This window comes from Phascolarctos cinereus, unplaced genomic scaffold, assembly GCF_003287225.1.
Source record: "Phascolarctos cinereus isolate Bilbo 61053 unplaced genomic scaffold, phaCin_HiC Scaffold_1;HRSCAF=81, whole genome shotgun sequence".
In the NCBI taxonomy this organism is placed as follows: Eukaryota; Metazoa; Chordata; class Mammalia; order Diprotodontia; family Phascolarctidae; genus Phascolarctos; species Phascolarctos cinereus.
Window position 1 is genome coordinate 247,246,857 of NW_027555514.1, and position 60,948 is coordinate 247,307,804.

Sequence of the window (60,948 nt, forward strand, 5' to 3'; positions counted from 1 at the left end):
TGGTAGCTCCTGTCATAAGAATGAATATCAACCACCTAGACATCTAGGGGAATGGGACAGGTTAACACCCCATGGAGACCACTGAGGTGTTGAATATTGGTTTTTAATAAGATCCCAGTGCACAAGTCAATAATCTATGGGGAAGAGATTTGTTCAAATTAATAAGGGAATCCCTTGATCAATCCCCTATTGAGCACATATATGTCAATTACATAATCAGAATGGTTCAATAAGGATGAAGTATTGCAGATGTCAAGGTTAATATCAGGGCTTGCCCATTCTCAGAAAAGTAATTCGGTAATTTAACACCTTTATTGTATGAACCCCATGCAGATACAAGGTGGGGCCAGACACTTAATTTAAAGTTGGGAAACAGTTCAAATATATCTCTATAAGTTGAGCTAATGAGGTCTCCTGTATCATAACACAGGGTAAAGATATTAAAGGAGCAAAAATAATCACAAAAAGGAGAGCTCTAATGAAAAAGTAATCTGTTATTAAGCTCTAAATTTTGAAAGCAGGTTCCGTTTATGAGCCAGCCTTTTATGAACTGTTAGTTTGAAGTAGTTTTTACCTCTCAGCAGGCTGGACCTCTCTTAGACAAGCACAGAACCAACTTGCTCATAGGCCCTGTAAAATGAGCGTAACACTTGCAAATTACTGTCACATTTGCCAATGATTATGGCCCTAGATTTGGGATTGGGGGCAAAGAAGAAATATCTTCAAAGGTTTCTTCCACTCTCTTTAGTCCATTATTTTTTTTTTCATCTAAAGACCATTTTCAAAATTAATTTATTTTGAATTACCAACAATCACTTCCATAAGCTTTTGAGTTTTAAATTTTTCTCCCCCTCCCTCCCCAAGGTGGCACGCAATCTGATATAGGCTATACATATACATTCCTATTAAACATATTTTCTTTTTTAAAATTTTTTTCTTTTTTTTTTTAGGCAGTTGGGGTTAAGTGACTTGCCCAGGCTCACACGGCTAATGTCAAGTATTTGGTCTGAGATCACATTTGAACTCAGGTCCTCCTGACTTCAGGGCTGGTGACCTATCCACTGCGCCACCTAGTTGCCCCTGTTCATCATTTCTTACAGCACAATAGTATTCCATTATATTCATATACCACAACTTGTTCAGCCATTCCCCAATTGATGGGCATCCTCTCAATTTCTAATTCTTTGCCACTACAAAAAGAGCTGCTATAAATATTTTTGTACATGTGGGTCCTTTTCCCATTTCTTTAATCCATTATTCATACTACTATAAGGCCAGTTATCCTTGTACACAGATCTACTCATGTTGTTGCATTGCTAGAAAAAGAAATCTTATGTAGCTCCCTATCACCAACTGAGTTAAGTTCACATTCCCTACAGATTCTGCTGTCCCATGACCTTTCTAGTCATCTCTCCTTCCCCTATGATGCTATACTGTTACAGAGCTCAGATCACGGTGTTCTCTGTTCAGTGGGGAAGATGGGTTCTGCCAGAATCAGTTAGGGAGGCTTCATGGCAAAGATGACCATAGAATTGTAGCTCTAAAGCTAGGAGGTCGTTGAGTCCAAGCACTCATGTTGCAGATGAGCAAACCGAGGTCTAGTGAGATTAAGTGACTTCGTAAAGGTCACATGAATAGTAAGTATCAAAGATGGGAATCAAACCTAATTTTTTTTGTGTGACTCCATCCAGTACCATACCCATTACACCACACTGCCTCTCTCAAGCACTCCAAGTAAATCTACCTCCAAATTTGGTTTGCAGGATGTGGGGCTCTTGGTGATATTATACTACATGTATTAAACCAATACCAAACTCTGAACATTTTCCAAAGTAAAAATAGCAGCTTAAAAAAACTCCTTGAAATTATTAAACGATAACGCAAATATGTGCTTCCTGAATATGTGATTATTGTGTAGTCCTGAGCTGTGAAGAGAGAGCATTATACTGGCAGAGTAGGGAATTACGGCATACAGACTGTAATAGTTATTTAGTGAATCTCTCAGATTTATGGAATAAATGACCCCTCTTTGTGGAACAGTTTTTAATGCTAGCTTACTTATCATACCTTTCTTCAGGATGTAGAAAATATGAGTAATAAAATGAGAAGCTTCTTCAGAGCAGGGGTTGTGTATATGTGGGTGTGTGTATCCCCAGTGACTTACATTCAGTTAATAATAATAGCTGAAGTTAATTTAGGATGGTAATGCTAGCAAACCGATATATGCATATTATACATATATATGTATATAAGCATGTTTATGGATATAATATATATCATATAGTCCTTAATTATAAAGATATATCTCTTATATCCTATATATTATGTTATATATATATATCAATATTGTGTGATATCATGTCCCCCAAATGTCTCTCCTAATTTCTGACAGTCTCTGTCTCCCTCATTAAGAATCCCTTCCTCATCCTCGGTGAGGTTCATTCCCCTCTTTATACTGGTGCTTTAGTACCATTAAGGCATGCCTGTACAACTTTGCCCTAGCCAGGTGAAGGCTTTGCTTGTTCTCAAAGGTTCTCCCCACTGAGGTTGCTTCCACTTAACACAGTATAGATCTGATATGTAATTTTTGGGTAAAAATTGTATATGTAAAATTACATATTATATATATAGAAAAAATATATATGCATAATACACACACACACACACACACACACACACACACACACACACATATATATATATATATATATATATAATATATATATATATATATATATATACATACACACATTCTGCTTTGATCCTCAGAACAGCCTTGTGAAGTAGGTACTATTATACCAATCTGTAGATGGAGAAAGGGAGGTTAAGACCCATTCAGTATCTTGCTTTAGCCACCCATTTAGGATCAAAGGCAAGATAGGAACTTAGGTCTTCCAAACTCAATGGCTAGAACTTTATTCTACCAACTACCTTAATCAAGAAATAAGTGGTTAATAAATGTCCTTTGAATGATTGGATTAATCACTAATTGTTTGCTACTCAGGAACCATACCTGGGGGACACCCTTCCTCCTCATCTCTGCCTTCTAGCTTTCCTGGCTTCCTTCAAGTCTCAGCCAAAGTCCAACCATTTGCAAGAAGCCCTTCCCAGTCCTCCTTAATCTTTTGTGCTTTCCCTCGGAGACTATCCTCAGTTTATTCTGTATGTTTTGTTTGTAGGTCTGTAGGCTTTTTTTTTTCTTGCATGTCTCTTCTCTTTAGACTTTGAGCTCTCTGAGAACAGGGACCACGCTTTTGCCTTTTTTTGTGTTGAATTCCTGTATTCCCAGGTCTTAGCATGGTGCCTGCACACAGTTAGATTTTTTTTTTCTTTTTGGTGAGGCAATTGGGGTTAAGTGACTCACATAGCTAGTGAGTGTTATTGTGTCTGTGGCCAGATTTGACCTCAGGTTCTCCTAACTGCAGGGCCGGTGCTCTATTCACTGTGCCACCTACATGCCCCTACATTGCTAGATCTTAAAAAATACTGGTTGAGTGACTGACTAATGGCATATTTTGCAACTGTTGCTGGTTTGTGATCTTTGTTGCTCCATTTTTTCCCAAAGGAAGGGGAATATAATTATACTTTGTCACACAGAGTAGGTAGGGATGAATTCAGTAGAGGAAAGGCAAAAATCATCAATGACTGTAGAAGCTAGGAAGAGTCCCCTTCCAGCTCTGTGTCTATGATCCTAAGACTTAAAATGATCGCCCCTTTCCCCTTTAGCTTAATTTCTGAATTGGTTAACTCCCATAGAATCATTTCCTCATTTTCCCACTCTGACAGAAGTGAGGATATCGATAGCATTTACTCTCTAGACTTCTGGTTTGTAATTCGTTTGTATTCAATTAAACATCGTATTATATATTGTCTTACTTTTTTTTTCATCGAAATCATTGATATGTTTTATTTCCCCAACAAAATTGTAAGGCCATGACCACGTCTTATACATTTTGTGGGTGTCTCCTATGGAACCTAGAACAGCGCTGAGCAGATTGGTAGAGACTTAATTAAACTAAGAAGTATAACTAAGTTTTAAAAATCAAAATGTACAATAATCCATTGTTGCCCATGGAATGCAGAGAAATTGAAATACAGACCTACATGCCCCTGAATTCAATGATTTTCCTTCCTATTTTTCAGGGATGGAAGGAAGATATGTTGTTTTTTCTTGACTAGTGTGAATTGACTGTTAAGGTACAGCTCATGCCTTGCAACAGAAAGCATCATTGGGAAATTAGGAGGAATCGTGCTTGATTGGTACAAATTACTAGTGAAGGAGAATACTTTGTTTTCTGTAATTCAGGGTTGAATTTCTGGTAATTTAGGGGTACTTAGCAGGTCTCAGCCTTTTTGATTTCAGGAACCTTTTATACTCTTAAAAACCTTTGAAGACCCTCCCCCTCTACCCCCCCAAGAGTTTTTGTTCCTGTGGGCTGTATCTACCGATATTTATAGTATTAAAAAGAGGATAAATGACTCGACCATGATTACAAAGCTTATTAAGTGTCAGAAGCAAGATTAAACCCAGGTTTCTTTGACTCCAAGTCAAGTATACTATGCATTTTGCCAAAGGCATGGAAGAGGAGTTCTGCCAGAGAAATCTCAAGTCAAGGCAGGGAAAGAATGAGAAAGAACAGAGCTGAGGCAACTGAACAGTCAGAGGCCTCCAGTCCTACTGGACCATGGGAGCATAGAGCACTTGGGATCAGCTGATCAGTCCACAAGCATTTATTAAGTGCCTACTACATAGTAGGCACTTTGCTAAGTGCTAGAGAGACAAAGAAAGGTAAAGACACAGTTACTGCCCTCAAAGAGTTCACATTCTAATGGGGGAGACAACATATAAAAAATGTTACGTATAAGATCTATACAGTATTAAGTAGCAGGTTTCTCAGAGGGTAAAGGGCCAGGAAAGGCTTCACCTGACTAGGGCAAAGCTGTACAGGCATGCCCTAAATACAGCTAAAGCACCAGTATAAAGATGGGAATGAACCTCACTGAGGATGAGGAAAGCATTCTTGATGAGTGAGACAGACTGTCAGAAATTAGGAGAGGAATTTGGGGAACATAATAGTGGTCCAAGGAAAAGAGTGCTAACTATGGAGTCCAAGAGCCTGTGCTCAAATTCTGCCTATGACACTACATGTATAATCTTGGGCAAGTAATTTAACCTCTCTGGGCCTCAGTTTCCTCATTTGAAAATAAGGGAGTTGGACTGCATGACCTCTGAGGTCCCTTCCTGATTTAGATCTTTGATCTTATGAATTTCCCAGGCATGTTTGCCATCTCAGTAAAAATAATGTGGACCCCAGTGTTCTTACAGACTCTAGGACCTCACAGGGTTATATGACTTAAGTTTGGTGCAAATAATACAGAACAGGTCTCCGGAAAGGCACCTGAGCGTGTGCTGGCTACAGAAGGCAGACTTTTGGAAGGAGAGCTTGTGTAGTGGAAAACCATTCCCCTCCACTGGCAATCTAGAAAGGACAAACAGTTCTGGGAGGCAATGATTTGGAGGGTGTTGGTGGTGCTGTTTGGGTTGCCATGGTTACAACAGCACAGTTCCCATTTTGAATGGGGTGGGAGAGGTGTCTATATAGTTTTCTTAAACAGGGACCCTCTTGCCTGGAATGAGAGACATTCCAGTAATGTGGTTTTCTCCTCCCCCATACATGTTTGGCGGCTCTATAGACCTCCTTCCTGAGACACTAACACCTAAAAAGCAGATTTGTATTTTAACTGAACAAGAGAAGAAAACCCTGGGGTAATATATTTAATAAAAAATTAGCTATAACAATAGGTGGCATTTATAAAAGTGCTTTGTTTACAAAATGCTTTCTACATTTTACCTAGTTTGACTTAGAAAAAGTATGATGAAAGGGTTTGTCTGACTGTATCTATTGCCAGCAGGGATGCCTCCTTTCTTGGTCTCTAAGGTAGGAAAACTATAGTCTTGTGTTGACTAGAGAAGGCTCGACAACAGCAATAGCAAACATTTGTATAACACTCTGAAAAGTTCTTGAAATGTTATCTCATGTTGTCTCATCACAATTCTGGGAGGTCAGTGCTATTATTATCCCCATTTTACAAATGGGGAAACTGAGGCATAGGGTACTCTAAACTAGAGGTCAGGAAGAGTATTAGAGATTATCCAACTAGATGAGATGAACATTGGAGACTCAGCGGGAGCTATGAAGCACTGCAGAGACACTTGTTTCTTTCTCTGAGAAAACCAGAGGGAAAGGGTCTTCTGGCACGATTTCTACCTCGTAGCACTTGCACTGGTCTGATGCCCCTTGATACTACTTCCACCTGAGAGTGCTAACATGAGTGTCATCTATTTGCCACTGAGGAGAGGGGCTGTTTCCATCTTTATTCTTCCCTGATCTCCCTTGGACTCCGCTATCCAAATTCATAACCCATGTTGCCCCCTAGTTTGAGATTCCAGTTCTTCCAAACTGGGTGTGCTGAAAGCTGTTAACCTAATGTAAAGGCTTCTGGGAGATGGCATTTCCAAAGAGAACACAGGGTAGACATTCCTCTTCTCTCCACCTTTCCTGTCCCTCACTCTGACGATCTGGAGGCATCTCAGATGTAGGGCTAGAAGGTATTTCAAAGATCCTTTAGTCTAACTCCTTCGTTCTGTAGATGAAATAAGCACCAGAGGTGAGATTTCAACTCAGGTCTTATTATTGCTGAGCTAGTGTTCTTTTGTCCCATGATGCCATATATTATGATGAGTGACTGTTTTCTTGGGATTAAAATACTTCTGATTCTGATAAGCTCCATGAGGATAGAGATGATTTTATTTTTGTATTTGTATCCTTGGTGTTCACACAGCTGGGTGGCTCAGTGGATAGAGCGCTAGGCCTGGAGTCAAGACAACTCATCTTCCTGAGTTCAAATCTGGCCTCAGATACTTACTAGCTCTAGTGTAACCCTAAGCAAGTCACTTAACCCTATTTGCCTCAGTTCCTCATCTGTAAAATGAGCTTGAGAAGGAAATGGCACACCACTCCAGTATCTTTGCCGAGAAAACCTCAAATGGGGTCACAAAGGATCGGACGTGACTGAAAAGCAACTACACAACAATACTCCCTAGTGCTTAGCACGATGCCTAAGATAGACTGGGCATTTAATAAATGCTTATGGATTGATTGGCTAATTGAACAGTCATTCTTATAAAGGAAGAGTTAATCCTATTTAATACTCTATATTGTACTTGGGTACTTCTCAGAATTTGTGATTTCGTCTCTCTACCACTCAAGGCTGCAGTCCTCCTATATCTTAATAGATGTTCTTCAAGAGTACTGGGACCAAATACTTTAATACCAGGTGTGATCCAGCTGTGATGAGCCTCACTAAATAGAGTTGGTCTTGTCCTTGGGCCACAGGAACAGTCCCTCACTGGCCTCTGCTTGAAGAATTTCTGGCTTGGTTGTACTGATTGGAGACTTTAATGCGCCAGGGTCATCTTCATGGCACTTTGGTGCAGGGACTCTACTGCAGTTCACAGAGATAAACCTTTAATCAGCTTTAGGTAGTTTTCTTGGGATTAATTTTAGGAGCAGACAAATTACAAATAGATCTGGAATGTGTGTAAGCTCATTGAAATGGTACAATACCCACCATGAAGACTTTATAATACTTCCTTGGAATTACAAATTTGTACTGGCTGTTTATATTGGGCTTTTCATGGTGGATGAAGTTCTTGGCTTTTACAAAAGGGGGATGATTTCACTGAACATGAACAAGAAAGAACTTTTTTAGACCTTAAAGAGAACATTTATGAAGGTTCTGTTGTTAATGGAACCTTTGATCTACCCATAGAGATACATTTATTACAAATGCTGCTCTAAGAGTTATTCCAAGCTAACCCTTTGGGGGTGGGAGAAGCACTTACATAAATACTTAAAAGAGGAGGACCTTAAACCATATGACTGGCTATTTGCACCAGTTAAACTTCATTGAGACCAACTAGACAATAATATCATTGAAAGAATTCTTAGGAATAAGGAAGCATCTTGTAATACAGATTTGATGTTTAATGACAGTTTTCCTTGATCTTAAAATTTTGCTGTATTTGATGTAAGCCACTATCCTGTCTGGGTATCTTGTACAATGTGCACATCTGTCTCCTCAGTTTTGCTCCCTGGGAATTCAGTCAGTCAATAAATGTTTATTAAATCCTATGAAAGACAACAATTAGTTGAGTGCCTTCTATGTGCCAGGAATGAGGCTAAGTGCTAGGGATACAAAGAGACAACTTGTTGTCAAGGGCTTCCCAGTCTGGAGAAAGTCATGTGGGTTAGTGGAAAGAAAACTGAAACTGGAGTCAGAGGACCTAGGTTCAAATTCTGACTCTGTTACTCACTACTTGTGTGACCATAGCAGTGTACTTAATTAACCTCTTTGAACCTCAGTTTTATCATCTATAAAGTGAAAGATTCCATCAAGCTCAAGGTCCTATGGTCTTGTTTTTAAACTAAAAATGTTTAAAACAAGGTTTTATTGACATCTTTTGTTTTTTAATCACCAAAATTTCTCCAGTATTCTCTTTCTTCCCCTCACCCTGAAAGCTATCCCATACAACAAATAATATTTGGAAAAAAAGAGAAAAAAAATCAGCAAAATTGATCAATACATGAAAAAAGTCTGTACCACAACCATAACCCACCTTTCTAGAGAGTTGGGTTGGGGATGTCTTCTCATATTTCTTCTTTGGGGTCACGCTCATTCTTTGAAATTTTGCAACATTCACTTTTGATTATTTTCTAGTTGTTCTTTCTAATTACATTGTTGTAGTTATTGTGGATATTGTTTTCTTGGGTCTGTTTACTTCATGCTGCTTCCGATTGTGTATATTTTTTCCATACTTTTTTGTATTCATCACATTCATCATTCCTTACAGCACCATAATATTCTGTTACATTCATGTACCACAATTTGATTAGCCATCCCCCAATGAATGGGCATTTAATAAGTATTTTTATTTTAGTCATCAAATTAGGATTTTTGGTACATGTGTACAAGAAACCAAAACTTATCTCCCTCTTTTGCCAAGTAAGGTTCCCTCTGGTTACATAGATCCTTGTTTAGCTCCAGACACACAGTCTTCAAGATCGCCACCTGCAGGAGTTAAACATTACCTGGTGGTTGCAAAAAGTCATTATACCGAAGAAAGACACACCTGCTTAACAAATCCAAGGAGCCCATTCTTTACTTAGCAGGACCAAAGGCACAAAGTTATAAATAGAACAGTGGCAGATTCACAACCTGAAGATGCCTGCCTCCCATTCCTTTTTGGTTGACAAATAGATGATCAGTCAAAACTTGGGGCCTCTAAGCAAAGCTCGTTGATAATGATAGAAACTTTTTTGGGGGGGAATGGAGCCTCTATTCCAGATGTTCTTAACCAGAGGTCCATAGATCAATTTCTGGGATTCCATGAATTTGAGAACACCTGCTTTAGTCAGTTCTATGTCCTGTTTCTTGCTACCAATAGGATCTCAGTGGGTTGTCCTACACTTCCCTATAGTTAAGAATCCATTCAGAGAAACTCATTTATTCTCTGGATTTCTTCTTCTCCTCAACAACTTCCTTCCTACAATGGAGAAAGCTCAGCCCTGAGACAGCCCCTCCCCTCTCCTGATCTGATCCTTTGGGAAGGACCCCAGCCAAGCTTTACCTCATCACGCTCACAACTCATGTCACCCTCTGAGCTTCTCTTGGATAGCCACTTTCCTGTGCTTTCTCCCTTCCCCAAACTGATTCCCAGCTTCTCTTTGTGTGTGATCTTCTCCTGTTAGACATAAACTCCTTGAGGGTAGTGAAAGAAGGAAGGAAGGAAGGAAGGAAAGGAGGAAGGAACAGAAGAAGGAAACAAGCATGTATTAAGTACTTACTATGTGCCAGGCACCATGCTAAGTGCTTTACAAATATTGTCTCATTTGATCCTCATAATAACCTTGGGAGGTAGGTGCTATTATCATCCCCATTTGATGGTTGAGGAAACTGTTATAAACTTTAAGGTTAACTTACCCAGGGCTACATATCTAGTAAGGGTCTGATGTCTGATTTGAACTTGGGTCTTCCTGACTCCAGGCCCAGTGTTAGCTGCCTAGGGTAGGGACTGTTTGTTTTTTGTATTTGTATTCTTAGGGTACTTAGCCCAGCACCTGCCACATAATAAGGGTTTAATAAATGCTTTCTCCTGCTGTCTGTCTGTCTCTCTCATCTTTTTCCTCCTGTCTCACTTCCTCCATTTATCTCTCTGTCTATCTTAGGGATTCTTAACCTGGAGTCTGTGGCCCCCTAAGGATTCCTTGGATGGATTTCAGGGTATCCATGACCTTGGATTGAAAAAAAGAATCACATCTTTGTTTTCATCAACCTTTGGTTTTCTTTGTAAAGTCATGAATTTTATTTAATGATTAAAATGCCATGTGCTTCACCAGATACCCGAAAGGTCCATGACACAAAAATAATTGAGATCCCCTTATCTCTCTAGAGGAGACGTATATCATGATGGGGAGAGACTTGCACAAAGAAAGGACATTCTGTTAGGAAAAGGAGGGAAAGCAGGTGTCTGAGGCTGGTGCAGATAAGTGCTCTGCTTGTTATTGGGGTTAATCTTATGTATAGGCGAATAAGCAATGAAATATCTGATAATTATGTGTGCATGCACGTGCATATGTGTGTGCATGTGTGTAAGAGGACTAAAGGGGGAGTGTCGGAGAAACTCCTGCACCAAAGTTCCTTGACCCCATTCTACTTGAAAATGTTCCCTTACTTTTGTTTTCTTGACTTGGAACAGATTCCATCCTTCCAGATCACAAAGCAAGAATCATCCAAAAGAGGATTTGAATCCAGGTCCTCTGACTCTGCAGGATCATAGATGGAGAAATGGCACGAGCTTTAGAAGACCCTAAATTCAACTCCTCATTTTTCAGATGAAAAAAAGGAGGCCCAGTGAAGTTAAATGAATTACCCCAGGTCACATGGCTATTAACATCTGAGGAAAAAAATCTGAACCCATTTCTTTCTTACAGGAGTTTCAGTGTTCTTTCCATAGCCATGCCATGAGTCTCTTTTCCTTCAAATATGGTATCTTTTGCCTGCTCTATGCATTGAGCCAGTGACCAAAGGTAAACTGTACCCTATAAATCTTTCCTGCATATCTTTTGTGTTTATCCTTGTATGCCAAACTTCTTTCAAGAATCATATCTCTCTCCTATGTGATATTTATTTTTAATATGCTATTTTCCCTATGTAGCTGGGGCAGAATAATGTGTTCCCTGTTGTACAGAATGTGGAGTAATTCCTTGTCCAATAAAAGTTAAAAAATTCATCTGTTCTAAAGTAATTCCCGAAACATTCTGCCAAAGGAAGCCACAGAGAAGCATTTTAGCAATAACCTGGGAGATCAAGGGCCATGTTCTGAATTAACTGACCATGCATTTTTCTCCCATTTCAGCAGAAAGAGTTTTTACCTTTTCACCTACATTTTGGGAATGGATAAAAAGGAGACAAAAACATGTATCCAAGGTTCTTAATATGTATAAAACAGGCAGAAAAGGGAACTCATTATGATTTATGGTATAAATGGGTAAATATGGTATATATGTGTGCAGTATAGATAATGAAGAAAAAAAGAGTATTGGCTGAATTCTTCATTCACAGGTTTTTTAAAAATTGTATTCTGTTGAGACTTCAAGGGACTTCTTCACTGGTGACTTCTATCTGATAATAACAATAATTTATATTAATATTATATTAACTAAATATCACATATATAATATTAGCTATGTTATATTAATAATATAATGTTAATATTATATACCTATATGAATATATAGTATTCCAGAAATATTACTATAATCTCTTATTAATAACAATGAATATAATTATTATTATTAAAATAAAATTATATTCTGATTTCCATATGAGAACTATTAAAATTTATGCTTCTTCTTTTCTTTCTTTCTTTCTTTCATTGTCTTTCTTTTTTTCCCTTTTTTTAAACAATCTCAAAACAAAGAAGTAATTAAGCAAAAACCCTCAACACATTGGCCAGGTCTGATGACGTATGCCTCATTCTACATCTGTGGTGCACCACCACTCTGCTAAGAGGAGAGAGCTATGTTTTACTCCTGTTTTCTGTAGAATGATCCCAATATAAATATGTTTTGCATTCTGGTGACAGAGAAAAGCAAACAAAAGCAAACAAAACAAAAATCATGAGGTTACTTCATTTTTGAAAAGTGAATGACAGCAAAATGTATGCATTAGTTGGAAGAAAAAAAACCAGTCCATTTCCTTACTATTTTTATCTCTGTTTTGGAAGTAGCCAAGATAAGCGTTATTACCACCATTTTTCAAATGAAAAAACTGAGTTTCAGATAGATTAAGTGACTTGTTGATGGTCATGTAGTTTGAGGCAGAACTCAGCTCTCCTCATTCCATATTCAATGCTCTTTCTCATATACCAAATTATTTCATATATTCCAATTCTTCAGGGATCTTTGATTTTGTTGTTGTGGCTATTCCCTTCAGTAATGTAGATTGCACACCCTCTGTGACTTGGTAGATGGTCTTTAAAATGAAAGTGGTTGGACTTACTGACCTTGAAGTTCTCTTCCATCTCTAAATCTATGATTCCGTCATGTTCAGTTACAGTGGCCACTGGGGAAAAGTTATACAATCCATCACCCATAGTTGAAGCCATTCCCATTTGTTAGGGTCTGCCAGAATTTGTACTCTGCTGGGTCACCTACATGTCACAATAAAGCAATGGAACATGACATGAGTAGAACGTCTTCTCTTTTGCTGTCAAAATATTCTCATGCATGAGGCATGGGAGATCAGCATCTTTTTTTTTTTAAAGCTACATAGAGCTTACAAACCTTGCCCTGAGTATCGACACTTTAAATATAAATTCATCTAAGAGACTGATTTCCACCATAGCAGGAGAGGCACTAGGCAATTTGGGGTCTGTCCCAGAAAAGGCATGGTGGAGAGTAGAGGAGTTTTTTACTTCCCAGTTTTGCCTAAGGCTGGTTCTTTGTGAGACCATCATTAGCTACGAAAAAAAACCCCAACAAAAAACCATAACAAAACCTTTTAGAGATGATGAGATAGCTCAGAGGCTAAATCAATTCCTTCCTTCAGCCTTTATTAAGAAAGCAGTTAGAGAGATTCCCTCTCCCAAAATGGTTTTGGAAATTTTAAGGTCAAATGGATTAGAACAAATAGGGATGAAGGCACAGCGTGTTCTAGACCTAATTGACAGGCTTGATGTAAATAAACCACTGATCCTAGGTGGCATTTTTCCAAGAGTTCTGAAGGACCATAAGGTGAAATTATGGAACTCTTAGCCAAATGTAAAATAGTCAGGAGGATACTAGAATGTGCCAAGTAATTGAGGGCAGGTAACAGGGTCCATCCCCTGCCGTACAGATCATGTCTTTGTCATCATTTTGCTTGTCACTTCTATTTCTGGCTTTTTATCTCCTTTATTACTTTACACCAGAAGAACTCAAATGGTTCCAGAGAATTAGCAGAAGCTGACTCATGTAGAATTGTAGGTACATTCAAGGCTTAAAAAAATACATATGCTTGAAAGGCAACTAGCATAGTGCTAGACTTGGAATCAAGTCCAGATCTTGCTCTGACACTAATTGTAGGCAGTGGCATAGTGAGTACAGTGCTGGAGCTGGATGTCAAGAAGTCCTGAGTTCAAATCCATCCTCAGACACTTCCTAGCTATGTGACCCTGGGCAAGTCATTTAACTTTTGTTTCATTCTCCTCATCTGTAAAATGGGGATAATAATAGCACCTGCCTCCCAGAGCTATTGTGAGGATGAAATATTTGTAAAGTGTTTTGCAAACCTTAAAGTTATGTAGAATGTTATTGTTATTGTTATTATTAAGATTCTTAATTGTATGAATATCCCCATATCACTTATCCTCTTCCAGACTCATGTAAACTCTCTGAGACATACTTACCATGACAGAGATCACAGAAGTCACAACATTTCAGTATTATTCAGAAAAAGATCTTGGTGGATACATGGCACAACCCATATTTCCGTGAGAATCATTGCTACGACACACTAGTCAAGTACTGATCCATCCTTTGCGTTACAAAGCGTTTCTTGACCTTTTTTTGTGTCATGGTCCCCTTTGGAAGTCTGGTGAAGCCTATGGACTCCTTTTTAGAAATATGTTTTAAGTCCATAAGAGAAAATACTTAGAATTTCAAAGGAAGTCAATCACATTGAAATAGTTATCAAAATACTTTTTAAATGTTTAAAGACTTCAGTTTGGTTCTGTTCTTTCCAGTCCAAAGATCACTGGAGAAAGGAAACCAAATGAAAACAACAGTTAAGTAGTTCTGCCTTCTCTCTGTTGTCAGTTATCATCATCCCGTCTACTCCAACGAGCAGTCCTGCATATCCCTTCTTTGACTCTCTTGCTCTCCGTTTCCTCAAATTCTCATCTGTTGTCTTTATTTTTTTCCTTTACAGGTGACCTGCAGCATATGCTGATTAAAAAAAATCATTTCTGTTTCTTCCTCCCTTAACTGTCACTTAAGTAACCTCTGCCATGCTTGTCCCTTCTGGTTGCAGGGTTTTCCCAGCTGAATTTACCTTATTAATATGCAATTCTATGCTAGCCCCATGTTATAATTCTCCTTTTTCTTTTGAATAATTTATGAATAACTTATCCATATTCCAGTCTAGACTTTATATAGACACTTTAAGGTTTGCAAAAGGCTTTCGATGTGTTGTTTTATGTGATCCTCACAATAGCTAAGTGAAGTAGGTGCTATTATTTTCTCTGTTTTACAGATGAGGAAATTAAGGCTGAGGGAGGCTTAGTGACTTTCATAAGTCACATATCTAAGTGAGTGTCTGAGGCAGGATTTGAACTCAGCTCTTTCTGTCTTTGAGTCCAGCACTTAATGGATGACACCACCTTGCTGCCCAGTCACTCTTTTCCTGCCAAGTTTTTATATCCCTCACTCCCAATCCAGCATCCTTTCCACTCTTTTATGATGCCTCTACTAGAATTCTGGTGCTGTTGTATGTTTAACCTTGTCTCACAATATTTACTTCTATGTCCTTTACACCGAAGTCAAGATGGACAGGTTGTGGTTGACCAATATCGTGCCCTTCACTTAAACTGCTTCCATGCTTTTACTTTTTCTGTTCTCTCTGCCTAAAATGTCTTCTTGGTCCTGACCTCTGCCTGCTGAATTCCTATCCATAATAATAAAACATAATATGGATCTCAAATGGCAAAATATAGCCCTGACCTGTGTTGTGAAGTTGGAAGATGGAAGAGTGTGACATAGATTTAAGGAAAGAAAGAGCATAGGACACTTCGAGCTAAGTCGGAACCACGAGGATCTTTCCATAGTGGAAGAAGCTTTGAAGAGGAAGCAACAGCTTGTGCCCCAAAGGATGATGAAGTGAGTCTAGAATTGCTGCCACATGAAGGATTACCCAAGATGGGTCAGAGGAAGAAGAGATGACTGTTGGTGATTAGTGTCCCTCATGTGACAATTGAAAAGGTTTGAGAGAGAGTTTCTGAGTAAATGAATCATTAATAAGGTCAGCATATTATTAATAAAAGGATCATTAATAAAATATTCATAAAAATCATTTGGCCATCTCTCTTAGAGTAAAGACAGTCATGGGGCAAGCTCAGGGCTTATATGTTCTTTTGGAAGAGACTGGCAATCACCTCTGATTGGTTAACACAGTGGAAAGTGGGCTATATGAAAATGTGGGGCTCAGAATGATCATGTTACCTTTGGAGAGAGAAACTATTTTATACCCAGACCACCCCCAGCCTCGGGCAATCCATTCAAAGAATTTGCGCCCCAGCTAAACCTTAGCAGAACCCAATGGCTTCTCCACCAGAGTAGGGTCTTGAACAAGAAAGTCCAGTCTCATTACCAGCAGTGTCCTTCAAGAGACTGAACTTATTAAAATGAAGACTTTAGAAGAAGGGGAGAACTCTAGATCTCCTCAAATTATTGGTTATTAATAATTATTTCTCTTACTCTTGAAGAGCTAATGATCAGTCTGACTAAAAATAGCCAGGTATGCTGTCTTCCTTATACATACACCTAGGATGTAAGTCTCAAAGCTTGTCACATCTGATGAAAACTACCCATTTCTGGTGACCTGCATGAGGACGAAGGGTGCTGCCAAAAGAAAACTGGAAAGCACTGCTAAAGATTATGAAGGCCTGAGCAAGACATGAAGACCTTAGGGGCACCAGGTGATGTTTTAATGTGATTTTGTGGCGCCATGAAGACAAATATCACCTCTTTCATGAAGTCTTCTTTGCTCCTTCCAGTTGGTAATGATCTTTCCTCCTAGGACTTCACAAAGCACTGTGTTTGAACTTCTCTTATGCTTTTATCATATATTAATTCACATTCTATTTATTTATCTGAGTATATGTTATATTATTTCACTACATTGTAAACTCCAGGAAAGTAGAAATTGTTTTTTAAAACTTCTGTGTTGCCTCCAGTGGCTAGACTCCAATATGGTCTGTCCAAGGCAGAGTATAGTTGGGCTATAACCTCTCTATTCCCAGCCACTGTCTTTCTTTCATGCTGCCTAAGATTGTGTTGACATTTTTTTTGTAGCCATAACACACTGTTGACTATTTGATGGGCTTGCAGTCCACTGAGACCTCCAGATCCTTTTTAGAAAAATGCTGCCTGATCATATAATAGCATAGCTGATTTTTTAAAAAATCCAAATGTAAGACTACATTTATCTCTCTTGAACTTCATCCCATTAAAGGAAATTTAGATCTTTTTGGATCCTCTGGATGACAGGAGGAATCAGGGGGAAAAAATTGAGGGAAAATCTCTAAAAAACCAGATATGTGGGAAAAGATTTAAAAAAAAAACTTTTCAGATATTTTCAATATCAACTGAATCACACAGTGAAAGTGTTCCTTATAAAACTGGTTTGGGAATGGGACTGATATCTTCCCTAACAGTAAACCAAGTCATTTAAAAATTTCATTATCTTTGCTTTCTCATTTTCAGTGCACATGCTATAACTATAAAATCACTGTGGGATCCCTGAAATAATGTGTGGAACAGTGAGGGTCTTCTGTTCTGCAAGTATGACCTAGTCTTGGCTGGCTCTCAGGGATCCGGCTTCCTCATTGTCCTTTGATTCTGATTTTGTTGGCAAGAGCAGGAGAAGGAAACTTAAGTGCTTAAAGGGAAATTGCATGACCTTCCCAGGTGCTGCTCTCAGAAACCAGTAGATTGTTTCTTTTTATAGGCAGGAAGTTAAATGGAGATTTTTCTCACACATGCATATAAATCAATGTAGGCCTGTCAGCCAGGAAGCAAGATGCTCCTTAGCAGCTGCTGCTGCCTCTTTGGCAACTCTCCTTATGCAGAATCACACTTTGAATGCTAAGCTTAATTGTGATATTCAGACTAAAGCAATGGCTATGTGGGGTATCCCAAACGTCTTAGGGTAGTATTGATCTACTAAAACTAGGGCAGCTAGGTGGCGCTGTAGTGCATAGAGTTCCAGGCCTGGAGGCAGGAAGACTCATCTTCAGGGGTTCAAATCTGGCCTCAGACACTTATTAACTGACGCTGGGCAAGTCACTTATATCTGTTTGCCTCACTTTCCTTGTCTGTAAAATGGACTGCAGAAGGAAATGGAAAACTGCGTTCCTGTATCTCTGCCAAGAAAATCCCAGATGGAGTCACAAAGACTGGGACATGACTGAACTGTAATGACAACCACAACAAAACTTAAAAGTGCCCGAAGACTTTTAGGGACACCCTAATTCTAAGTTAAGATGACTACTAAACAGAAGAAGGTCAATAGTGATTATCGTTACTATTATTATTATTGGAATGGTGACTGTAACATTGGTTTCACCTAGTTCATCTCTGGTTGAGGTTTGGGTCTTTTTTTTGTTTTGGTCTAGACCTTTGTTGTTGTTGTTGAGTTGTTCCAGTCATGTCCTACTCTTCGTGACTCCATTTGGAGTTTTCTTGGCAGAGATATTGGAAGAGTTTGCCATTTCCTTCTACAGCTCATTTTACAGATGCAGAAACTGAGGCAAACAGGATTAAGTGACTTGTCCAGGATCAGGCCACTTTTGAACTCAGGTCTTTCTGATTTCAGGTCCATTGCTCTATCCACAGCACCACCTTTTGCTAATGTAGGTATTTCCTTGTGTGCAAATTCCTAGATCATGACATCCTTGTCCTAATCTCTGCTGAATGCTAGTCCCAATTTACCAGTTTCCATTTGGTATTCCAATTCCAATTTGGATGTCCTATGTGCATTTCAAATTCAACAAGTCCAAAACAAAACTCATTCTCATTCACCCCAAAGCTTTTTCCTTTCTGGACTTCCCTATTATTATTGAGGGCATTGCTGTCCTTCCGGTCACCCAGGCTTGCAACCTCTCATCATTGCCTCAATTCACCAATTGTGTCAACTGCTAATCTTCTGCCAGATTTTGTCATTTTTGCCTTCACAACATCTCTAGCATCCATCCTGTCCTCTCTATTCACATAACCACTGCCCTAATTGAGACCCACAGCACTTTCTGCCTGGACTATTTCAATAGCCTTCTACCCAGTCTTCCTGGAAAATAAGAGAGTTTGACTTGAAGGCTTCCAAGGTCCCTTCCTCTACAGTTCCTGAGCTCTAAATGTATTTCTCAAGTTTCTCCTCTCTCCAATTCATTCTCTATGCAACTACTAAAGAGATTCTCCTGAAGAGAAGGTCTGACCATGTTATAACCCGCCTCAATAACATCACGGCTCCCTGGGATCAAATATAAATCCCACTGTCATTTTAAGTTCTTCTCACCACTTGGCCTCAGCCCAACTTTCCAGTCTTATCACATATTACCCTCCTTCACATAATTCATAGTCTAGCCAAACTGTCATTCTTGCAATTCCTTATAAACACCATGCCATCTCCCTTCAATAACTTCTGTACTGGCTATCCTCCATGCCTGGATTGGACTCCCTCCCCCCTAGTATTCCTAGCTCCAAGCACCACCTTCTACAGGAAGTCTTTCCTGATTCACCCTAAGTACAAGTGCCTCTCCTCTCAAAATTACCTTGTATCTCTTGGTATTAATGTCTAGATAAGCATCTATATGTTCTCTATCCCAACAGAATGCATGATCCTTTAAAGGAGGGATTATTTCACTTTTGTCTTTGAATTCTCAGTGTTTGGCCCCAGAAGCTTAATATGTGTTTGTTGACTGACTGACTCAGATCTAATTGTGTGATTTGCCCTAGTGACATCTTTTCCCAGTGTGTGTTTCTTGGCTTGTCATAGCATGGAAATCTGTATTCCTATATGTGAGGGTAGTCTTTCTTTTCTTTTTTAAAATCTTGTTTAGGTGCTGACTTAATTTTTTAAGAGTTAATGTATCCTTCATCTTGTTATCACTCACATATATTCCATGTCCACACTTCACAACTCTGAAGTTCCTTTAGCTGACTATAACCTCCTGTCTTCCAGCTCTACCTGTGCCTTGTCCCACCTCATTTTATTTTTTCTCCTCATCGCAATCTAGAGTCAGTTTGCACCCCTCCCCCCCTTCTGGCCATCTCTGCTGCTCTGACCTCATTTTTCTCCTTTTCACATCTCTACCTTTTAGTTAAGCAGTTCCACCTGGTACTCTCATCAACCTTTAAATCTCTTGCCCCTATGGCCTATTGCCACTTACCCTCTTCCAGACCCACAGCTCTTGATTATTCCCATCATCCCACTCATATGCTGCTTGAACACTGCTGGAGGAAATCACACAACCCTAGTGACTGTGTTTACAACAGATTTTGTGTTACTCTATGTCCTTTACTGAAGTAGAGCAATATTTTTACTCCTCCCTGATCCCTCTTCTACTTGTCATAGCAGCTATCCAGGGCTTCCTTTCCCTTCTCAAGTTTCCTACATTAACATCTCTTGCCTCCCTCTCAGCAGAAAACCTTGCCCAATACTTCACTAAAAAAATGAAGTCATTTGTTATGAGCTTTCTATCTTCTCTGATTCCACTTTACTTACATTAACATTGTCTTCCATTTTTTTTTTCTGTTTTGCTCCTCTGTTGGAGCATGAAGTGGTCCTTTTTGTTGCCAACACCAGTACTACCTAATTTTCAGTTTCTCTCTGTCCCCTGGCTCCTTTCCTATGGTTTTGAAACAGGCCCAGGTCTCCTGCATTAAAAAAAAAGAAAAGACAAAACAAATTAAAAAAAAAACCTTTTGCTTTACCCTCCTATACTTTTAAGCACTTGGCACTAGGCCTGGCACATAGTAGGCACTTAATAAATGCTCGATGATTTGTTGACTTTAGTCTTATCTTTCAGTCTTCACCCTTTCACAGCCAAACTCCTAGAAAAATCCATCCATACATACTTTTTTGCCTCTATTTCCTCACTTCTCATTCATTTCTCACATCCTTGTGATCTGGCTTCTCTCTGTACCACTTGATGGAAACTTTTCTCTCTGAGGTCACCAGGGATCTCTTTATAATGAAGTCCAATGACCTTTTTTCAGTCTTCCCCCAATTTGATCTCTATGCAGTGTTTGACACTATTGCCAACAGGTTTCTTCTGGATATTTCCCCTCCTTGAGTCTTTGTGATATTATTTTTCTCTTTCTACCCATCATTCTCCTTTGTCAGATCAACAACCATATCCCGTTCCGTAGGTATGATTGTTATCACAGGGCTCCGTCTTATGCCGCTTTTTCTCTCTATGCACTCTCTAATCTTATCAGGTCTCATGGGTACAACTATCATATTTATGCTGATGACTCCAAATCCATAGATCCAACTCTCATCTCTTTTCTAAGCCTGAGTTCTACATCTCCAAATGCCTGCTTGACCACCTGGATATATCCCTTGGGCATATCAAACTCAAGAAATCCAATATAGAATTCATTATTTTTTCTATCTATACCCATCCCTATTCACAATTCTCTTTTTTTCTTTCTGTTGAGGGCACCACTAAATTTCCTGTTACTCAGCTTCACAACCCAGAAGTCATCCTTGGCTCTTCATTCTCATTTAACCCCCCCTCCTTTACATGTAGTATGTTGTAAAATCATATTGGTTTCACGTCCTCAACATCTGTCTATCCCTTTCTCTAGACTATACAAATCACAAGTACCTTAGTCTAGGCTTGCATCTCTTATCAGAAATGTTGCAATAGCCTTTTAGCTAATATCCTTGCATCCAGCCTGTCTCTCTTCCAGCTCATCTTCCACACAAATTCAAATTTGTATTCCTAAAGTGTAACTCAGACCTTATCACCATTCTGCTCAACAAACTTCAGTCTTCTGTTGCCTTTAGGATGGAACAGAATGTCTATTATTTTTCATTCAAAACACTTCACAATCTTGTTGCAGCCTATCTTTTTTAAAAAAATTAAATTGTATTTTTTTCAATTAAGATCTATTTTGTCTCTCTCTTAACCCTCATCCCATTAAAAAAAGAAAGAAAAATAGAACCTTAGTAACAAATATTCATAGTCAAGCTCAACAGATATCAGCATTGGCCATGTCCGAAAAACGGATCTTATCTACCACCCAAATCCTTCACCTCTCTGTCAAGAGGAAAATTTTGTCTTCTGGAGTGGAAGCTGGTCATTATGTCAATCAGAGTTCCTAAATTTTTCAAAGTTATTTTTACAGTGCTGTTATTGTATTTTTTCCCCCATAGTTTTCCTCTCTTCAGTTTTCATCAGTTCATGTGAGTTTTCTCAGGTTTTACCATTTTCCAATTTCGTTTATGATGGCACAATGCTATTATATTACATTCATATACTATAAGTTGTCTAACCATCTCCCAATTGATGAGCACTTTCTTTGTTTTCAGTTCTTTGCTGCTACAAAAAGAGCTTCTAGAAATATTTTTGTATAAATGAGTCCTTTTTCTCTCTTTGTAAAAACTTTCTTTGGGGTATAGGCCTAGTAGTGTTATTACTAGGTAAAATAATAAGTACAGTCTGGACAGAGTTCCAAATTGTTTTCCAGAATAGACTAATCTACCCTTTAAGACAATTTACATCTCACTTCCCCTCAGGCACATTATACTCCATCAAAATAGACTTACTCAATATTATTTATACGTAACCTTTCATTTCCCAGCTCTATTTTGCACTTTGTTCCAGGTGCTTGGAATGCCTTCTCCTTGCCTTTCTTTATGTCTCGGAATCCATAGCTTTCTTCAATATTCCACTCAGATGCTCTCTTCGTTAAGAGACCTTTCCTGATCCCTATGTAGTTTAGTGCCTTCCACTGCAATCACTATGTGCTTATTATTATTATTTTTATTATTATTTTTGGTTAGGCAGTGGGGTTAAGTGACTTGACCAGGGTCTCACAGCTACTAAGTGTCAAGTGTTTGGTCTGAGGCCAGATTTGAACTTATGTCCCCCTGAATGCAGGGCCAATGCTCTATCTACTGCACCACCTAGCTGCCCCTTCTGTGTGCTTATTTTGTATTTATCCTATATTTACTCTTCTGTGAACATGTTACATCCTCCAGTGGAATGTAAACTTCTCAAAGGTCAGGATTGTCTCAATTTTGTATCTGCCTGATGCCTAACACAGTGCCTGGCACGAAGTATGTGCTTCATACATGTTGTCAATTGATCAATCTCCCCTGGTTTAGTTTGGCAAGAGAATCATCAGCAGGGTTGCTTGAACTCTAGTTTTTAAAAGATACTGCACTAAATGTGCTTTCAACTTGGAACTGCTTTTAGGGGCCCACCTTTGAGGGAAACTCAGGCTATAGCTATAAAAACATTATTATTGCCTCCTATCCTCACAGCCATATCAGAACAACAGGTCCCCAATTTGACCTGACCTCAGAACTTATACAGCAAGGAATAGGACTTGGTTGTCAGGATGCTCTGGGTTTTTTTTCCCCACTCCTCTTTGGCAGTTTTTTATTTGAAATTGATGGTAAGCAGGTAAAGAGAATGATATATGTGTGAGATGACTTAATTTTAGAGAATAGTCCTAAATCAACCAGACACACCTATATTCACAATTAAGCAAAAGAATGCTGCTCAAATGAAAATAAATCCCTGTCAATGGTGGGAAAGTCAGTGTGGTATTGAATTATATAGCTCTGCTGCCTTCTTAGGCCTCAGTTTCTTCACCCATAAAATTAGGATTTTGGACTAGATAATTCCTAAGGCTCCTTCCAGCTCAATATCCTGTGATTAGTGCTAGTAGGACAGATTCCTGATGTCTTCTCCTTAACAAGGTGGTAATCATATTAAGGACTTGTAACATAATGAAGCCATGGGAGTAATTCAGGAGAGGTAGACACCCATGGAGATATCAAAAGAACATACAGCTACTTGTTTGGACAAACTTGTGGAAGACTCTCTTGTTGAAAACAAAAAAGGCCCAGGGGAAATAGTGTGGGACCTTGTGGGACACTCGGGCCCTTGGTAATTTGCTTGTAGAAAATGTAACTTTCTTTGGGTCTTCCTTCCTCTTAAATGATAAAGCTTCTTTTTGCCATATTATAGCCCAATGAAATTATTGCCAGGCTACTAAGCTGCCCAGGGGAGAGATTTCTCAAAGTTTCTGAGGGAAGATTTGAATCAACTAGAAGGACTCCAGATTCCCTCCAAAGTAACCCAGATCCTTCATGTCATGTGGATCACTGTCATAAGGTTTAGATCAGGTGTCCTTAATCTTGTTTTGTGTCATAGACCTGTTTGGCAGGTCGTTGAAATTGATAGACTCCTTCTAAGGATAATTTTTTTAAAGGCATAAAAATAAATATTTACAATTACAAAGGAAACCAATGATATTGAAATGCAGTTGTCAAAATAGAAAAAAAAAAAGGCCCGTACCTGTAACAGCTGCTTCAGGGGAGGTTAGGACTGATGGATGGCCCAAACTCAAGAGTTCTCAGCTCCAGAAGGCTAAAGGAGTCAGGCATCTACATTGTCTGGCAATGCTCTTGTGAATGCTACAAATGTGGGGGCAGGTACCAAGCTGCTTAAGAAGATAGGAATTGGTTCAGGTTGGAAATGGAGCCCATAAAGGTTCCTGTAGAGATCAGCAGTGGGATAGGACCACTGTACTTCCAGCCTGACTGAAATTAGGGAGACCCAATCTCCAAGAAAACCAAATCAAATGACAAAACAAACAAAAATAAGTTTGTGAATTCCAGTGTGAGAACCTCTGAAAAAGTTTCGATGATAAATCTTTTATTTTTATTCAATGATAACTCCAACAAACACACAATCAGTTATTTCATGCCCTCGACTTCTAGTGTCTTTGGAATTATGACCCTGCAATTGACATTAACATTCTTATCCGCTAAAAATAATTTAAAAACCCAAACACAGCTATCCTGGTCCTTCCTAAAATGCTAGTCACAAAACCACAGCTGTATTGTCAGTCCCAACGTGGACAACTAGAACTGCAGTGTCATGGAAACAGAAAAGTTCTTGAAATAGAACAGAAACTGGGTCCTGTTTGTGCGTAAACAAGCTGTTAAAGTCAAAGAGTTTTTAAAAATTTTATTCTTTAAATAATAATCTTGATTTTCCATTTAGTAAGGAGGAAATTGGTTGTTGTTGGAGTAAAAAAAAGAAAAGCCCTGGACCTCCTTAATGCAGTGGATGAGAGGAAGATTTTCGTTCTCCCACCTGCTACACCAGAGATGGTATTTGAATTCAGAGTCACCTGTTTACCTCTTCATCCATCTGGACTGTGGGTTGGCTGCAGAAAGCTCTTTCAAAGGGAAAAAGTTAAAAATTACTTGATTATATCACATCCATTTCCCCCCTATAGAGGCAAATTAGCATTTAGAATTAAAGACATTATCCCTTTGAGAGGAGAACCTAAATTAATTGAATAAAAAGCAATAATGAAACAAAATAACTTTACCTATGGGAAGTTTTCTGGAATTTACTGGAAATTTCCCAGCAACACTTAATTCATCATAATTTCCCCCAAAAGGCTTTTTAGCAGAATGAATATGTATGTGTATATATATATATATATGTATGTGTACATATATATTATATATGTTCATATTTTCAACAAAGAACTAACATATAGAACAGTTTCTTTGAGTGAGTTGTGTACAATTGACTTCAATTAAAATTTGTTTATAAATCTAAACTTATTAACCATCAAAAAAATTTAAATATACCAAGATAGAATCATTTTTTCTAATTCTGTTCTCTCAACTCAGTATCATTTTATGTCTTCCCATATCTTTGAATTCTTTGTATCTATCATTTTTGATGCTGTCATTTTCATTCATATACCAGCATTTCTTCAGCCATTCCTCAGTTGCTAAGCACATGTTTTGTTTCCAGTTCTTTGCTCTTACAAGTACATACAGGTCCTTTTTCCTCGGGTTTGTTTGTTTGTTTGTTTGTTTGTTTTTTAGGAGCAGATAGCAAGTTTATTTGGTGAAAGCACAGAGCAAATAGGCCAAAGAGAATATATGGTGGGGGTTGGAAATAGGATGTTGGTAACCCTGAAAATGTAGTTAGTTTGTTGCTTCAGGGGCAAGAGGATGATTTTCACACTGAGAAAGTTAGGGGATTCTTTGTGAAAAGGGGGGTAGTTCTCAGCCTTTTAGCACCATCCAGACTAGCTCTTCGTAGTGGATGCAATCGTTGCTGACCTCATGGTCTGCCACCAACACTTTCATTTCTTCCTCTGTCATCTTCTCACCCAGGGTAATGAGGACATGTCGTATTTCAGCCAGCACGTCTGTGCCGTTTTCTGCCTTACTAAACACGCGAAGCCCTTCTACATCGTTTTCATATTATTGGTCCTTATTCTCTGCAGCATTGGCAGAAAGTGTTCCAAGTATAGCACCTTCAATTCATCTCCTCGCTCTTGGGATTCCCTAAGACCTTGAGCACCTCAGCATTGGTAGGGGTCTGGCCCAGGGCTCGCATTGCATCCTCACACTGGCTGTATGAGATTTTTCCATGCCCTTGTTTGGTCAAACAGCCGGACGAGCTCCTTGAACTCTGCTCTCTGATAACTCTGTGAAGTCACACATCTTGGCCAGGCAGCTTGCTTATACCGCTGCTGCTGTATGGAAGCCTCCTTTTTCAATAACATCTTTACATTATGAGCAGAGGCATCACTGGTTCAGAGGATGTGAACTGCTTTATAACTCTTAATATACACTGTCATTACTTTCCAAAGAAGTTGCAACAATTCACAACATCATTAGAAGTATAAATAGTATGTGTTTCTCCACAGTTTCACCATCATTGTATGTTATAATTTATAAATATTTTTGCCATCTGGATGAATATAAAAAGATAGTTCAAAATTATTTTAATTTGGATTTCTCTGACTCTTGGAGTATTTAAACATTTTTTGGTGCCTAATGATAACTTATATGAATTCTTTCAGTATTACTTGTTCATATCCTTTACCATTTTCTTATTGGAGAATAGATAATTATGTTATAAATTTATATCTTTTCTTATCAATTTCAATCAGAAATATTTAAAGTGAATATTTTCCTCCTGCTATTCTCCCCCAGCCCCCTTTATATTCTGGATGCATTGCTTTCTGTTGTACAGAAATTCTCAATTTTATAAAATTATATCTACCAAAATAGGTTGACTCATAATTTCTTCTATTTGTTGAATAGATAAGAATTTTCCTCTTTTAAACAGTTCCACTGTATGTATCACAGAATATAGAAGTTGGAAATTGGAAGAGGTCTCAGTGTTCCTCTAGTCCAGTTCATATATTTGAAAGGAATACCTACCATAACATTCTATTTTTCTCTAATTTTGTATTATGTTTTCACATTTTAATCCATTTGGAATGAATTATTGCAATAGGCAAGATAATAATATTTTTCGCCTTTGACCATACTACTTTCTGATTTATCCAGTAATTGTTATTGAATGATATTCGCCTTCACCATTGATTTCTTATGTTGGATTTATTAAGTATTAGTCTGTTGTAGGCATTTGGTTTTAATTGTGGATTATTTATACTGTTCAGATCTATATTCCTATTCATAACCCAATATCAGATATTTTTTGGCAATTGCTGCTTTATGATATAAATTTAAACATGGTGATGAACATAGTGATATGAATCCTGGCTCTCCTTTTTTATCATAATTTCTTTGGGTATTCTTGTCTATTTTTTAAATTTAACTAATCACTTTCTCTAATAATATGAAGCAGTTTGGTATTGAATTAAAACAATTATTAAGTCATGGTGCCATCTTTACTGTGTAAAATTGGCCTAGTCAAATGCATTGTATCTCTTTATATATCCAATTCTTTCATTATGTCTATCAGAATTATTATATAGCTGCCATAAGAGGCAGTATGGGATCGTGGTTAGATAACTAGCTTTGGAATCAGGAAGACCTAGGTTCAGTCTCCCCTGATATATATGCTCTGTGTGACCCTTAGGAAGCCACATTAGCATGCTAGCATTCCCAAAGCTCACTAAGGGGCAGGTAGGTGGCACAGTAGATAGTACACTGGTTCTGGAGTCAGGAGGACCTGAGTTCAAATTGGGTCTCAGACACTTATTAGCAGTGTGACTCTGGGTGGGTCACTTAATCCCAACTGGCTACAAAAACTCTCTAAAACTATTTTCTAAATAGCTCTCTCTATGTTTTAGAGAACATGCTTATTTTTAAGAAGTCTCTTCCAAACAAACAAAAAAATAAATGAGTTTATATAGGCTTTATACAAATCTTGTTAGGTTAACTCTCAAGTCATTGACATATTTTGTAAATGGTATTTTTCTGTTTCTTTTGTATTTTGTTAGTGACACGGAAATGTTGATGATTTTTCAGGTTTATTTTATATGCTTGTTATTTCATTAAATCCACTTTTTATATTGGTTAGTTTTTGTTGAATCACTTCGGTTTCTATGTTTAAAAGAACAAAGATAGGGAAAGCTGCTGGACGAGGGTAAATGTACTTTCAGCAGATCTGTGGTGGAGGTGAAGCAATTAGGGTGCATTGAGGTATTAATTCAAAAAGATTCTGAAGGAGAAGATACCAAAAGCATGGAAAAAATCTTGAACCTTATTACTACTAAAAAAAAAAGATGATTGAGGAAACATCAGTGATTAAGCTTTATTTCTAATTTGCCATTTGCATAAAAAAAGTGAGTGAGAATAATATGCACATAATCAAGAGCATCTTTGCCCTTGACAGTTTTAATAGGAAACAGGCAGGCTTTCATAAGCAGTATTTCACAGCAGGCCCTATCTTTTATTCTCTATTGTATTGATTTCTCCTTTTATTTCACAGTTTTCTTCTTTGTACCTGCTTTTGTATATTAATTCAATAATTTTTGAAATTTATTAACTAAAAATTAACTCTGATTTTTTCTCATTAATCTGTATTTAGGGACATAAGCTTATTTTTAATTACTGCTTTGGCTACATCCCATAAATTGTGACATGTTGAATTTATAGTCATTATTCCCAGTATAATCTTAAGTTTCTGTAATTTGTTCTTCAGGCCAGACATTATTTAGCAAGTAATTTTTTGGATTTCCATATAGGCCTACAACTGTTGATACTATTTTTCTTATGATTATTATCTTTTGTTGCATTATCATCTTTTAAAAAATAATTTCTGCCCTTATTTGTAATTTTTACACATTACAGATTGTTATCTTTTTTAAAAAATTCAGGTGTATTTAAAACATTAACTTTTATTTACTTTTTTTTGGCAATTGGGGTTAAGTGACTTGCCCAGAGTCACACAGGTAGTTAAATGTCAAGTGTTTGGTCTGAGGTCAAATTTGAACTCAGGTCCTCCTGATTTCAAGGCCAGTGCTCTATCTACTGCACCACCTAGCTGCCCCCTGAAACATTAACGTTTGATACTGTAATTGTAATATACTTGTTCAGTAACGAAATACTTTACATATTCCTGAAGAAACGAAACTACAATATTGAAATTTTCACTATTATGAAATCTATCCTTCATTCAGCTGTAATTATCTGTCAAATCCCATTTCTTCAGCATTTTATTTTAAATGCATAACTTTTTGTAGCTTATATTTTTATCTGATTTACCATACTTCACTAATGAAGTATTAAAGTCTACAAATATTATTGTTTTTGTACCTAATTCCTTCCGCAACTCAATTAACTTTTCCTTTTTAAGTTTAGTTGCTGTCCAATTAGGACAATAGATTCCTCTTTTTAAAAAATCTTTTTTTATTTTTGGCTTGAACACTAAAACTTAAATACGTAATAAGAAAAGAAAATGAAACATATTATAAACTTAAATATTAAAATTTAAATATAATATAAGAAAAGAAAAAAATGTCATGTGCACAGTAGAATGTAAGAGGATTAAAAATATATAGCAGTAGGATGGCTAGGTGGTGCAGTGGATAGAGCACTGGCCCTGGAGTCAGGAGAACCTTAGTTCAAATCCAGCCTCAGACATATAACACTTACTAGCTGTGTGATTCTGGGCAAGTCACTTAACCCCAATTACCTAATATCTATATCTATATCTATATCTATATATAATATATATATATATTTGCTTCCTTGTAGGTTTTCTTTTGTTCTCCGCTGTATACTTTTTACTTTGTTCTTTTTTCCCTCTTCCTCCACCCTTACCTTCCCCCCAGGCTGCAATTAAGCACATATAAATATTGATACACACACACACACACACACACACACACACACACACACACACATACATGCTTTCCCTAAGAGATTCTATTCCTAATCTTTGTTTTTTTATGTTTGTGCATATCTCTTATTTCCTGTCCCTCCTGACTCTTCTACTTTATTTCTACCTGCTACCTTGCCCTCCTATTATTTAACCTACACTCCTCCAACAATCCCTCCCTTGTCCTCCCATTCTCATAAATCTAAACACCCTTCTATGTCCCCCTTTAACCTATTCCATCATCCTCCCTTCCAAAGATCCCTCCCTTATCTTCTCCCTCTCTCTCTCCTTAGTGTTTTATTTCTCTCTAAATTTAGAAGACTTTTATACTCTTCTAAATGTGTATGTATTGTTCCCTCTTAAGCCCATACCCGATGAAAGTAGGTTTCCAGAACTACCAGCCCTCCTCCCTCTAATTCCTCTATATTGATTCTTTTTCTCACACCTCATTTGTATAAAGTAATCACTCTTTTTAGCTGTTCCTGAAGAGTTTTACTTTTTTGAAGTCATATCATGCTCAGGTCTAACCCAATCTTTCTTACAAACCACCCAATTACTAATAACAGTCTTAGACACACATTTTACATTTTACATACATAAAAAGTAAACAGTCTGTCCTTTTTGAGTGCCTTGTAATCAGTCTTTGGTATGTACATCTTGGCTCTTGTTTGTCAAAACATTTTTTTTAACAAAGTCCTGAAAGTCTAACAATTTGTTAAATGTCCATTTTTTCCCCCATTCAGTATTATGCTTAGCTTTGCTGGATATGAGACTTTTGGCCCGAAGCCCAGTTCTTTTGCTGTTCCATATATAGTGTTACAAGACCTGTAGTCTCTTAGTGTTGACACTGCTGGGTCTTGTGTGATTTTAATTGTGGCACTGCCATATGTAAATTGTTTTTTTTCCCTTGTTGCTTGTAATATTTTATCTTTGAGCTGGGGGTTTTGGAATTTGACTATAACATTTCTGTGGGTTTTTCTCATAGAATCTCTTTCAGGTGGTGATTGGTGAATTTTTTTCTATTTCTATTTTCCTTTCATGTTCTAATGCTTCAGGACAATTTTCTTTAATTATTTCTTGTATTATTGTATCAAGATTCTTTTTTTGATCATAGCTTTCAGGTAGTCCAATTATTCTTATGTTTTCCTTCTTGATCTGTTTTCCACATCAGTTGTTTTCTTATGAGATGTTTTGCATTCTTTTCTATTTTTTCATCCTTTATATTTTGTTTTATTATTTCTTGGTCTCTTATGGCTTCGTTGGCTTCCCCTTGCCCAGTTCTGATTTTCAAGGAGTCAGTTTCTTCCTTAAGATTCTGGATCTTCTTTTCTAATTTATTGACTTTCTTTTCATAATCTCCTTGTTTTTCTTAGATTTTTTTTTAGTTTTTCTTCAATCTCATTTTATTTATAAAGTATTTTTTAAGTTCTTCTATGAATTCTTTTTGGGCAGGTAACCATTTAACATTACTTTTTGGGGCAGAAGAGAATTTCTTTGTATCACTATTCTCCTCTGAAGACAAACCCTGGTCTTCTCTATTCCTGGGTTAGGTTCTTTCTCCTTTGCCTGTGCAGTTTTTTTTTTTGTAGTAGCTTAATTTTTTGTAATCACCTCTAGTCCTGGGGTATGGGGGATGGTGCCTGCGGCCTTAGATCCTCCTTCAGTTCTCCTCAGTGACCTTGATCCCAAACCGAGAACTCCAGCCCACAGCCAGTGGCGTCCCTGCCCTGCTGCTTCTGCACTCACTGGGCTTCTGCTGGTTCCTTTTCCTTTGGCCAGGTCTCTGAAGCACAGCTGGGTCTGGCGTTCCTTGTCAACAGAGGTTCTCTTGATCTTTCTAGGCTCAGATGCCCAACTCCCCTTGCTGTCTCGGAGTAGGGGTGGGGGGGGGACGGTGAGGGGGGCAAAAGTTCAAGTGGCTGAGGTCGAGTCAGGGGCTTGCTGGTTAAGTGTTCCTTAGCCTAGAGGTGTTTACTCTTTACAGAGACCAAACCTTATCCCAGGATTTTTCCTCAGATCTTCTCCAATTGTCCTAGGAGGACCCCTGTTCTGCCCCTTCTCTTATTTATTTTTAGCACTCGAAGTTTACCCTGAGGCTCTGTTTTATCTTTTTTGTGGAGGAAAATCTTGGAATTTTCTGACCTACTCTGCCATCTTCCCAGACTCCTCTCCTGACAATAGATTACAAAATTATATTCTGTCTTCAATGGTACTGTTAGGCAGGATGAGAGTTCCTTGTTTATCTTTCTTAATAGTATGCTCTTGGTCACAGACTGTGCCTACTGAGGTATTTGGTGGCACAGTGGAGAGAGCTTCTGGGCACGGAATCAGGAAGACCTGAGTACAAATTTGACCTTGGAAACTTACTAGCTATGTGACCCTAGGCAAGTAACTTAACCTCTGATTTCCTTAGTTTACTCCTCCATAACACAGGGCCCTCAAAGGATTGTTGTGAGGTTACAATAGGATAAGTACTTAAAAACCTGACGGGTCTCAGTAACTATATACACGCTTATTCCCTTCTTACTGTTTGAGGACTAATCAAATGCAGAGAGGACCATGATCTAGAAACTGGTTGCTACATAGGAAAATTCCTCTCAGTTCTGTGTAGTCCCTTTTGCTTCTCCTTTGAGCAGATAGGTGGTTCAGTGGGTAAAACACTGGGTTTGGATTCCAGAAGACCTGAGTTCAAACTCTGCCTGTGACCCTTTGTGACTCTAGGCAAATCCCTTAAGCTCTCTCTTAGCTTAGTTTCCTCATTTGTAAATGAGGGAGTTAGAGCTGACAGATTCTGAAGTGTCTATATAGGTAATGAGATAGATAAATAATTTATTAAGTACTTTCTATGTGGCAGACATTGTACTAAACACAGGAATATGAACAGAGTCAGTTCTGCTATAGCACTTGTTTTGAAAACATGAATTTGTTCCAACGGGATTGATATATTAGGGAATAATTGTAACATAACTCAAATTCTTTGCTTATTCAGGGAGAAACATCAAGAGAAGTCAGACAACTGCCTTACTTAACAATGGTACTAGCAGCAATCTTCCAACACCTACTGTCAGCTCTTTGTCAAAGAAAACCACCCTATTTCATGCATTTTTAATGTGCAGTAGAAGCCACGGGCAGAAGGAGGCAGGGCTGGCCCTTTCTCATTCCCCGCTTTTCACTATGCCTAAACCTTAGGCCAGCGATTGTGGCCCACTAAGACTCCACCCTTCAGCTCAGGCCCAGTGCTTGAGAACCTGGAGCAAGTCCAGGAATAGCCCAAGGTTGTAGATACAGCTGCCATTATTTATTCTAATATTTCTGTGTTATTGAACCATTGGACGTGCATAAAACCGTGCTATGACTCTTTATTAGGTTTCTATCTTTGTTGTATGTCCCTGACCACGTTTTTGAGTGTTTTATCCCTAACCCCATTTCCCCCATGATTTTGTATAGTGCAGTGATATTTAGGAAGATGTGTATCTTGTTAACAAGCAAGCAAGTGCTTGGCATCTAGAAGCTTACATTCTATCTAATAGGGAAAGACAACACTTTAAACGAGATGTGGGGTTGGAGGGAAGGATGTATATACACACATTCACTTATCAGAGCTGAAGTATGTAGGGACAGAGGCCCTTACCAGTGGGAAGGAGGTGAACATGATGATCTGAGTAGAGAAGGCTGGCTGCGAAGTAATAGGGGAAATGGTGCAAAGGCCTGGGCCCCAGGATTATCGAGGGATAGGGTATGTGCTGTATAGGTACCTGAGATAGTCTGGAAAGAACCAGAGGAAGATCTGGTAGGGTGGAGGCTTCCTTTTAAAGTGCTAAACCTGGGTTCTAGGAGGGTTGAGAGTTGATTGTACTATGCTCTTCTCCCACTATTTAAGTCATTGTCGTAGCTCACTCTGCGTTTCTCAATAGTGCTTTTCCATTCTAATCTTAGTGATATAATTTTTGTAAAGGAACCATCCACCTCGTATTAAGTCATTCTATAAATCATACAATAGATGGTAGTCATGACCTTTCTTCTATTGAAGCATATGTTTTGCTGGCTTTTTGGTAGCCTATATATTTTACTATAAATATGTATAGACAATTTTTTACTCATGAGATTTAATTTTTAAAGATAGAAGTTTTATTTTATTCTTAATTTTATTGTTTTGTTTTATTAATTATTTTATTATTAATAAATATAAATATTTAAATATATTAAATTGAATTTGATTCAACAAACTGCAGGGAGATTTTAGTTGCTTTTCAATCTTGCTCCCAAATTGATTTGTATAGCAACCAGGGACTTTCTGGGGATTGAGAAAAATCTCCTGATCCCAGCTCTTCCCAACTCCTTTGGAGTTTTGTATGTGGAAGATGATTTTTTTTAAAAGAGATATCATTTTTCTCTCCTGTGATACTACTTTCCAAAATACTGATTAGCAGAAGAAGTATGGCTTAGTGGCTAATGCTAAGACCTAAATTCAAATTCTCCCTCAGACACTAGCTGTGTGACCCTGGGCAAATTGCTTAACTTCTGTGTGTCCCAGGCAATTCCAGAGAGTTTATCTACAGTTATAAATGGTTATCTATGCATTCCTGGAGTGAGCAGCCTAAATTGAGGAAAGCATTAATTACCTGTTTATTGCCTGTTGCTTACCAATTTTGTATTTTCTATCCATTTTTCTAAAAAATCATTAGGTATAACCTTTGTGTAGCAAGTAAAATAGAGGCCTTTACCTACTGTTAGTAATTGTTGTACATCATCTGTACTTAACAGTTCCATCGATCAAAAGCCAAAGGTTTGTCCAGAACTGGGGAGAAAAGAATGTGGTGGCCTGTCAGGCACAAAACATTCCCAAAAGCTAATTGTGTTAGTAGTTATGACTCTTTCATACCTCACATTTTCTAATACTTTTGTTTATCCTGCCCTGGTGATGAGTGGGTTTGGAGCCAGAAGGAACATTAAAGATAATTTAGCACAGGCCTCTTTCATTTGACAGACGAGAGAACTAAGGCCATAAGTGGACTTGGGCATCTGCTCAGGAGTCAGGTGAATCCAGGCCCTCTGAACCTTGTCTTCTTTCTGGTACATCACATTTCTTCCCGAATCTTCTCTCAGGGAAGAAATGGGTTTCTGCTTTCAATTATAAGAAAATGTTATCTTGCTACTTCTAACTTGTACTTTATATTTTTATTATAAACTTAATTACCCACAAAAACATAGTCAGGTAACATAGGATCATAGTTCTGCAGCTGGAAGGGACCTCAGAGGCCCTCAAGTCTAATCTTCACATTTTAAAGGTGAGAAGATTGAGGCCCAGATACTGGTGACTTGCCCAAGATCTCACATGCAAAACAAGACATCACATCACACATGAAATCCTAACCATATCATGCCACACATTTTGTTTCATTCTTATTGTTGTTACTATTATTTTTAACATTTATTACTTGCATCTGTGTGGTGCTTTATTTCTTTTAAAAAGGTTTTATGATAGCCTTTAGTTTTTATACAAATTATTTCCCTGTAAACCTTGTCTGTCATCCCCCTTTAAACCCTTTTTTGTAACAAAGGAAAACATTAAAGCAAGGCTAATACCACATATTTTACTTTAATGGCTAAGTAGAACCAAACATTATTTTGTTGTCGTTTGGTCATATCCAACTCTTCATGACCCATGGACCATAGCACACCAGGCCTTTCTATCCTCCACTATCTTTTGAAGTCTGTCTGAGTTCATGTTCATTGTTTCTATGACTCTATCCATCCTTCCCCTTTTCTTTTCCCTTCATTCTTTCCCAACATCAGGGTCTTTTACAATAAGTCCTATCTTCTCATTATGTGGCCAAAGTATTTAAGCTCCAGCTTCAGTATTTGACCCTGTAGTGAATAGCCTGAATTAATTTCTTTAAGTATTGACTGATTTGATCTTCTAGCTACCCAAAGGACTCTCAAAAACACATTAACCAACAAACAAAAATGATTTCTTGGTCGCCTGCCAAGTTTATCTGAAGTTGTTGTTGTTGTTGTTATTAATATTATTATTATTATTTTGAACCAGACAAGCAGCTAGATGATTCTGTGGATAGAGAGCTGGGCCCGGAGTCAGGAAGACCTGAACTCAAATCCAACTTCAGACACTTACTAGCTGTGACCCTGGGCATTAATCTCTTTTTGCCTCAGTTTTTCTATCACACCTGCCTCTCAGGGTTGTTGTGAAAATCAGATGGAAAATAATTATAAAGCCCTTAGCACAGTGCCTGGCACACAGTAAGCACTATATAAATGTTAGCTACTGCTATTATTGTGATTTTTATTTTATTTGATAGTGAATTCCTGATGAAATTTCGGTTTTAGCACTGAAAGTTGAATCATCTTGTCCAGGGCCACAGAGACGATGTGTAATCAGAGACAGTATTTGAACCCAGATCTTCCTGACTCAGAAGCTGCCTCTCTATTCATTGTTCCACCTGCCTCTTTTATATCATATTGTCTTTTAAATTAACATTTCTCCCCGCTAGGTCATTATTATTTGTAGTCTTTGGCCAAAAATAATCATTGAAAGTATTAGTGCTGAGATAAAGCCCCGCCTTTCAGGGTATTTGAATGTTTAGAAAGGAGCCCCCGGAAGACCGTTGGGGCATTACTTGAAACCTCTCCCACTTTCTGCCTTATCTGGCCAAAGCTGTTTTCCTGTTTCTCTGCAGCTCCCAGCAGGAAACCACACTCGCCCCCGCTTAGCATCTCCCCGGGAGGGAGTGACGCCAGCAGAATACTAACAATATGGAACAAGCTACAGTCCCTGAAAATGACCACAGGATATTCCGAGGACTCTGTTTTCACGTCCAGCAGAGCCTCTTTTCAAACCTAATAAGGTGAAACAAGCAAACACCATGGAAGCAGAGGGCACGTTCAGCTCTATTTTCTCCATTTTGTTGACTTAGCAACAACCTCTGAGTTGAGAAAGCTATTTTAGGATCAAAACTGTTATTAATCTATAAGCAGTTAAAATGGATCCTACTCAGCTAGCCAGAAGGCTGCAGCACGTTGATTTACATAGTGATATATTCCTTTGTGAGAAAATACGGCCATGAGCAGGTCAGTTGAGGGCCATGCTGGGTCTCATTATTTCAATGATGCTCCTCCTTAAGAGCTCTCCATGTAATTATACTGAGTCCTAAAACAGGAAAACAGCAAAGGTCAGTAGATGATCTGTGTTCTCTTTCCGCTCACATCTTCTTCCTGTGTGAGAGGCAGATGTAACAAAAAGACTGAAGCTAAAAGGAATGGGGTGGGGGGCAGCTAGGTGGCACAGCAGGACCTGAGTTTCCTGAGTTCAAATCCAGCCTCAGACACTTACTAGCTATGTGACTCTGAGCAAGTTACTTAACCCTGTTTGCCTCAGTTTCCTCATCTGTAAAATGAACTGGAGAAGGAAATGGCAAACCACTCCACTATCTTTGCCAAGAGAAACCCAAATGGGGTCACGAAGAGTCGGGCATGACAGAACAACAAAAAGAAATGGACCCAGGGTTGTATGTGCTTGCTCTGTAAAGATGTGTATTATTTGGGGAGGTGATTTGTAACTTTGACTTTGACAGTGACTACTGGCAAAACCCAACATTTATCTTTGAATAGCAGCTCTGGAGTGTCCTCCTACTAGAATTCCTTCAGGGTGATTTTCAATCCCAAGCTCTACATATTGATAGTTTTTAAGAGCTGTCTCCCTGCTTTGAAAACAGAATGGTGGGTCATAGCTTATCTTTAATAAAAGAAGGCGAAATTACATCCTGCAGAAATTTAGATGTTTAGAACATGCAGACAGGAAAGCACGGGGATAGGAGTGGATTGGGTCAGTCAGGTAGAGAGAACAGGGCCTCGTGGGGAGTGGGGGTGGAAAGGAGCACAGATTAGGCTTTATGTAGATGATGGGAAATGCTCATGGTATGCTCATAGGACAGGATGGAACATCTAGATAGATCTGGAAACTTCCAATTGCCTTGCTGATTAACAGCTTCTCTGTCTGATCTTAGAGGTGAGGAACCTATCAGAGCCACCCAGGCAGGATCCCAACCTGTTTGTAACATACCTGTACTACTCTGACCCCCAGAATGCCCTAAACTTGGATCTACCCTGACCTAGGTATTGCCTAGATTTCCCTGATGCAAGAACTTAAGATAGACCCAAGATTTCCAGAGAGAGTTCAATGTAACCATTTGCTAAGTAGTGGCAGCATTGTTTCTTGTGAGACCATAATGAATTCCCTCTTCTGACCATTGCCTGAGGATCATAGACTTGGAGGTTCCCTGGTGACCTCCTGATTTTCTCTTCTTAGTGCTCCTCCAGCGGTGATTCTGGAGTCAGAGAGGACCCAATTTAAAATTCCACCTTTGATGCTTATTAACTAGGTGACCTTGCTCCAGAAGCAGGCAAGTCACTGAACTTCCATGGGCCCTCAGTTTTCTTTTCTGTAAAATGAGGGGTTTGGCCTAGATGGCCTTTGAGCTCCCTTCTCTAGCTATATATCTTTCCAGTTTTGCATTAACTGTAGTAGCCGTAGTGTGGGGTCAATAGATTCATCGGATAACCAACCCCTTCATTTTATGGATGAAGAAACTGAATTCCATATTGATATTGTCCTAATGCCTTTACCTTGCTGTCCTCATATTTGCCTTCCTACTCACTCAGGTTTACCCAGTTAAGCTATGTGGTCTTCCCTCAAACAAACCTAGGAAAAACAGACTACTTGTTCATAGCCCTGGCTGCCTCATCTGATTCATCTTTTGGAATGCCTCTTAACAATGGACTTCACATATCTTCCATTCCATTTCATTTCTACAATCATATTGTAAGGCTTTCATGACCCTGCTTACTAGACCCAGCATTACCCCCAGGCCATGATAAAGCATTAAGATTTATCTTAATCTCTCCTTACTCTCTCTATATCAAGAAATAAGAAAGCAGGGAATCTTTATCTCAAAAAACAAAAACAAACAAAAACCCCAATCCAAATCTGAGAAAGGTCTATATACCATCCAGTGTATTCGGTGTATCCTTGAGGAAAACCTAAGATGTACTTTAAGAAAGTGTTTGCAAATAGCTTTTACAGTATACTGCATCTTTACAGTTACATAATTATAACTCTTTTGTCTACTTTGTGATTACATATATATGTGTATACATACATATATACACATATATGTATACCTATATATTATATATAAAAATCCAAATATATGTGTACACACACATACATATATACACACACTTATATGTGTACACACACATATTGTATCCCCTCAGCAGAATGTAAGCTCCTTTCAGAACAAGATCTGCTTTGTTTTTGTCCTTATATCCCCAAAGGCTAGGGCAGTGCTTGGCATATAGTAGATGCTTAAAATTTTGTTGGATGTGGGTCAGTGACAGGTATAGAGAACATGACATCCCATTGTATTTGGTTGTTGATCTTTAAAAATTGACTAGGCAGAGCACAATGTAACCTCCCCAAATAAAAGATCTTGCGTTAAGATCATAAAAGGGAGGAATACAAATGAAACATTTTAAAATGATACATGTTGTTTGTACTTCATTTTCAAAGAAGATGAATGCATCATGGGTGATGTCTTGACTCTTGAGTGAATTGGATTTAAGTGAGGCAGGGTTGTTCTAAGGCATCAGCCTCATTCTCTCTTCCTGAGTCATTGAAGTTCAATAGAAAGAAGAAAGTCAAGACAGCAGGCAGTGGCCCAGGATGCAGTGGATGGCCGTGGTGTATTCGATGTCTGACCAAGCCCAAGGTGCTCCACAGCTCCTGCTTCAGCCACCTTCATGGTCATTGTTCTTCTCTGCCCATTCTGCAAGGGCCAGTGTGCTTACGTGCTTAGAATAAACACTCCTCAACTCCCCAATGGGTTTGAGGCCTGTTGGTTACCCTCCACCCGGTTCGGCCCATCTGCTAAGATGTGGCCACTGCACAAGCTATAGCTTCTTTGAGCCACAGGTGAAAGTTGAGTGCCAGGTAGCCACCAAAGCAGGCCTGGATGAGCAGGCCTGAAAAGGGCTCAGCAAGCCCTCACACACAGGAACACAGAAGGAAGCTGAGGACAATACAGATGAGCCAAGCCATTTTGTTATTATTCTATTAAATTTTATACACATTTAAAAAACCCAAATCGTATGTAAATTGTTTCATATGTAATCAACATTTCTGCTTTTTGTATGTTGAAATATTCATTTTTGTTGGTGTTTTAAGTTCATAATCAGAAATAAAATTCAAAATGGGGTTACACAAGATTTCCTGACAGATATGACCACAATGAAAACTCTTCCAACAATTTGCTGAATGTCAATACAAAAAGTATACTCACTAAAAGTTCTTACCTTCATTATTGAACAAAGTCTAAATAGAAGAGGAATTCTCTCTATCCTTAGAGAGATCCTCTAGATCAGGGCTTCTTAAACTTTTTCTGTTTATACCCCTTCAGCACTTTTTTTTTTTAGGCAATTGGGGTTAAGTGACTTGCCCAGGGTCACACAACTAGTAAGTGTCGAGTATTTGGTCTGAGGTCACATTTGAACTCAGGTCCTCCTGACTTCAGGGCCAGTGCTCTATCCACTGCGCCATCTAGCTGCCCCTCCTTCAGCACTTCTTAAACTGTGGGTTGTATCTCTCAACCTGTGGATACTCCACCTTATGAATGACATCATGCTGATTATATCAAATAGAGTCTTTTTCTCAAGAAGATCCACTGTTACTCAAAGAGATCAGCAAGTTCATCCAAAATAAAAATGAAAAAAATAAGGATTATTGTTCAGATTATTCCATGTAGTTGGTTGGGCTGCCAGTTGAGTTGTCCATCATTACACCTATCTTGGGCAGACATACAGACGGACAATAATGTAACTCCAGAACTGAATAGGAACTCAGGCTTAGTTAAATTTGAAAAAAAAGTTAATCAATCAGCAAGTACTTATTAGATCCTTGCCATGTGCCAGGCATTGTGCTAAGTACTGCAGATGCAAAGACAAAAGTGAGAGTCCTTTTCTCTCAAGGAGCTTACATCCTAACAGAACAGAATTGCGTTTAGTGATCCCAAGTATCTCTCTTATAGTGGGCCAAGTCTGACTCAGGCTTCTCTGGTGGTTAATGTTCAGGACTGGAATGGAATGAGGCATTTACAGAGTATTTAAGAATTAACAAAATGGGGCCTACTCAGCATGGAAAAGACATTCAGTGAAGACACAGCATTGATTCAGTTAAGCATAATTTTCTTGTCTCTGTTAGCCATGTTAGCATGTTAGGTAAGCCTAAGGTAGTTGCCCCTGACTGTTGTTTGTGTTGTGGGCTGTCTTCTTTAGTTAGGCGATCAGGATGTTGCTTCAATGTCTCCAACTTCAATGCCATCAACCAATCCAGTACTACTAGCCAAGCCTATGTGGCCAGGACTGTTACACCTATTCCTTCATTGGATCAAAAATCCATCTTTTTTTCTCCCAACAACAATATTCTCCCAGTGGTGAATCATGGCTATGAATCATGGAATATCATAATCTGAGATGAATTCCATTGGAGGTCACCCAAAAGGCTTGAGAAAGATATGTGATGGATATTAGCAAGGAGCAATATATCACCAAACTTGCACGCAAGAAATGATGCAAAACTAAAATACATCAGGAACAAATATTATAGGAAAAGTAAGTAGGCTGTTCATGTTGTAGGGATAGTTAGTCAGGTGCTGCTCTAGTATCTCTTAAATAAAGGACCATAGCAAGTCTTCCAGTGGATTTGGAAGCTCTATGAAGGACTTAAGGGAGAGTATAGACAAGCTTACACAGGATGAGGAGGTCTGGATAGGTTGTGATCTACACTAGTGAAGGCAAAAGTCACATGGTTGAAATCACAAATCTGTGGAAGTAGTGAAGAATGCTGTTGGTCATGTCATCCACTCTTTAAATGTAAAATGTTCTGACCTACCCAAATACTAGCCATCCTTCAAGGCTTTGTTTAAATGTCACCTACTCCATGAAGCCTTCCCTTAAATCACCAGCATGAAATTATACATCCCTCCTTGGGGCATTCACTGAAGTTTGTTGGTACCTCTTTCTAACACATTACTGTCTGCCTTGTATTGTGTGTTTTTTTTTTTTTTAATTTGTGAGTTCCTATGCTCTTCATTGAGCCTCAGAGCACTACAAGGCCTCCTGGGAAAAATCTTCAAGACTTCCAGAATAACTGGACTAATTCTCCACCTTTGCAAAACAAAGTGGATGAAAAACACATGCAGTTTAAAGGCTACATCATCAAGTCAGTTTATCATTGTGTATATCTCAAATAATCAGTGTAGATAGGCAATTGGCTGTGCTCAGAATTAACTAGGAGGGAGAAATAGGGCCAGATAATGTTAATGACTGACAAGATTTTTTAGGTTTGTTAAATGCTTTACATATGTTTTACATTGGCTTCTCTCAATAGCTTTTTAAGGGAGATACTGTTATTATTATCCTCATTTTACAGATGAGGAAACTGAGGCTCAGTTAGTCAATGGAGTAATTCGTCCATGATCACCCATCTAGTGAGTGTCAGGGGTGGGATTTGAACTCTGTTCTCTTCTATTCCATCTCATGTATTTCCACTCTACCACACAACATGGTGCTTCCAATGATCCCAAGATGCTTATTGTTACAAAAGGCATTTTTAAAACAATGTTCTTAGTTGGATTGCATTATTTATGAATCATGTTAAATCACACAATTTAGGAAAAATTTAAATTCCAAATAGCACTCATGGTAATAGAAAGATGCATGGTGGGAGTAGTGTATAACCAGTGATGACTTTCATATGAGCAATGATGCAAAAGACATAATGATTGAAAAAAAGGAGGCTTTTTACAAAGCGTGAGAGATAATAGATGAACAGCCTATGTGGTGCCTTGATACTACTTAGATATTAAAAAAAGGCCGTGAGTAAGGCTTCCAGTATATTGGAAGGGAAGGCTTCCAGTATATCTGTGATGTTGTTAATTGTGCCAGTAAACCTAATGGTTCAGGCAATCTGAGATTGGGTTGAAATTATAGGGTAGAGGAAACAATTTACGTAAGAGATTTATTGACTGAGGAAATATTTAACTGAAGCATACATATAAATGAGTGTTAATTAGCAACACTTTTTACTAGCAGGGTCAGTAACTGCAGGGCCTGAATCAACAATCCAAAAAGCTAAGTATCACTCAGTTCCCAGGCTCTTCATGATTGGGAGCACAGTGGACCCCCTTAGAACCAGGAATGGGTGATAGTATTTGGGACCATTGATCTGCATTTTGAATCACTTGAGACTCTTTGGGGGAAGATGGATGGAACAATGTAGGCAGTGCCTTTGTGACATCTCTTAGGACAGATTTGCACAAGGTATCTCAAAAGAAGGTTGGAAGCTAGGAGAAATAGGTGACGTGGATGTAAAATCTCTGGGAGAGGATTCAAGAGTTAAAAGAAACTAATTGCTGGTAAAAAGAAACTTAAGCAGAAAAATGCAAAAGTCAAGATGTGAGTATGTGATTATTGTCCAGGGAGTTAATGAAATCAATGATACCACTCTTGTCCTCTAGATATAGAATGAATAATTCAACAAATATTTCTTTAGTGATTATTATGTGCTGGGCATTAAAAATGGATGGGGAATGGTTGGTTGTTGTCCTTCATTCTCAAAGAGGACCAAAATGACAACACTCCGCTGGGTCAAGGTACTACTATACCTCATCTGATGGTGGCTTATCAGACCAATGTGAGCTCCAAAAGCTCTACCACAAGTCAGGCACAAATAGTCCATATGAACATTTGGAGTAGAGATTTCTCTACATTTACACGTCTCGTGCTTCCTTTGAGCTACTGCAATTCTGCTTTGCTCACAGAGCACAGCACCATTTTGGAGTTGGGCATGCCATGCCGGGTGATCCTGTGCCAGTGTCCCTCATGTTTCACAATTGATTCCAAAGTTCTTCAGAGAAGAAATTCTATGGGGAATAGAAATTCAATGAATGAAATCTAAAAGAGCTTATTTTCTAACGGGATGTAAAGGCATAAAAAATGCCATATGCCACTATTAGGCATATATCTCAAAGAATCAAAAAAAAAAAAAGGAAAGGAACCATATGTACAAAAGTATTTATAGCATCTCTTTTGGTGGTGGTGAAGAACTGGAAACTAATGGGGTGCTCACAAATTGAGGAATGGCAGAACAAATTATGGTATATGAATGTAATAGAATACCACTGTACTATAAGAAATGAAGAAAGGGATTGTTCAGAGAAACCTAGACAGACTTGTATGAGGTGGTACAAAGAGAAGTGGGTAGATTTATAAAGTAATAACAATATTCCTGGTAGTAGTGATACCCAACTGTAATCCCTGCTACTGAGGAAGGTTGAGGCTGGTTGGTCAATTGAGGTCAAGGGTTTTGAGATGTAGTAGGGACATATCCCTGCTACACTAATAGTCTGTACTGAGTTCATCAGTAATATAGTGAACTCCCAGGAGCAGAGGGCCAGCAGGCTGACTAAACAGAGGTGAGCCAAGACAATGTCAGAAAAATGAATCAGGTAAAACTTTCATGCTAATTGGTATTGGTATTGGACTGTAAGTGACTATTGCATTTATAGCCTGGGTGAGATGAGGACACATGGTCTTAACTACAACAGCAAGCAAACCAACCTCCAGCATTGTAGAAGCACTTTTCTGTGATTTAAGAACTCTGATCAATATGACAGCCAAGCACAATTCCAGGTACTGATGGTGAGCATGCTGTCTACCTCCTGATAGGTAGGTGATGAAGTAAGGCTACAGAATAAAATAATTTTTGGACATGACCATTAAAATAATTTATTTTGCTTGACTATGCATTTTTGTTATAAGAGTTTTATTTTTGTTTTTCAGTAGGGGTAGAGTAGAGAGAAAAAAAGGAGGTAGAGAAAATACTTTTGTTTATAAAAAAAGAATTTAATTTTTAAAAATAGAAAAATTGTAGTTTTTATTAGTAGTATACCATTGAAATGATGAATCTATACAGGTACCAAAGATATATTAATCATCTTTATGTTCCCAGCAGTTCTTGGCACAGTGCTTTTTACCTAGTATGCGCTCAATAAACATTTTTTGAATGAATGAATAACTGAACAAGCAAAATGATGAGAAAGAAAAAAATTAGATGAACTACTGGGTAAAAAGGTTTTTGACAATGATAATTTAATCATCACTGATTGCCAGTCTGTTGAGTCAGAGAAAAATTCAGAACAAAAACTAATTTCAAAATGGAAGCTTGTCTGCAAAAGTATTGAACAAATGTACAATATGTAATGAACAAATGTAAAAATGATAGCAAAATATTCTACAAAATTGCCTCAGTCTGTTTTGTATTACCAAAGTAGATTTATTCTGCAAATTCTTTCTTAGGAGGAATATAGACTTTGAATAGTTAATTAAGAACCCTGCTTCCTGAGAGAGAACAGTGTATTTGAATTAAAAAATGGAAGCTAAAAGATTTCTTGAATTTTTCTTCCTTCCTTCCTTCCTTCCTTCCTTCCTTCCTTCCTTCCTTCCTTCCTTCCTTCCTTCCTTCCTTCCTTCCTTCCTTCCTTCCTTCCTTCCTCCCTTCCTTCCTTCCTTCCTTCTTTCTTTCCTTCTTTTTTTTTGGATGCCTAGTAGTTTCTGAAACAGTTTAGTGAGTTATGTTAAGGAAGCCAGTCTGTTTGTTATCTTTGCTATCTGTGTTGGTTGGTTCCCATGAGTCAACTGTAGATGCTTTGTGTAGGTCTTCTACGATCCTGTGTTAGCCTTATGAGAGAGGCAATCAGAGCTGTGTTCATCCACTGTGATAGCCACTAGCCAAGAACTCATTATTTCATTGGGGGTTCCATGTCTTTGTCAGAACTGCTGCTGGGAAAGGAGAAGCTGTCAGAGTGATCATGGTCATGGCCATCAATAGCTAATATTTATATAACACATAAAGGTTTGCAAAGTTCTGTACAAACATTATCTCATTTGATCCTCACAGCAACCCTGGGTAGTCAATGCTATTATTATCCTCATTTTACAGATGAAGAAGCCGAGTCAAACAGAGCTTAAGTGACTTGCCCAGGGTCACACAGCTAGTAAGTGTCAGTTGTCTGGTCTGAGACCAAATTTGAACTCAGGTCCTCCTTACTCCAGGATTAGAGCACTATCTACTGCACCACCTAGCCGCCCCATTATAACTGACTTTAGAGCAGCATTTTTCAAACTGGTATCCACAGCTCACAAAGGGTCTGTGTATGGATTTCAGTGAGTCTGGAGCTTGGATGGGGGAAAAATCTTTATTTTTTACTCTGCTTGGGATCTTTTAAATCTTATGTATTTTATTCTATGCATAAAAAAGCCCTAGGATTCTGAGAAGCGGTCCATAGATTTCACTAGACTGTCAGACAGAACCATAATACAAAAAAGCTGAAGAACCCCTCACTTAAGAGTATTACAGAGGGAAGGGTAGACAGTAACAGGTGTTGAGAAGTGATTCTTTGTGCTGGTGAATGCAGTTAGGCTCAGTGAAAATATACCTCTTCTTATTCCCCTTCACTTCCTCCATTAGATGCAATGCACTTTAAGCACCTATTACCTGCAGAGCACCATGCTAAGAGCTAGGGGAGATATTAAGTATAGATATGGCATGCTTTCTGCTCTTATATGCCTTATAGTCTAGAAAGGGCGTATGTTGTTGTTCAGTCATTTTTTTTTTAGTCATGTCCAACTCTCCATGACCCCATTTGGGGTTTTCTTGGCAAAGATACTGGACTGGATTGGTTTGCCATTTCCTTCTTCAGCTCATTTTACAGATGAGGAACTGAGGCAAACAGGGTTAAGTGACTTGCCCAGGGTCAAACAGCTAGTATGTATATGAGGCCAGAATTGAACTCAGGAAGATCACTGTTCCTGACTTCAGTCCCAATGCTCTATCCATTGTGCCACTTAGCTGCTACATAATTATAATATGCTATAGGTGCATCAGAGATGTTCAAAATGGAAGGGATTGCATCTGGAGTTTAGAGAGAGGTTTTTTATATCTAGCTGGTTTCTCTAGCCTTTTCTCCCACTAGGCCCAAGGAAAAGTCTGGCAGCAAAGGAAAGCAACCTTAATTCTTAGAGGAACCCTTCTCATGCTCTACTCAGTGAATTTGAAGTGAAAAGAAGCAGTCAAAAGTCAAAACCTTTCATCAAAAGATGAAAGGAGCACAACTCTCCTAAAGCTAGCTTTCTTTTATAAGCAGATTAAAGGAGTAATTAATGCGATGTCATTACTAGACATTTTTGTGCTTGGGCCAAATAGCCCCCAAATGTGACCAGTAGCCCTCAAATGCTCCTGAGGAAGTACTGAAGACTTGGAGAAGGCACCTACGAATTGGAAAAGAACTAATGGTGGGTGGAGATGGAGGAAGAAAGCCATCTGTTTAAAAATAATTATTCATGCTAACTAGATGCTGAGGTCAATAGTTGTTATGCTATGTAAAAATTATGAATACTACCAGTGCCATCTAAATTTCAGTGCCCTGGGACAAATCTCCAATTGCCTCTATACTCTGGTTCTTTGGTTTTGTTGTTCAGTTATTTCCAGTTGTGCCCTCATTTAGAGATTTTTTGGCAGAGATACTGGAATGGCTTGCCATTTCCCTTTCCAGCTCATTTTACAGATGAAGAAATTGAGGCAAACAGAGTTAAGTGTGTTGCCCAAGGTCACACAGCTGGTACATGTCTGAGGCCAGATTTGAACTCAGGGAGATGAGTCTTCCTGACTCCAGGCCTGGCACTCTATCCATTGTGCCACCTAGCTATTACAGCTGCAGTTCTAGATTGAGCCAACAGTCTATGAAAAAAAAAATCAGCTTTATGTTACTTGGTGTAATCAGTAATGAATGGAGCACATCCTCCTTGCCCCCAACATGTAAGTTGGGAGCACCAGGAAGTGGCTAACCCAGGTTCAAGGTACTCTCTGTATCTGTGTTCACTAAAGCCATCACTAACAAGCCCCCATCAGCCCATTACCTTGAGGCTGACTAGCCTGAGGCCAGAATTCATTCAAAGTAAAGGCAATTAATGAAATGTTGTAGTATGAAAAGTATTAACAAAACATTTCTTCAATAAATCCGGGGCACAAAACCACTTCATATCAATGGGAAAAGTAAAAGGAAATGTAGGGACCAAATATGGAGCAGTCGCACTGGCCAGCAAATACACACATGGAAAACAAACGCGTTGGCCAAAGCACTGGTGTGGAGGGGTGGCGCACACGGTAGGGCCACGGATGCCTCCTGGGGAGGTCATGCAGCTGTTGTTCCTGCTGCTGATATGTGTCGATAGACTTCATTGCATACTTCTCTGCTGGGCATATAGTCTCTTCTAGAAGCATGGTCTGTGCTGGATCCCGCTCCTGCGATGAGGAGTTTCTGTTGGCCACATAGATTCTGCTAAACACTGGTCTGTTGGGCACTGATTAGATGCTGGTTTGATGGGTGATGCTCATGGAGTTTCTGCCAGATGCTTCGGGTCATAGCTCCACATGGGCATGTATCTGCGGAACTTCTTATGTCTTCCAGCTTCTGATATAACTGAAATCCTTTGCCATTTTTCTCTGATGAGAAGAGTCAGTGCTGCTATGCCCTCATGTTAAAGCCAGAGACTTTTTAGAACTTGGAGAACTTTTTTTTTTCTTTAATAAAAGCAGCCACTCTTGCCTTGAACCAGCAAGAAGACTTTATCTCATTCTCTTTAGCCTGGGAAATTTATCTCTAGTAGGAGAATCTCAGCCCCAGGTACCAAGCTCTTTAGTTGAGAGAATACTATTTTCACTTAGCTAATGTTCTCAGGGATAACCTTTTCTGTGGCCCAAATATGGTTGTGAGACTTAGGGTTTCTTTTGGTGATGTCACATTAGCTCATAGTAAACTTTTCTAATGTCTCCTGACTTCAGTCTTCTAAGGCTGGATTGTAAACCATGTAAAAGCTATTTCCCCAACAACTATCAAGCAGCTCCGTGGTTCAGGGTTCCCCAGTTTTTTAATCCTAAACTTCTTTTGTTTTCCCATATAGATCAGTGAGTGGAATAAAGGCACAGACACAAATATAAACCAGGACACAAGGACATTGTCTTTTCTACCTGCCTAGTCACATTCCTGGATTTTTATAATATAGAAAAAAGGCTGTGTGTGTGGTTTGTCCTTCGTTCTCGAAGAGGAGCATGACATTAGGGAGATGATGACGTGACTTGCACTGATTTGGATTTGAGTGAAGAGAGGGCCGTGCAAAGTCACCAGCCTCACTTTCTCCTCCAGAGCCATTTGGGTCCAATGGCCAGATACAGATCAAGATGACTGGAAATGGCCCAGGATGCAGTGGAGAGATGTTGGCCTTTTTTTCTAACTTTGAGTGAGGCAATACCCATTCAGTGAATAGGCCTTTTGAAGAAGTGAGTCAAGGGATGGCCCCTTTAATTAAAAAAAAAAAATCAAACTGGAAGGCAAAGACCCTCAAGCTTGCTGGCCAAAAGAGAAATTACTATTTACGTTCGCTCTGAGCCAGGAGGACCCAAAACGTAACCATTAAGTGATGCTTGGGCAGGACAGGGACCTATTGTTGTCCAATCTATGAGCTCCAGAGTGAATTGGGTTTAAGGCTTGGTCTTTGAAAGAGAGAGATCTAGCCAGTAAGGGGCTTTGGGATCACCTTATATAAGAAATAACAATCATTTAAACTGTTTTGCTGCAATAATTCTGCCAAAGTTAACTTCGCCTAGTTGAGTACTTAAAAAGAGGGGGGGAAGGCAGAGTCAAAGTTTTAATTCTGCATTCTAGCATTCCTGAGCCAAGAGCCTCACCAAAGAATACTGGTTGAGTAGAGAGATACAGTAAAACGGCTTTCTTGCTCTCCAAAGGGCTTTCATTTGGCAAAAGCAGATGAATTCTTTCTCTACAGTTGAGTCTAGGGATTTCTGGGAGGGTGTAGGGTTAATTGTGGCCACTTCAGCATTATTTCAGTTTAGACAAAACCCTGGCAGTTAATTTAGCTGATTAGGATAACTGAAATAAATTAACTTGACTCATCTCTACCATGCACATGCTCCTAAAAGAAATTTCAAGGCTTGCTGCCCTCTGTGGGTTGAAAATATCCTGGCATCTAAATCCTAGATTAGGGAATTCTGCAGGATGACTCATCTTTTCCGTTTTTGTTAGAACCCATATGGTTTTCCATTTTTTTCTCTGATTTCATCTAGCTTCAAAGATTGTTTGTCTAGGGCAATGGAAAATGGATAAGATTCTGTATAGAAAAATTGAAATTATGCCGGCTGATTCAAATCTTACATTATGAGTAAACCTCGATTTGGGATAAGGCCAAAAGCTTCTTTGAGGACATGCAGTACTTCAAAAATCCAAGCTTTAGCATTGACGTTTATGCAAAAGTCAGAGATGAGCCCTAGCTACTGGATATAGTTCTATGACCCAAAGGCCTTGTATACTTAAAAATAGCCTGGTAAGCACTAGACAACTAAGGCAGTGGTGGGGCTATTTTCAGGCCCAGGGGATTTAGGGGTGGACCGAACAAGGGATAACAGAGCAGGGCTCCAGCGAGTGAAGCTCACTTCTATAGGATTTCTCAGCCTTCTGGGAACTATAAATTAGATCCTGGACATCTTAGCATACAGCAGGGGTCTAGTGAAGAGGAACTGGAGTGAAGATGGGGAACTGATACTAAGGATCCTGAGGAGGGAATAATGAAAGGGCATGGGAATAAATGATAAGAATGTTAAAGAGGAGAGTATTATAAGGAGGATTCACAGGGAAAGAAAGGATACGAAGCTAGTGTGTCACCATTGTGGTATTAGGTTCCTGGTGTAATTAATTTTAATAATCAATTCCTCTAGATAAAAATTGAATTTCGTTATGTTTGAATACAACTAAAGAGCAACACCTTAGTACTGATCCGCTCCCTGGGGAATCTGTCATCAGTGACGATGAAGGGAGCTTTAGAGAGCCCTCGTTTTGTTGCTTAGTCATTTTTCAGTCATATCGAACTCTTCGTGGTCCCTTTTAGGGTTTTCTCGGCAAAGACACAAAGAGTGGTTTGCTATTTCCTTCTCCAGCTCATTTTACAGATGAGAAAATTGAGGTAAATAGAATTAAGTGACTTGCCTAGAGTCACACAAGCTAGTAAGTGTCTGAGTCTGGATTTGAACTCAGGTCCAAAACTCCATTCACCGTACCACCTAGCAGCCAAAAAATAGGTTTTGTGCTTGGCTCCAAAGACAAATAAGCCAGCTGTCCCCTTGGATCTGAAAGGGAATAATGCTTCAAAACTAGATGGTGAAGGGAGCACAGTGTGCACTAGGCTAGGAGTGGGGCACCTGTGGCCTCGAGGTCACTTGTGGCCCTCTAGGTCCTCAAGTGTGGCGCTTTGACAGAATCCAAACTTCACAGAACAAATCCCCTTAATAAAAGGATTTGTTCTGTAAAACTTGCACTCAGTCAAAAGGCTGCAACCAAGGACCTGGAAGGCCACATGTGGCCTTGAGGCTGAAGGTTACCCACCCCTGCACTAGACCTTCTGAAATAGAGTAAGAAAGTTTCTGGGTTGTGCCCATCCAGTTTTGGTATTATCTTTGATCAGGTGCTAATGTTATCAGAAGGATCAGATTTCAGGCATGGTCAGAGCTCTTCTTGGGCAGCTTGAGAGTCCTACCAATTTTTCATTGCTTCTTTTCTTCTTTGTAACTTGATCTGGTAACCACAAATAACCATGATGGGTTGGATCTTTGCCATGGGCTCTAAATCATGCTCATTTGGTGCCAGGAGTTTACACAGGATACGGCTTGAAATATTCAGATGGAAAGAAGATTGGGGTTTCTTTTTCATTTTCTATAATACTATTTTAGGAGGTGATATTGTATGTGAATATCAAAGTGAAAATCAGTGGAAATCAGCCACTTTGAGACTGGTAGACTAAGGAGCCCCTGAATTTGCTTTTTTTTTTTTTTGTCCTGCGGGGCAATTGGGGTTAAGTGACTTGCCCAGGGTCACACAGTTAGTAAGTGTCAGGTGTCTGGTCTGAGACTGAATTTGCATTTTTTAAAATGCAAAGTTTGGAGTCAGGTTTCTTCTCCTGGGAGCCACCAACCTTCTTCCCCCAAGGGGTCTATTGATAAATTTCAGGGGGTATGGAATAAAAATTACATCTTTACTTTTACTAACCTTTGCAACACTATGTATTTTGTGGTATGCATTTTTTTTTTAGGCAATTGGGGTTAAGTGACTTGCCCAGGGCCACACAGCTAGTGAGTGTCAAGTATTTGGTCTGAGGCAGGATTTGAACTCAGGTCCTACTGACTTCTGTGCTGGTGCTCTACCCACTGTGCCACCTGACTGCCCCTGTGGTATGCATTTGAAAACGTTATTTTGACAAAGGGTCTTTAAGCTTTACCGAACTGCCAAAGGAATCTGCGATGAAAAAAAAAAGATCGATAATTCCTGGTTTTGTGTATTTAAAATGCGGGGCCCATCAATCACTTTAAGATCTGGGGATCATATTGGTAGAATTGAAGGTTGTTCGTTTCAGAGATTGCTCACTACGATGGAGCTCTTCTATAAAGGACAGGAGGAAAAAGGGAGATAAATCATTTAGGAGCTCTATGAAATTAAAATCAATTTAATGATCTATAAGGCAAGGCAAAACAATATAAAAATCCTCTTTTTAAGTACAGTTACTAAAAGCAGCATGGCAGAGTGAAGAAAGGGTCATCTGAGTTGAGGTCCTGCCTCAGATACGTGCTGACCGTGAGAATAGGCAAATTCTTCATCTTCAACTTAGGTAGACAGGATGTCCCCAAAACATTAGTGCAGTTTTAAGTTATTAAAGTTTAAGCTGCTCTAAAACTTTTGGGACACCCGAAAGTATACACACTGACACACATAAATGTACCTACATACATATATACATATACACATATATGAAGAGAGGTTCCACACTGGGTGCTTTGTACATCGATAAAATCTCTCTATACCAGATTAATACACACACATACATATACATGCAGACATTATGTATACATGTATGTATACATGTGTATATGTATACACTGCAACAGGGAGTCGAGGAGTGAGTTCGTGGGTCGTGGGGATCATGGCAGGGCGTTGCAGACCCTGCCGGAACCTCACGGGTTGCCTCCCACAATGTCTGAGAATGGTGACAGTGAAAAAATGACTGATCTGGAGTCCAAAATTTGCCAACAAATTGAGATTGAGCAAACTAACAAAAGACTTTCATATGGTAAGAAGTGCTCTAAAGAAATCAAAGACAGAACTCATGGAAGTTAGTGAGGATATAACTAAAATCAGAAGATTACCAAACAAACCCCTCCCTGAAGTAACAGATGAATATAAAAATGAAGTAAAAAACAGATCCACCTATGTTAAAGGTTTTCCAACAGATGAAACCCTTGATGACATAAAAGAGTGGTTAGACGGCAAAGGTCAAGTACAAAATATTCAAATGAGGAGAACATTACATAAAGCATTTAAGGGATCAATATTTGCTGTGTTTGATGGTGTTGAATCTGCCAAGAAGTTTATAGAAACCCCTGGACAGAAATACAAAGATACAGAGCTGCTGCTGATACTCTTTAAGGAAGATTACTTTGCAAAAAAGAATGAAGAAAGGAAGCAAAATAAAGTAGAAGCTAAAGCAGAAGCTAAATAAGAGTAAGAAGAAAAACAGAGGCAAGCAGAAGATGCTGAATTGAAATCCCTGGATGAAAAGATTGGATGCTTGCTGAAATTTTCTGGTGATTTAGAAGATCAAACCTGTAGAGAAGATCTTCACACACTTTTCTCTAATCATGGAGAAATAAAGTGAATAGACTTCATCAGAGGAGCAAAAGAGGGAAAAATCCTATTTAAAGAAAAGACAAAAGAAGGACTGGACAAAGCCAATGAAGCAAATAATGGAGACTTAAAATTAAGAAGCAAGGATATAACATGGGAAGTATTAGAAGGAGAGACAGAGAAAGAAGCTTTGAAAAAAAATCATTGAAGACCAACAGAAATCCCCAAATAAGTTGAAGTCAAAAGGTCGCAAATTTAAAAGAAAAGGAAGAGGAGGTGGTAAAGCTGTTCAGGGTATACCCGATAAAGGAAAAATACAATTCCAGGGTGAAAAAACAAAATTTGATAGTGATGAAGAACAGGAAAATGGTGATGCTGGAGGATCCTTTAAAAGGACATGAGAAGAACATGAAAAAGGAGAACCTGCAACAAAACAGTTGAAAACAGAAAATGGAGCTGGAGACCAGTAGCTTGATACGAAAATTTTTATTCATTTTAAATAAGTTTTAAGCCGTTTCAGATTTGGGGGTCTTTAAAAAGAAAACTGAATTAAATCCACTTCAATGTCACCTAAAAAAAACCTCTCTACACCAGATCAATACACACATGCATATATATAGACAGTATGTATACATTCATGTAGACATGTGTATATGTATACATGCAAGACAATATTGGATATGTGTGTATACATATACATATGGACATGAGCATGGGACTCTATGCATATGTACATAATATGTATGTACACTATCTCTATATAGATAGATAGTATGTGTGTATGTGTGTACACATGTGCACATACTGGTCATATGTATATATAGTATGTACAAACACACATATAGGTATACATGTGTATATGCACAGGGCAGCATGCACAAAGGTATGTATACATGTGTATATACACGCATGGGGGCACAAACGTGGAGCTCTATATATACACATATGCATACTGTCCACATGTAAACATACTATTTGCATGTATACACATTATACACACATGTGTATATATGTACACAATGCAGTATGTGTACATTTATGCATATGTGTGCATATTACATATATATGGACATGAGCATGGAGCTCTATGTATATATACATGCATACGTATGTGTACTGTCCATATGTATATTTCTGTTCATATGTATATATTCATGTGTGTATATTAGTCTGCTGTAGAGAGATTTTGTTAATGTACGAAGCACCCACTTTCTTCCTCAAGGCAAATTAGTGATTCCTCTGTTATCCTCTTAGAGAGTTGCTTGGGGGACAGAGGAATTGAGTGATTTGCTCATGGTCATGAAATTAGTATGTATCACAGGCAGAACTTGAATCCAGATTTTTCTGATTCCAGTACTGTTCTCTGATGCTTCCTCTTCCATGTATGTAACACATACAAATATTTCTTTTACTTTATGTGTGTGAGAGAACTGGAAAAGGAAATAAAAAGCCCTTTACAAGGTCTGAATTTTCTCTATGTAAACAAAACCATCTGTTATATACAAAGAATTTCAGTCTCCAGAGTGTAGAACCATAAACAACCAATCCTTGAAGACTCTTTCATTCATTATTTTAGTTTGAGAAAAAAGCTTTCCCACCATCCTGATTCCTTTATTTTATCTGTTTTTAATCATTTAAGAATTTTGGAAATTGGTCTCTTTTCTAATATCTTATGAGCTAGTATAATAAGAATGGTCTATGATGTTTTTTTAAGGGGGGCTATACTTGATTTCATTTTCAAATAAACATTTAATTGTTTGCCATTTGAATAAAAACTTCAAAATGTAGATATTGTGGTAAGAGGCAGTGTGGTGTGGAAGCTAGAGCTCTCATCTTGGAGCCAGGAAAACTTGAGTTCCAGTTCTGACTCTAGCTGTATGACCCTGGGTAAATTACTTAACCTCTCAGTGATCTAGGTACTGACCAAATCTGTAAGTTGCAGAGAAGGTGCTAACCTGGACTGGTAGAGAGAATTTCCCCACCAAGGATCTCATTATACTAATGAAATCACAGGTCCAGACTTTCTGTTTCTCTGTCCGTAAGAAGAAACTGTTATTCCATTTTGTAGGTGGGAAAGCTGAGGAAGAGAATGCTAAGTTCAAGGTTCCAGGGCCCACAGCTCTTCAGTGGCGGAGTGCCATCTAGCTTTTCTGACTCACAGGTGAGTAATCTCAATACTTTTTTTTTTGAACACTGAGAGAAGATGCGGTTCTGAGAAAAACAAAGAGTCTATCTCCAATTGGCCAAGCAAGACCCAACAACTGGGAACAGAGTTAAGTCTCAGAGGAACAAACTGAACGTTTTTTCTTTCCCTCTTCATTCCAGAAAGAAATTTCCAAGACATATTTGAAAATAGAATATATCTGCCTGACTTGGCATGCCATGTCTTTCATAGACTATAAGTTCTTTGAGGGGAGGGACTCGTTCATTTCTATTTTTTTGAATCCTCCAATGCCTAACACAGTGCATAATAGGTGCTTAATAAATACGTATTCATTGGTTGATTGATGAACGCAAATCATATAAAAGTATGTTGATACTTTAGATCAAATGAGATAATACATATAAAGCTCTTTGTACATCTTAAAGTGATATGTAAATGTTATTATTGTTGTCGTTATTGTTATTGACTAGGAAGTGTCTTGAACTGCATTTGTCGTTGAACATAGAATCCCAAATGGATTATTCAGAGTAATGCTAGAGGAGACATAGATCAGAGATCACCTTAATTCCATCTCCTATGCTTCCACTTTCACTTGACCCATGAGTCTATAGGAATAGCACTTTGACTCCCATCATGCTCCTGGGGGTGACCAAGAGTGCATTTCTGCTTTTCCTAGGAATAAATTGGGGGTAGTGAAGAAACCAGAAAGGGAATGTAAAGGAAACTTCAGTTGGGGAGGGCATATTATTTTGCCAAGAAGAAGAGACTATAGCTGAAGCTCCCGTTAGGAATGGCTTTCTGGACCAGAAATTCCTATATATCTTGGTCTTTTTCTAAGAATCATTTGACAAGATTTCTACTATGGTGAAAGTAAGATGACAGAATTCTAGATTTGGAGCTAGAAGAGACTTCAGAAGTCACTTAGTCTAACTTTTTTATTTCATGGCAGCTAGGTATCATGGTGGCTAGAGTAAGGGATTTTTTAATCAGGAGGAATTGAGTTCAAATCCTGCCCCAAACATTTATTAGCTGTCTGACCTTGGGCAAGTTATATGACCTCTCTTGGACTCCATTCCTTCACTTTTAACATGGGGAAATAATATGTGTAAAGTCCATTGCAAACCTTAAAGTGCTATGTAAATGTGAGCTATTATTGTTGTTATTTAGAGATTAGGAAACTGAGGCCCAAAGAATTTAAATGACTTACCTAATGGGAGACAAGGAGGAGGTGACAGAGCTGGAATTTGAACTCAGGTTCTTTGACTCTTCAGCCAGCACCGGTTGAATATCGTAGACTGAGGAGCCTACTGGCCATGGCTAGAGTTGGGTCCCCAGCTTTCTGGTCACGTGCTTGGGAAGAACAGAAATGTTGTACGATCCCCCGTCTTAATTTGGATATATAGTAACTCTTGTTTTTACTGTTTACTTTGGCCCTGTCAGTACTAATAATGCTCTTCATATTTGCTGAGTCATTTGTTTGGGAACAGGATGTGCCATGTATTTTAAGTGACAAGTGGGACAGCCTTCCCAAGCAGTTTAGTCAAATGCATTTTAATAATTTGAAGTAATGAAAGGTTTAAGAAAACATATGGAACAGCACGAGGAGGAGAAGAGGTATCTAGGGGCAAGCCACGCCTACTACCCTTGGCCAAGCGAGGGACCTATCTGTAATATTGCCCATCTGGGCCCCATCCAGCTAGCCAAAGGGAATGGCTAAGGTGACTGTGGTACTGTATCCTTACCCTCCTCCTACCTCCCCCAAACTCTTTTGGAATTGTAAATATTATTATTTTTCATCTGCCATTTACTACTACCTCTCTGGTTAACAATCTACTATTACCCATCATTCTCTCAACCACTGGTCATCTAGGAGCAAACTATTGCCAACTCCAACCTCCTATTCTCTTATCCCCATTGAACTCAATCTTGCGTCCTAATCTGATCCTATCTTCCCTATCTACTGTGCCCTCCTGAATTCCTGTGCCATGGTGAACAAAATTCCCTTCATCTGGGACCTATTTCTCTCACACTCCTTCCATTTACTTGAGTCCTGGCTCACCTAGACCACTTCATCCCTGGCGATCTTTTCTAGCATTAACTGGACCTTTATGAGTAGCCTCTAATGACTGGCCCTGGACAGTGAGTTAGAATATCCCACTGTCACTTCTAGACGTCCCTTTGCTTCCACCACTTATCAGCTCCCTCTTTTAAAGTTTGTTTAATTAAAATGTTCCTTTCTAGTCAAATCATGGTGATTGCTATTTACTGACCCCCATTCGTTTTGCCTTTTTTTCTCAGTGAGCCAAGCCCCTGGTTCACTACCTTCCTTTCCTTCCCAATTCCTGCTCTTTATCATGGCCCTTAACTGTGGGTGTTCCCTAAAGGCTCTGTCTTGGGGGAGACTTGAACATCCAGGATGATGCTCCCCAAACTCCCTAACACCTCAATTTCTCAATCTCCTTAAATCCCATGACCTTCTTCTTCATTCCACCTTAGTCAGACGTAGGGTTGGTCATACTCTGGATTTCAGTATTACCAACAAGTGTTCCACTTCCTTAATGAAAAACAAAAACAAAACAAACAGAAAAATACCTGTGACATCTTTCTGTATACCCATAACCTCCAATCATTCCATCTCTGATTATTCTTTATTTTTCCTAACCCTATTATTTGCTCCCATCTCAACCTCAAGTCCCTCTGTCCTTCAATACTTTTTCAGACCATTAATGCCATTCTAATTTCACTTTATTTTATTCCTAATCTGCAGTTAACCAATTTAACTCCTCACTGTCATTTACTTTTGAAACCCACATTTCCCTTTTCTTTTACTCTTATCTTTTGTCAAACCCCAGACCATGATTATGCTCACATAAACTCCTTTTTCTCTGCTCCTACTCATATACTGCTGAACTGTCTTGGAGGAAACCATATAACCAGGCTGACTGGGTATGCTATAAATTCATGTTATTGTTGTTCAGTTGTGTCCAACTCTTCCTGACCCAGTGAACTATACTGTCCCTGGGGTTTTCTTGGCAAAGATGTTGGAATAGTTTGCCATTTCCTTCTCAGAGATTAGGTGACTTACCCAGGGTCATACACCTAGTAAGTGACTGAGGCCAGATTTGACTCAGATCTTCCTGAATCTAGGTCCAGCACTATATTCACTGAGCCATCTAGCTGCCTCTAAATTCATGTTATCACACTTCAACGGGATCCTTACTGTAGTAAGGCAGTCCTTTTATTTCTCTTATTAATTTCCTATATCACTCTCACAGAAGATATTCTAAACCTTTTCCTTCCACCTCAAGGCTCCCATATCTCCCCTTCTTTCTTTCCTCCCTTGAGCTGAATGACCACACTTCTTACTTTATTTGGAAAATTAAAGCTGTTTGTCTTTAGCTACCTCTTCTCCCCTTCTCTTTATCTCAAAACCCTTTGACATGTCCTACTCTCATCCTTTCTTCCAGTTTCTTATAATGAGGTGGCTCTTCTCGTTGTCAATGCCAGCCTCTGCTCACTTGCTTTTTATGCGTGTCTTCTCAATCATCTCCTCCCTCTTTTAGCTTCAAATTTTTTCTTATGCATTTGTTTCTTGCATCTTCACTCATGCCCCCAGTCTTCTTCATGTTTAAAAAAACCTACACTGTAGTTCAAGCTGTCATTCTACATCTTTCCTCCCTTTCTCAGCCAAACTCCTAGAAAAAGCTATCTATATTCATTGCCTCCACTTCCTCTCCTCTTACTCACTCCTCAGTCCTTTTTAATCTGACTTCTGATGTCACCACTCAAATGGAACTGCTCTTCAAAGTCACCTATAATCTCTTAATTGTGAAATCAATTAAAAGTATTTTGGCAGTCCTTATCCTGCGTGATGTCTGCTGCATTTGATACTATCTACCACCCTGTCCTCTGGTATACTCTCTCCTCTCAAGTTTTTGTGACACTGATGTCTCCTGTTTCTTCTAACCATTCCTCACTCTGCTATCTCACCGTCTTTATCATAGCCCTTAACTGTAAGTGTTCCCTATGGCTCTGTCCTGTTCTCTCTTTTCTCATCTTCTCTTACTCTTGGCAACGTCATCAATTCCTATTTGTTTAACCGTTATCTCTTTGCAGATAACTCAGATCTATATGTCCAGCCCCAGTCTTTCTCCTGAGTTTCAATCTGTGTTACCAAGTGCCTACTGGACATTTCAAACTGGATGGCCTGTAAACACCTCAACTCAACATGTCCAGAAGAGAACTCATTATCTTTACCTTCAAACCCATCCCTCCTCCAGAAGTCCCCTTTTCCGTCAAACGCATCATCATTCTTCTAGTCTCCTAGTGTTATAATCTTGGACATATCCTTGACCTTACCCTTTCCTTTACCTCATTTATCCAATCAGTTGACAGAACCTTACTTTTCCTATTTCTATAACATCTCTCACATTTGACTCCTTCTCTCTACTCACACAGCCACCTTAGTTCAGGCCCTCTTCGTCTCTCTCCTAAACTATTGCAGTGATCTCCTAACTGCTGTCTTTGCCTCAAGTCTCTCTCCATTCTAGTTCAGCCTCTCTAAATAGCTACCAAAGTGATTTTCCTTAGGTATAGATCTTATTCTGCCACTCTCCTACTTGATAAATTGTAGTGAATTCATTTGGACTCTAAGATAAAATATAACTTCCCCTACTTAGATTTTAAAGTCCTTTACAACTTGAACCCAACTGATTTTTCTAGCCTCATAGTATATTACTTTCACTTCCTTAGTTGGTGATCCAGCCAAGCTGGCCTTTGCTCTGTTTTCTCACAGCAGCATTCAGTATCCCATAATCATGCATTTGCACTGACCGTACCCCATACCTAGAACATACTCTCTCCTCACTTCTGCCTTAGCGAATCCCTAGGTTCCCTCATAATAGAGTTCAAGTACCAGCTTATACAGCAAACATTTGCTGATCCTCCAAGTGCAAGTGCCCTTCCTAATTACTGTGTATTTATTTGCATTTGCTTTCTTTATTTAATTTTGTACATAAATGTATATTTGTGTATACACACATATATGTACCTGTGTATGTATGTATATATGTGTGTGTGTGTGTGTGTGTGTGTGTGTGTGTGTGTGTGTGTGTGTATTTGTCTGCTCCATTAGAATGGAAACTGCTTAGGAGTAGAGCTCTTATAATAATAGGGCT

At 38.8% G+C, this 60,948-nt stretch overlaps 1 long non-coding RNA gene and 2 pseudogenes across 3 annotated transcripts; 1 reads left to right on the top strand and 2 right to left on the bottom strand.

The window, feature by feature from the left end:
* Positions 1 to 8,974: 8,974 nt before the first annotated feature.
* On the bottom strand, positions 8,975 to 57,184 carry LOC110213194 (uncharacterized). 3 transcript variants are annotated; one of them, XR_013482815.1, is made up of 5 exons: positions 56,979 to 57,184; positions 23,915 to 24,059; positions 20,101 to 20,252; positions 12,629 to 12,775; positions 8,975 to 9,132 (listed from the first exon to the last, which is right to left on the bottom strand). It is a non-coding gene; the product is annotated as an uncharacterized LOC110213194 (long non-coding RNA). The 3 variants fall into 3 exon arrangements; XR_002325923.2 differs by lacking the exon at positions 8,975 to 9,132 and adding an exon at positions 9,159 to 11,745; XR_013482809.1 differs by lacking the exon at positions 8,975 to 9,132 and having other exon boundaries at positions 12,400 to 12,775.
* Positions 25,409 to 26,319, bottom strand: LOC110213193 (myosin light polypeptide 6 pseudogene; annotated as a pseudogene).
* Positions 52,957 to 54,077, top strand: LOC110213192 (lupus La protein homolog pseudogene; annotated as a pseudogene).
* Positions 57,185 to 60,948: the final 3,764 nt, after the last annotated feature.